This window comes from Pogoniulus pusillus, chromosome 37 (assembly GCF_015220805.1).
Source record: "Pogoniulus pusillus isolate bPogPus1 chromosome 37, bPogPus1.pri, whole genome shotgun sequence".
In the NCBI taxonomy this organism is placed as follows: Eukaryota; Metazoa; Chordata; class Aves; order Piciformes; family Lybiidae; genus Pogoniulus; species Pogoniulus pusillus.
In genome coordinates this window covers 1,354,713-1,421,655 of record NC_087300.1, presented here as the reverse complement: position 1 = coordinate 1,421,655, position 66,943 = coordinate 1,354,713, and the positions used below count along the sequence as shown (strand labels likewise).

The 66,943-nt window shown below is 56.6% G+C and overlaps 2 protein-coding genes and 1 long non-coding RNA gene across 11 annotated transcripts in view; all 3 read left to right on the top strand.

Annotated features, from left to right (window-relative positions):
• The window catches only part of SRRM1 (serine and arginine repetitive matrix 1), a 21,032-nt gene extending 12,241 nt beyond the window's left edge, over positions 1-8,791 (top strand). For 5 of the 7 annotated variants that reach the window (XM_064172851.1, XM_064172850.1, XM_064172849.1 and 2 more), the window contains 7 exons: positions 444-588; positions 866-907; positions 1,875-1,979; positions 2,666-3,124; positions 4,299-4,476; positions 5,410-5,604; positions 6,334-8,791. In XM_064172851.1, coding sequence (XP_064028921.1) covers positions 444-588; positions 866-907; positions 1,875-1,979; positions 2,666-3,124; positions 4,299-4,476; positions 5,410-5,604; positions 6,334-6,438 — 1,229 coding nt within the window. In that variant the 3' untranslated portion in view covers positions 6,439-8,791. The remainder of the gene's footprint in view (positions 1-443; positions 589-865; positions 908-1,874; positions 1,980-2,665; positions 3,125-4,298; positions 4,477-5,409; positions 5,605-6,333) is intronic. The other 2 variants (XM_064172854.1, XM_064172852.1) reach the window with 1 other exon arrangement.
• A 9,476-nt stretch (positions 8,792-18,267) lies between these two features.
• LOC135190794 (uncharacterized) lies at positions 18,268-25,800 on the top strand. 3 transcript variants are annotated; one of them, XR_010308630.1, is made up of 3 exons: positions 18,268-18,399; positions 19,572-19,665; positions 25,338-25,800. It is a non-coding gene; the product is annotated as an uncharacterized LOC135190794 (long non-coding RNA). The 3 variants fall into 3 exon arrangements; XR_010308632.1 differs by lacking the exon at positions 25,338-25,800 and adding an exon at positions 21,750-22,459 and having other exon boundaries at positions 19,572-19,661; XR_010308631.1 differs by lacking the exon at positions 25,338-25,800 and adding an exon at positions 21,750-22,459.
• Positions 25,801-26,089: 289 nt separating this feature from the next.
• CLIC4 (chloride intracellular channel 4) lies at positions 26,090-51,643 on the top strand. Its single transcript, XM_064172570.1, has 6 exons — positions 26,090-26,236; positions 39,800-39,909; positions 44,100-44,225; positions 45,361-45,467; positions 47,591-47,772; positions 49,426-51,643. Exons 1-6 carry the CDS (start codon positions 26,165-26,167, stop codon positions 49,588-49,590), a joined length of 762 nt encoding a protein of 253 aa, XP_064028640.1. The 5' UTR covers positions 26,090-26,164; the 3' UTR covers positions 49,591-51,643.
• Positions 51,644-66,943: the final 15,300 nt, after the last annotated feature.

The following is a 66,943-nucleotide window of genomic DNA, read 5'->3' as shown; positions in this document are numbered from 1 at the left end:
CTTCTTTAGAAGTTGCACTTTTAAGCTGTGCAACACCACGCAGCAGAGTGGTTGCTGTGGCTCAGTTCAGCTCTTGCTGCAGTAGGTTTGTTTCTGAGCATTGCTTGAGATCAGTAAATTCACCTGGGCCTGGCTCAGCTCCTGTGTCCAGTTAGTTTATGGCCATGGAAAGCTTCCATATGTGCCTGCAGCTCACTGTAGAAATAAGCCAAGCTCCAAGTGCACAGCTCAGCTGCTGCAGATGCTCTTCCCCAGCTCTGATGGGTTTATTTATCACCTGACTTCACCCAGCACTTGCAGTTGAGCTGCTCTTGGGTGGAGGCTGCTGCTGTTATGGGAGAGAGGAAGTGAGCAGCTTCAACTGCAGTGTAGCTCTCTTGGTAACTGTGTTGATAGTGTCAGGAGAAATCTCTTTTCAGAGAGTGATTCCTCTTTATTTATAGATTCTGGCTCTTCATCCTCATCTGAAGAGGAAAGGCCTAAAAGGTCCAACGTGAAGAACGGGGAGGTGGGCAGGCGCCGCCGCCACTCCCACTCCCGCAGCCGCTCGCCGTCGCCACGGAAACGACAGAAGGAGGCCTCCCCTCGGTAATTTCTCCCTAAGATGGACATCTCTTACCTCTAATTTCCCCTTAAGCTGAGCATCTCCTCTTACTTCACTTCATGTTTGTCTGCTGTGCAGCTGCCAGCAAATGCAGACCAGAGTTAAGCCATGTCTGGCTTGCCCAATCTCCTTTCAAGCTGCCATTCTTGTTGCGCTCGTTTGGGAAGAGCTGCACTGAACTTTCTGTCTGATGATCAGTTTTGGCTTCAAGCACCTGGCAGATAGATTTGTTTGTTTTTGTTTCTCCTCCACTGCTGTCAGGATGCAGATGGAAAAGAGGTGGCAGTCACCAGTGATGAAAAGGTTGGTTAGAAATTCATCTCTTCAGCAGGATTTCCATCCAGAAAATCATTCAGGCTTTCATTTATTTACTCATCGCTGGGTACTTGCCATGCTTTGTCCTGTGGACTTGCATGCTCAGAGGAGTAGGGAGGGAAATTCAGGCTGATGTGTTCCTTCCTGCGTGGAATCTGGGTCCTGCTCTGCTCCTGTCCTTGCTCGCTCCTTAAGTCAGATAAACCTGTAACAGCTTGGGCATTAATGTTAATTAGCCTCTCCTGATGCCTGAGAACGACCAAATGCTTGCTCTCTTCATCAGATAATTGGTGCTACTGCTAGCAGACAAGTAGTAGACTAGTGATGAGCACTACTCTATTTTCTCTTACGTATTGTTAACACTTTTGCTTGAGAAATTGTTTGCTTTGTCTTCTCACAGTCCAGGAGGGTGCACAGTGCTGGATGGGTTTATTAATCTGCTGTAATGACCCCTCTGAGCAAGCTGTAATTAATACTGAGCTAGCACAGGCTTGCAGTGGCCATCATGATGTGATGAGGAGTGGAACAGGTTGCCCAGGGAGGTCGTGGAAGCCCCCTGCTTGGGGGTGTTCAAGGCTGGCTTGGATGAGACCTTGAGCAGCTAAGTCTAGCTGAGAGGTGTCCCTGCCCACGGTGGGGAGGTTGGAGTAGATGAGCTCTGAGGTCACTTCCAGCCCAAACCTATCAGTCTATGAGCATTCAGAAGGAGGAAAGGGCAGAGTTGGGCTTCCAGCGTCTCCAGTGGAGATGTTGCCAGACAGGTTAAGCAGAAGGTGAGGTGGTCTCGTGGCTGCCCTGTGGGCTCTGACAGTGGCAGTGAGGTAGGGCTTGGCCCATGCTCCTTTCCCATCAGTGCCTCTGAACAAGATGTTTCTGTATGGTGAAAGCAGACCCCCAAAAAAATCCCCTGGTGCCTCAATTGCAGCTCTTCTGAGCCATCTCTTTACTCCTTCAGCCGCAGGAGGAGGAGTCCTTCACCCCCACCAGCCAGGCGCCGCCGCTCCCCCTCACCTGCGCCCCCTCCCCGCCGCCGGAGGTCGCCCTCCTTGCCCCGACGAAGGTGAGTCTGGTCTGGTCTGGCATGGGGTTAGCTGCTTTTGGCTTGTTGGCTTCCAGCTGTGCCATGTCAAAAAGAGGTGCTGTGATAGCAGCTCCTTCATTCCCAGCTTACTGAAGGCATGTGGGAGACTGGGTGGTGAGCATGTGCCTGACTGCTGGAGATGTAGCTGGTGCCAGCTGTGGAGATGGTTCTTAAGAAGTGCTGTTCAGTGGAGCTCTCGAGAATTTGAGGAGGATTTTGTCCTTCTTGGGCCAAACCTCACCCTGGAGATGAGAAGGCTGAGAGGGGGTCTGCTCAATGTTTACAAATGCTTTAAGGATGGGTGTCCAGAAGATAGAGCCAGGCTCTTCACTGGTGCCCAGAGACAGGATGAGGGACAGGGGTTGCAAACTGGAGCCCAGGAAGTTCCACCTCAACGTGAGGAGAAACTTGTTTGGTGTGAGGGTGCTGCAGGCCTGGAGCAGGCTGCTCGGAGAGGCTGTGGAGTCTCCTTCTCTGGAGAGCTCCCAAACCCACCTGGATGTGTTCCTGTGTGACCTGCCATGGGTGCCTCTGCTTTAGCACGGGGGTTGGACTGGATGAGCTCCAGAGGTCTCTTCCATCCTTTGCCCCTGTGGTTCTGTGAACTGCAGGACGCCTGCGCCTGGGGAGGCTGAGTGGTGTCTGACTGTTGGTTGTCTCTGCAGGTCTCCATCCCCACCCCCGCGCAGACGCTCGCCCTCCCCCCGGCGCTACTCTCCGCCCATCCAGAGGCGCTACTCTCCCTCGCCACCGCCCAAGCGCAGAACAGCTTCTCCTCCTCCCCCGCCCAAGCGCAGGGCATCTCCTTCTCCGCAGTCCAAGCGCAGAGTCTCCCACTCCCCCCCGCCCAAGCAGCGGAGCTCGCCCAGCAAGAGGCGCTCCCCTTCCCTGTCTTCCAAGCACAGGAAGGGGTCTCCTCCCAGCAGGTCCAACCGGGAAACGCGTTCTCCGACACAGAACAAAAGGCATTCACCTTCACCACGGCCTAGAGCTTCTCATACCTCTGCAAGCCCACCACCACCACGAAGGGGAGCCTCAGCTTCACCCCAGAGAAGACAGTCTCCATCCCCGAGCACTAGACCCATCCGGAGGGTGTCAAGAACGCCAGAACCTAAGAAGACCAAGTAAAAACTTCCATCTGTGTTGGGGTTTGGGGAGGGCTGGGGACTCACACTGCAGTGGGGACAGGCTGAGAGAGTTGGGAGTCTGGAGAGAAGAAATCTCCAAGGAGACCTCGTTGTGGCCTTCCAGTGACTGAAGGGGGCCTGCAAAAAGCTAGGGAGGGACTTTTCAGAGTGTCAGACAGTGCTAGGACCAGGGGGAAATGGATCCAAGCTAGAGGAGGGGAGATGTAGGTTAGACCTTAGGAAGAAGTTCCTCACCATGAGGGTGGTGAGACACTGGAACAGGTTGCTCAGACAGGCAGTGGAAGCCTCATCCCTGGATGTTTTTAAGGCCAGACTGCATGTGGCTCTGGGCAACCTGATCTGGTGGAAAGTGTCCCTGTGCCCATGGCAGGGGGCTGGAACTGGATGATCCTTGAGGTCCCTTCCAGGCCTGCCCATTCTGTGGTTCTGTGAATGGCTCTCATGTGTTGAGGTTGCTCAAGTGCTGCTGGTGGCTCCATTCAGCTTCCACCATCACAACAGTGATTTGTTTTGGAAGCATCTGTTGAAGTGCAAACATGAGGAGAAGCATTAAAGAGGCTTCATGGAGGCTTTGAAAGGTCTTTTAATAGCGCAGGGAAGCTCGAGAGCAGTTTTGTTGCCAGCTTTATTGAAAGGAAAATGAACTTTGTCTTACTTCAAAGCTAACTGTGGAAGGGAAGCAGCACTTTGCTAGTTGGTGAATCAGTTCATCAGTGGTCACCCAGGATGAACTGCTGAAGTTCTGAAGGTTGGGGATCCTCACCTTTGGGGTGAGGCTTCTCTTGGAGCAGATGGTCCAAAGTGTGGTGCTGGCTTCGTAACGTTTGCAGAGAGAGAATGTAGCTGCCTGCCACTGCCTGCACTGGATGCTGAGGGAGGGCACTGCTGTTCTCCTGGCTTTTGATGTGGTTATGAATCAGCCCTCACAAAAGGAGCACTCACTCCTCAGCTGGCATCGCTTACCAGGCTGTCACCTCGCAGTGTCCCCACAGAGGGGCTGGGTGGTTGTGCCTGCAGTGTGGCTGATCACTCTTGAGGTGGCAGCTGAAGCAGCAGGTGCTCAGCTGTGGCTCTCTTGTTACATTTTGCTGTCTTGTTTTGTCTCTCAGCTCTCACGGTAGAGTCTAAACCTTGCTCTTGTGGTTTTCAGGGCTTCCACCCCCAGCCCGCGGCGAGTGTCCTCCTCGCGCTCTGCGTCAGCATCGCCGGAGCCGGCACCAAAAAAGCATCCAGGACCTCCATCTCCTGCTCGCTCTGGGTCCCCTTCTGCAAACTGGTCACCTGCCAAAAAGGCTAAGAGCCCAACTCAGAGCCCATCACCTGCAAGGGTATTTGTTTGACTTACGAAAGCTACGCTGGTTTGGGTTAGATGGCACAAATCCAGGCTGGGTGCACAGTGGGTTGTGATTCAGCTCTGAAGAAGGAGACTTGGGGTGGCTGAGAAGCAACCCAGGAGCCAGCAGTGCCCTCATGCAGCCCAGCAGGCAGCTGTGTGCTGGGCTGCAGCCAGAGGAGTGTGGGCAGCAGAGCAGGAGAAGGGATTCTGCCCCTTGATTCTGCTCTGCTGAGACCTCACCTCCAATCCTGCCTCCAGCTCTGCTATCCCCAGCATGAAAAGGACACAGAGCTGCTGGAGTGAGGCCTGAGGAGGCCACAAAGATGAGCCAAGGGCTGGAGCACCTCATAAGGACAGGCTGAGGGAGCTGGAAGTGTTCAGCCTGGAGAGGAGAAGGCACCTGATGGGAAGAGAGTAGTTCCATTTGTTATCCTGATCTGCTCTCCCACAGAGTTTCCTAAGGACACTTCCCTTCTTTGCCAGAGGGAGTTAAGAGTCCATCTGGCAGTCTGAGTGGTGGTGAAGAGCTCTGCCTGGTGCTGCTGTGACCAGCACATGGAGCTTGCATGTTCTGTTTGAGCAGGCCCAGCACAGCCATGCTTTAGGGTATCTCTGCTGGGATTGCTTCTGGATCCTTCCAGCAGGATTTCTTCTGGGTTAGCCACTCTGTGCTTCTGGCAGTTGGTTGGGAATGTGACTTCCCCCTGGCTCTGAAGATAGTATTGACTTGATGGAGTTTCAGAGTTCTTGGTCCACCCAAATTGCCCAGCATGGTCGTGGCCTACTTTTCACAACATTTTGAAACTCTTAGGCATGAGTTAGGTTGGAAGAGACCTTAAAGATCATCTAGCTCCAACCCCCTGCCACGGGCAGGGACACTTCCCACTGAGCCTCACCCAATCTCCGTTGAATTGTTCTGTTACAGAATTCAGATCAAGAAGGGGGAGGAAAGAAGAAGAAGAAAAAGAAGGATAAGAAGCATAAAAAGGATAAAAAGCACAAGAAGCACAAAAAACACAAGAAGGAGAAGGCTGCAGCAGCTGCAGCAGCTGCTGTTGTGGCTGCACCAGACACCACCTCGGCGCAGGAGGATCAGGAGGCAGAGACAGAACCCAAAAAGGTAGGAACTGGGTAGCTGTGCTAGGGTCTGGTGTGAGCAGGTAGCTGGAGGTGAGTGTGCCCTGTGCTCTGCATATCTGAGCTGCACTTTGCCGCAGTGCAGCTCAGTGTCCTGCCAGGCTCTCTTGGGTGCTGCCCAGTGACAGGGCAAGGAGCAGTGGACCCAAGCTGGAACCCAGGAGGTTCCGCCTCAACATGAGGAGAAATTTCTTTGGTGTGAGGGTGCTGGAGCCCCTGGAGCAGGCTGCACAGAGAGGCTGTGGAGTCTCCTCTGCAGGCTTTCTTTGGCCTAACTTCAGCCTGGAGCTGAGAAGGCCAAGAGGGCATCTGCTCAATGTTTACAAGTGGCTGTCAGGAGACAGGGCCAGGCTCTCGCTGGTGCCCAGTGGGGGATGAGAGGCAGTGGATGCCAACTGCAGCCCAGGAACTTTCACCTCAGCACGAGGAGAAACTTGTTTGATGTGAGAGTGCTGCAGCCCTGCAGCAGGCTGCCCTGAGAAGTTGTGGAGTATCTTCTGCAGACTTCCCAACCCCACCTGGATGTGTTCCTGTGTGCCCTGCCCTGGGCGATCCTGCTTTGGCCAAGGTGGGGAGGTTGGACTGGATCTGCAGAGGTCTCTTCCATCCCCTCCCACTCTGTGGTGTCACTCGAAGGTTTGCCATGCTGGGAGGGTGCTGCAGACTGGCTCAGCTCTCTGGCACTTAAGAAATGCTCTCTCTTTGTCTGCAGGAGACAGAAAGTGAACCAGAAGACAACCTGGACGACCTAGAAAAACACCTGCGGGAGAAGGCCCTGAGGTCCATGCGGAAGGCTCAAGTGTCCCCCCCCTCCTAGGCAGAGACCCCTTTGATATAATAATGTACATTTTGATTTGGTTTGTACTCAGAATTCAATTTCCAATGGCTAAATGTGTTTGAGCTTTAGAATATAACCTTTGTTGTAACAATAATTGCTAGGTTGAGGTTCAGCCATGTACAAAGGGCATGGATTTACATGACAAAAGGTGTCCACAGTGTGCTAGTGACATTCTTTCATCGCCAGTCAGACGTCATTTCATCTAGAGTGAGACTTTTTTAGCAGCAGTAGGGATTTGTTTTGAAGCTTTTCAACACGACTCTCAATTCCCCAGTCCCTTTGGAAACCCAACAAAAAACCCTTGAAGCATCTTTTGTTGTTTTTTTTTTTTCTTCTGGAGGTGGGTGGGGGAGGGTCTCTTTTGATTCCTTTCTGTACCCACTGCAGGTTATGCTGCTACCCTTTGTGGTTTGTCAGCTTGGCCAGAAGGCAAAACCACTGCAGAATTAGTGAGGAAATTGATCCCTTGGAAGGAAATTTTATCAGTTTGAGAGGGGAATTTATAGATGGGAGAGAAATTTGTCAACTGGAAGGGGATTTATTTGTTCAAAGGAGATTTATCTGCTTGAAGGAAATTTATCAGTCTGAGGGAAATGGATCAATTTGGAGGGAGTTTATCAATCTGGAGGGGAGGAATTAGGATCAGTCTGAAGGGGGGGATTTAGGATCAATTGGAGGGGGGGATTTAGTATCAATCTGAAGGGGAGGATTTAGTATCAATTGGAGGGGGGATTTGGGATCAATCTGAAGGGGAGGATTTAGTATCAATTGGAGGGGGGATTTGGGATCAATCTGAAGGGGAGAATTTAGTATCAATCTGAAGGTAGTTTATCAATCTGAAGGGGGGGATTTATTATCAATTGGAGGGGAAGATTTATCATCAAGTTTGGGGGAGAATTTATCAATTTGAGAGGGAATTTGTTATCAGTTCCTGGGGAAAACATCAAATCTGGGGGGAATTTGTTATCAGTTTGAGGGGAAATTATTACCAGTTTTGGGGAGAAACTGACTATGAATTTGAGGAGGAATTTACCATCAGTTTGGGAGAAATCATCCATTTGAGGGTGAAATTAATCATCAATTTGGGGGGGGAATAGTTTGAGGGTGAGCTAATAACCTGGGGGGGAAGCTATTGCCAGTTCAAGGAGAGGGAGTTCACCATCAGCTTGAGGGGGAGAAATGATCAGCTTGAGGGAGGATTCATCTCTCTGAGTGCTTTCTCCTCTTGCCTGCATAGTTCTCCATTAGAGCAAACCCCAAAAATAGCAATTTTAGAGTGGTAGATAAAAAGACCCCAAGAAATGAAGGGTTGTTGTTTGCCAGGACACTGTGGCTTTCTGTTTGATGTAACCTGATTTGCAAACACTGGAATCTTCAGCTGGGGGGGGGGGGGTTAAATGTTCTTTTAGTTGTTGGGTTGGGTTTTGTTTAAAGGGCAGATTCCATTGATCAGCAATTCCAGAGAGAGGGGAAAAAACAGAAAACAACTGTAAAAAAAAAAGAGAAAAAATAGCCAAGGACAAAACAATAAAAAAGGGCAAAGAGAATAAAAAAGGCAAATGGAAAAAATGAAATAAAAGAAAGCAAAAAAAGCAAATGGAAGGAAGGAAAAAAACAAAAGGAAGCAAAAATCAAATATAAAGAAGAAAAGGAAATGAAAGGAAACAACAAAGAAGGCAGAAAAGGAAATAAAAGAAAACAACAAAGAAGGCAGAAATGGAAATAAAAGAAAACAAATCAAAGAAGGCAGAAAAGGAATGAAAGGAAACAACAAATTAAAGAAGGCAGAAAAGGAAACAAATTAAAGAAGGCAGAAAAGGAAACAAATTAAAGTAGGCAGAAAAGGAAACAAGAGGAAACAGCAAATAAAAGGAAGAAGAAATCAAATAGAAGGAAACAAAAAGCGAATGGAAGGAAACTAAAAGGAAGCAAAAAGCAAATAGAAAACAAAAGGCAAATAAAAACAAATGATAAAACAACAACAAAAAAAGGATAATAAAAGCAAAACAAACAAAAAAAAGAGCAAATAACATAAAAAAAACACCCAACAAAAAAACCTCCTTCAGTTCCCTCCAGTTCTGTGTTTGAGATGTCTTTGCCCCCCCCCACCTTGTTCATAACTCTTTGTCTCTCGACGGTTCTCCTGAGTGGCTCTGAGCCACTTTCCAGAGCTGTGGTCTTGGGAAAGGTCCTCGAGGAGCCCCCAAATCTCTTTGGATATTGTCAAGTTTTCACTGTTTTGGTTTCTGTTGTTGTTCTTTTGGGTTTTTTGTTTTTTTAACTAAAGCTATATAAAGCTTGTGGATGAGACAAATAAATTTCTAAATTTAAAGAGATGTTGCCTATTTTTCTATGGACTTTGCCATTCCTTAATCAGCTTCTCCTTTTCTACAGGGGTAAAGGATAGGAGAACAAAATCTCAGCTCTGGGCACTTTGGTTTTTTCCCCTCTGCTGGGTTGGGGACAGCAGGAGCGGCTCCTTGGCACTTGCCTCTTGTGTCTGGATGGATGTTCTTGCAGAGCAAGAGTGAGAAACAGGCAACCTGCTCAGCAGTCTGCTGGGCAGGGCTTCAAACCAAGCATTTTGTTGCTCGACAGCAAGGAGAAATGTTTGAAGTGCAGCTGAGAGCCCTTCCTGGCCAGGCTTGCATCCACTCGGCTGTGAGCGCTGGTTTGAAGGCTCCTGCGAGGGAGCCTGGGGGCTTGCTGCCTTGGCTCACGTTTGGAAGTTGCTGCACTGCTGCTGTCCAGTTTGGTGTTTGTTCTTCTAACCTTCCAAACTCTTACTGCTGGAAAACAACTGGAATGCTGGAGCCTGAGCTCCCTCTGGGTGGGCTCTGCTGCTCCAATGCCTCCTGCCCTGCGTCAGCAGTAGATGTGCACAGTGCAGTGTGGAGGTCTCCATCCTGCTCTCTTGGCTTGAGCTCCTTGCAGGGTTTGAAGCTGCAGCAGGTGGTGTGGAGATGCTGGATGGAAGGGGATAGCTTTGGAGTGGCCTTCTGCACTTCTGACCCTTTCGTTCCTTAGCAGGTTTGTTGTGTGCTAAAGTGCTTTGTACACTTAGCTCAACACCTGAATGCTGAGTTCTTAAATTGTCTTTAAATTGTTAAATGTCTGTAATAAATGCCAAGAACTTTCTGGACAAACCCACCTGAAAAAGTCCATCTGAGTGAATTTGGTTCTTGTGGAGGTGCAGAACCCATCTGGCTGTGCTCAGCTCTGTCATTCTTGGGTGGTTGGGCTTTTTTTGCCTTTCCCTCTGGGATGTTCCTTGGTAGCACAAATGCTGCTGGAATTCAGTCTTGGGGGTGCTGCCTTCTGCAGGAGGTAGCAACTTCAGAGATCCATGGAATAGTTTGGGTTGGAAGGAACCTCAAAGCTCATTCCAGTCCCAACTCCCAGCCATGGGCAGGGACATCTCCCCCAGCCCAGGTTGCTCAAGGTCTCATCCATCCTGCCCTGGAACACCCTCCAGGCAGGGGATGTCCACAGCCTCCCTGGGCAGCCTGTGCCAGTGTCTGCCCACCCTCACTGGAAAGAATTTCGTCCTAATCTCCACTCTCAGTCTTCAATCCCTTCCCTCTCATCCCTCCCAGCCCTTGTGAAAACTCCCTCCCCAGCTCTCCTCTAGCCCCTCCAGGTACCAGAAGGCTGCTCTAAGGTCTCCCTGGAGCCTTCTCCAGGCTGATCAGCCCAAACTCTCCCAGCCTGTCACCAGAGGGGAGGTTCTGCAGCCCTCTGATCATTGTGGCCTCCTCTGGATGCTCTCCTGCAGTTCCATGTCCCTCTTAGGCCAGGGGCACCAGAGCTGGAGGCAGTGCTGCAGGTGGGGTCTCTGCAGAGCAGAGGGGCAGAATCCCCTCCCTGTGCTGCTGCTCTCCCTGCTTTTGACACAGCCCAGGACATGGTTGGCCTTGGCCTTTACAGGCTGAATCTTGCTCTCCCCTGGGTTTGGTGGCCTCTGGGGGACTTTTAGTCCCAAGAGAAGCTCTTTAACTACATCCAGTACCTGAGCCACCAACTGCTCATCTCCCCTCCTACCTATTTTTCATCTCCTGCCTGCAGGATTTGAGGAGGCTCTGAGCACCCTGCTCTAGGGGAGGTTGTCCCTGCAGGGGGCTGCACTGGATCACCTTTGGAGGTCCCTTCCAGCCCAAACCATTCTGCGATTCCATGGCCTGGAGCTGTCCTGGATGGCCTCAGCTGTTGCCTGGTGACCTGTGCCGTGGTACAGGCTGTGCTCAGCAGATGCTCATCAAACTTTGCCCCATCTGTTTGGATTCCAGGTAAGTGTCCAGCTGGGCTGGCACAACTCTGCCAGCACTCAGCTTGCCCTCAGCTGCAACCAAAGCTGCAGCAGAGGCTGTGGCAGGTGAGGGGGAGCTGCTGTGACCTTCCCAGTTTCCTCGGCAGCAGCTTGCTTGGCTTCCCTCTCACCCAAGCCATTGTGTTGCTCCTCTGTCCCACTGACAGAACTCGCTCAGGTCTCACTCACTGTCATAAAGAGCTGTGATACCTCCTGAGGGGTGAAAGAGAGGTGCTCAAAGCTGAGAGCAGTGCTGCAGGCAGTTGTGTGCTTCCAGACTTGAACCAGCAGTTTGACTTCTGAACTTCAGCTCTGCCAGAGAGATGTTGGAACCTCCCCGTGTCCATTCAGCCCAGGAGGACAGAGCTCGTTCCCCACGCCCTGGCTGCAGGTAGGTGTCAGACTCTTATCTGAGCTCCTCCTGTCACAGAAAGCAGCTCCCCATCAGCTGCTGCGAGCACAGCATGAACCTTGCCTCTCGCCTGCTCTGCTGCCCTCTGCAGCGCAGCGCCCACAGACTGCTCCCCTTGCAGCCTCAGCTCTGTGTCGGGCAGCAGCTTGGGTTGTGCTTTGCATCGCTCGGGTTTAGCTCTGGCTTGGCTCTGCAGCGTGGGTACAGTCTGGAAGCCAGGAGGCTCCACCTCAACGGGAGGAGAAAGTTCCTCGCCCCGGAGCAGGCTGCCCGGAGAGGCTGCGGAGTCTCCTCCTGCGCAGAAGTGCCAGGGGGAAGGAGATTTTTGTTGCTTTGGGTCGGATTATTCCCCCCCCCCCCGCCTCCAAGTCTTTCATTTCAAACCAGGAGCTGTGAGCTGCTTTCTGTGGGCTCCGCGAGGGGTCCGTGCCCGAGCGACTGCCACAGAGCCACCCCCAGCGTCCCAGGCAGGGGACAGGCTGCCCAAAGGCTTCCTCGGCTGGGAGTGCCCAGGTTTACAATGGGAGGTGGCTGGCACCCAGGGCAGGGGAGGCAGCATCTGACGCCCTAATCTAGCTGGGTGAAACTGGGATTAGAGGGCAGAGTGACTCAGGGTGACAGCAGCCACCTTGTGCCACAGGTGCCCTTTCGTCCAGCAAGGTTTTGCTTTGGTTTTCTGCTTGGGGCTGTTGTGGACCTCTCACCCCTGGAGGTGCTCAAGGCCAGGCTGGATGAGAGCTTGAGCAAGCTGCTGTGGTGGGAGGTGTCCCTGCCCATGGCAGGGGGATTGGACCTGGCTGAGCTTTGAGGTCCCTTCCAACCCATCCCATGGATCTCTGAGTTCCTCACTCAGCTGACAGCAGTGAGCTGCGTGCCTGGAGTGCAGCTGAGTCCAGTGGAGCAGCTGGGGAAGGCTTTGATCCCTTTTCTGGATAACCAAACCCCCCCAGACCCTTCCCCACTGCAGGAGCAGGGAAGCTCCCATTAAAAACTGATCCTGGGCTTTAATTCAGCCACTGGGGGCTGGACGGCCCAGGTGAAAGGAGGAGCGGGGGGCAGGGGGGAGTTGCCTTTGTCGCTGCAGTGATCAGTTTTTAACGAGGCAGAAAGGCTCTGGCACCTTTCCAGCTTGTTAAAGCCTTTGTCAGTCCCACAGGCAGCAGGACACGGGGACGAGGAGGGAAAATTACATCAAGTGCATGACTGGCAGAGCAAAATCGAGCCCTTGATGGCTCGTTCGGGGCTCAATCTCCTGCAAGGCTGCGAATGAAGCCTTCCATTATTGATGCGGCAGGACAAAGGGAGCTGCTCTCAGCTTCAGCTCTTCTTTCCAGACTGGGAAAGTGGACACCTGGCTGGTAGCCAGGCCAGAGAGGAGCGAAAGGAGCTGGGTGAAAGGGGGGGAGCTGGGGTGGTGGTTGTGGGAGCGCAGAGCAGCCCCCAGGAGCAGCCCCCAGGAGCCAGCCCAGCTCTGCGGCTGCAGGGCTGCTGCCAGGGAGCTGCGGGGTCCTGGGGCTGCTGCTGGCAAAAAGCTTCTCCCCCTGCCGGGCCGGGCAGGCTCGCAGCTGGAGCTTCCCTCGGCTGAGCCGCTCCAGCCGTTCCTGGCAGCCCTGGCGTGGCTGATGGAGAAGGCTCCAGCTGCAGCTGCTGCTGCCCAGCTCCAAGGCTCGCACAGAGCCAGGAAGGTTGGGGAAGACTTTTAAGGTCGAGTCCAACATCAGCCCAGCACCACCACGGCCACCGAGCCCCGTCCCCAAGTGCCATGGCCACAGAGTCTCCTGCACAGCTGCAGGGGTGGGCACAGACCCCCTGCCCGGGCAGCCTGTGCCAATCCCTCACCGCTCCGGCAGCGAAGAAGTTTTTTCCACCTCTCCAACCTAACCCTCCCCTGGGTGCAGCCTGAGGCCATTTCCTCTCATCCTCCATCCCTCACCCAAACTGCTGCCTGCACAGAGCACCTTGGCTCCAGCTCGGCCACGTTGCCAGCAGGGGCTTGGCCCTTCTCCAGGTGCTGCTTCCTTCCTCCCAGCCCTCAGCACAGCCCTTTGCTGCCTTCCGCCGCCTGTGTGGCAGCCTGGAGAGGCTGCAGCAAAGGTTGATCTAATTTACTGCTCCGTGGCCTCTTCTGGGTGGGTGTTTGTTGTTGTTGGGGGGGGAGGAGGAGGAGGAGGGAGCTGAGGCTGTGCTGAGCTGGGGCTGCTGACTCACTGTGGAAAGGGCAGGGACTGGGATCCCTCCCTCCTGGGATCCCTCCCTGCTGCCTCAGTTTTCCAGCAGTGGGTTTAGCCCTGCCTGGGGGTGCAGGGAAGGTTCCCACTGAGCCAGGCTCGTGTAGTGAACAGCAGCTTCTGGCGCCTGAGCCTCTTTTGGCAGGTGAAGAGGTGACTGTGCTGAGCTGAGGCTAAAGAGCAGGACCCATAAATAGCACAGCAGCAACAGCTCAAGGCTTTGGGATGCTCTCGCAGCATCCCAGCATGGGGAGGGTTGGAAGGAACCTCTGGAGATCAGAGTCCACCCCCCCCTGCCAGCCCAGGGTCACCCAGGACAGGCTGCACAGGAACACATCCAGGTGGGGCTGGAATCTCTCCAGAGGAGGAGACTCTGCAGCCTCCAGGCCTCCAGCACCCTCACACCGAAGAAGTTTCTCCTCTTGTTGAGGCAGAACTTCCTGGGTTCCAGTTTGTGTCCTCTGCCCCTTGTCCTGTCCCTGGGCACCACCCAAAAGAGCCCAGCCCCAGCCTCTTGCCCCCAGCCTCTTGCCCCCCAGCCTTTAGCTCTTGCTGAGCACTGAGCAGATCCCCTCTGGGGCTGCTCTTCTGCAGGCTCTCAGCCCCAGGGCTCTCAGCCTTTGCTCCTCACTGGGATGTTCTATTCCCTTCATCTTCCTCATGGCCTCCCCCTGGACTCTCTCCAGCAGTTTCTTGTCCCTCTGGACCTGGGGGAGCCCAGAGCTGGACATAGTTCTGCAGCTGAGGCCTCAGCAGGGCAGAGCAGAGTGACAACTGCCTTCCTGCCACCCTTCTGCTGAGGCACCTGGTGCCAGACCCCCCATGGGCAGATCCCAAACCTGGATGAAGTTCAGACTTGGAGGGAGAACAGAGGAGGGAGGAAGCTTTAGAACTGCAGGGCTGAGAGCAAGCAGCAAGCAAAGAAGCCTCCTGGGTGTGCCAGCCCAGGGCAGCAGGGTGGGACAGGCTGGGGCTGGCTGAGAGCTGCAGCTCCCTGTGCCCAGCTGGGCCTTGCTTTGGCACCAGCACTGTGCTGGCTCCACCGGGACCTCCCCGGGGCGGCTGCGGCTCTGAAAGCTTCCATTGTGAGGGGCAGGGGCCCAGGTCCCAGCCTCCCGGGGCAGCTGGAGCCTGCTGAGAGCTGGAATGCCTGGGATGAGTCCCTGCAGCCCCTCAGCCCTGCCACACTGCTCAGCAGCTGTGGATCAGCAGACCTGCAGTGAGCCCTGCACGATGCCAAGGCAGAGAGTGTGGCACTGGGTGGATGCAGAGGGCCCCCCCCTGCAGCACAGAGGAGCTGCCAAGATGCTCAGGGAGCCCTAAATGAGGGGTGAGCGCCCTGCTGAGGCTGGCTGTGTGACCCCCTCCTCCTGGAGAGAGGATGTGAGCAGGAGGGGCCCTCTGCCTCCTGCCAGGGAGGGTTTGGGTTTATTGTCTCAGCCTGCACACCCCTGCTGCTCAGGAGCAGCCAAGCTGCCAGCCCAAGCTCAGTAGCATCACAGCTGCAGCTCTGCTAATTGCTCATTTGCCTACCCAGAGCTAAGTGGTGGAGCAGTAAAAGAAGCCTCAGCCACAGGAACCTCTCCTGCACCTCCTTAGGGTGGCTGTGGAAAAGCAGCCCCCGGTGGAACCACCTTGCCTGCTGCCAGGCTCTGCTCAGCCTTGGTCCCATTGCTCTCCTCACTGCCATCAGCAGCCAGGGAAGCGATGGAGACCACCCAGGAACTGAGGGCTGGGAGGGATGCAGAGGACTTGGAAGGGGCAGACCTCAGCAACGTCTTGGTGCTCAGAGGAGAGGCTGTGGCTGCTCCCTCCCTGGAGGGGTTCAAGGCCAGGCTGGAGGAAGCCTTGAGCAACCTGTTCTAGTGGGAGGTGTCTCTGCCCGGGGCAGGGGCTTGGCACTGGATGAGCTTTAAGGTCCCTTCCAACCCACTCTATGAATCCATGCCCTGGGGAGCCTGGGTGGGCTTGGGCAGCTCCTGGGCTGTGGGGCAGAGGAATGGCTCCAGCCCTAAGCACTTGCCTCAGCTTTGTGCTTCAGCTTCTGGCTCTCCATGTGACTTAGCAGGAGGCTGAAGAGTCTCCTCCAGCAATGGTGACACAAACCCCAGTGGGCTGAAGGGGTGAGGAGCAAGGTTGCAGAATCAGCCAGGCAGGGCTCAGCAGTTCCAGACTTCCAGCCCAGGCAGAGGAGGCTCAAGCTGCAGGCAGCCAGGTTCTGCTGGTGGCAGGGTGTGGGAGACCTGTGCCCTGCTTCTGCCCCACAGGATTGTTGCTCTCCCTGTCTGCAGGGCAGAAGTGGCTTTGGCAAGGACCTCAGCTGCTTCTGCAGGCTTCTAAGCTGTGACTCAGGTTTACCTCCAGAGCTCAGCTCCCTGACAGCAGGCTGCAGGGAGGGTGGGGGTTGGCTTCCACTCCCAGGTAATAGGAGGAGAGGAAATAGCCTCAAGGGGCAGCAGGGGAGGCTTAGATTGGAATTAGGAAAAAAATGTTCCCCGGAAAAGGTCCCCAGGCCCTGGCACAGGCTGCCCAGGGAGGTGGTGGAGTGCCCAGGCCGTGTGGGTGAGGAGCTGAGGGACAAGGTCTGAGAGCTGTGCCCAGGGAGATGTCAGCTTCTGGCTGGAGCTGAAGGCCTTTCCCAAGCAGGTGATTTTGGGTCTCCATCCTGCCCCGGGTGTCTCTGGGCTCTGGGCTGGGTTTCCCTCAGCCCCACTGTGCTGCCTGGGCTGAGAGCAGGTGCAGGAGCTCCTGAGAGCTGCCTGAGCTCCTGAGAGCTGCCTGAGCTCCTGAGAGCTGCCTGAGCTCCTGAGAGCTGCCTGAGCTCCAGCTGCTGCTGCAGCACTGCGAGTCCTGCTCAGGGCTGCAGGGTCTTGGCTCCTCACCCAGACCATGGCTCCTGCTCCTTCTCAAGCCCTTCGGGAGGGAAAAAAACAACCAACCAACAAGCAACCAACCCAACCTGGCTCCTTCCAGCATGACTCAGGCAGGAGGGAACCAGAGCCACCTCCGTCACCTCCCTGCTTGAGTCAGAGCAGCCTTTACGCCGCGGTCCGGGGCAGGTCGGCTCTGGGCTGGCTGTTTGCTTTGCTCCTTGGTAATCAATCTTGGACGTGGACTTTGCCCAGAGAGCCTCCTGGGAAGCTGAAGGGAATTGGGAGCCTCCTGCGTGGCGCTGCTCGGCGGCAGGAGGTCCCCGGCTGGGGCTGAGCAGGGAGAGCAGCCACCTGCAGGGTATTGCACCTCAGCGCTGGGGGTGAGGGTCGCTGCTCCTCCTGAGGCTCATGCCACGCTGGCCCCACGGCCGTGGGCTTTGCCTGGGTGGGTTGCCCTGGGGCAGCCCTTTCCAGCAGTCCCAGCAGCCTCACCTGAGAAGGAGAGCATTAAAAGGGCAGCTCAGCATTTTGCTGCCTGCCAGGCCCCCAGGAGCAGCTGCACCCGGGGAGATAATTTGGGTCCCTCTCAGCTTCTGAGAGCTGCTGAGGGACTGAGATGCGGCTGAGGAAAGGCTCAGCTCTGTGGCAGCAGCCAGAGCTCGGTGCCTGGGGAGACTGCTGGGGAGAGGCAGCTGCTGAAAGGGCATCGCAGCGCCAGGGCTGCTGTGCCTGCGGCATGAGGGTGTTTACCCTGGCGCCACCCTCGGTTCTCAGCCTCAAAGCGGGGGCAAGAGGAGGGCACTGATGTTTTCCTTCCCCGAGGCAAGACACGAGTGACAGGGGCACATCTCCACCCGGGCTGGAGCAGGAACCTGCCTCCCCCCTGGGCACGGTGGCACTGGGGAAGGGCTGAGTGCTCAGGGCAGGAGGGGGAGGTGGAAAATCCTCCCTCCTGCATGAGGGGCTGGCACTGATCCTAGCTGCCATACCTTGCCACAGGACCACAGAAGCATCCAGGCTGGCACAGCCCCTCGGGAGCACCAAGGCCAACCCAGAACTCTACAGGACTCACCTTAAACCACATCCCCAAGCACCACATCCAAACCACCCTTGCACACACCCAGGGTGGGGGACTCCAGCACCTTCCTGGGCAGCTCCTTCCAGCCCCTGACCACTCTCTCCATGACGAACTTCTTCCTAACGTCCAATCCAAACCTCCCCAGCCTCAGCTTGAGGCCATTCCCCCTTGCCCTGTCTCCAGCTCTCTGTGAGCAGAGCCCAGCAGCAGCCTCTCCACAATGTCCCCTCAGGTAGCTGTAGCCACCCACCCCAGGGCTATGCCAAACCCAGCTCCTTGGTGTGGCTCCATGTGGACCATCCCAGACTCCAGCAGAGCAGAGGCAGTGCTGAGGGCAGCAGGGCTGTGCTGAGGCTGGGCTCGGGTTGGTGCCTGGGGGGAGCACACCAGGGCTGCAGCCTGTGGAGCAAGGAGGCAACGCTGCAGACCGTGGGCAGGAGTGGGCAGGGCCCTGGAAGCTGGCAGGGAGGTAAAACTGGAGATGCTGCCTGGTGGATTCCTGCACCGCTGAATGAGCTGCTGCCCTGCAGGGGACCCTGGGGCAGATCACTTAACCTCCTCGGGCTGTTCCTCCCCCTAGGAGAAGGAATGCGTGGAATGATTTCGTGTCGGTGGCCCCCCTGGAGCAAGCTGTGACTGCTGTTGACACACCAGCGACTGCCAGGGCAGGAGAAGCCTCTGGCCGGCTGAGGCAGGGTCCTGCTCCCATCCCACGCGTGCAGAGATGGAGGTAAAGAGATTCCAGACCCTGGGTGCAAGCTGAGCCCCAGCATCACAGAGCGAGAAGCTGTTGGCTCTGCCCTCCCTCTCCCTGCTGGCTCCAAGCCCTGGTGTGGAGCAGCACCACACACCTGGGTGTGATTGGCAGAAGGCAGCCCTCAGCCCTCCCCCCTCCTTCGGGGACTTCTCCCCCAGCTGAGGCTCTGCTGTGGAGCACAGAACTCGAGCAGCAGCTTCCCTGCAAAGAAGACTCCTCCTGGGGGCTGTTTTCAGAGGCCACAGCCTTGCTGCAAACTGGGCTGGATCAGCAGGAGCCCAGGCTGGTAAGCAGGGGTTTGGATCAAGCAAGTCTGGGGGTAAAGAGGGTTTGGTGCTGGATTTGTTCTCTCTGGTGTCAGGGAGAAGATGCCACTGGCTTGGGGTCATTACTTTAATTGGGCTGATCCTCTGCAGATGTCATTAGCAGGCTGCTGAAGGAGCTGCTGCTCCCCCTCTCTGCTCACAGACCACGGAGCAGGCAGGCTGCAGGCTGCTGGCTGCTGTCCCACACCACCTCTCCCCCCCCGGGGGCTTGTACAGAACCTGCAGACCATTAAAAGAAAAGTCACATCAAAGAGCACTTCCTCCACTGGAGCTTCGGGGCAGAAGCCAATCCGTGGTGGTGGAAGCCTGCTGGGAGCTGCTGGGATATGATGGGAAGGGTTCATGAGGGGAGTCCTCAGCTGGCAGCAACTTAGAACGGCAGAATCAGTCAGGGCTGGAAGGGACCACAAGGACCATCCAGCCCCAACCCCTTGCCATGCCCAGGGACACCTCACACTAGAGCAGGCTGCACACAGCCTCAGCCAGCCTGGCCTGGAACACCTCAGGGATGAGGCTTCCACCACCTCCCTGGGCAACCCCTGCCAGGCTCTCAGCACTCCCATGCTGAAGAACTTCTTCCTGACATCCAGTCAGACTCTCCCCATTTCCAGCTTTGTTCCATTCCCCCCAGTCCTGTCACTCCCTGGCAGGCTAAGAAGTCCCTTCCCAGCTTTCTTGTAGCCCACTTCAGACACTGGAAGGCCACAAGAAGGTCACCTTGGAGCCTTCTCCTCTCCAGACTGCACAGCCTCAACTGCCTCAGCCTCTCCTCACAGCAGAGCAGCTCCAGCCCTCTGCTCATCCTCGTGGCCCTGCTCTGGACCCCTTCCAGCACCTCCACATCCCTCTTGTCCCAGGGGCTCCAGAACTGGGTGCAGTACTTCCAGGCTTCTCAGCTGCTGGGGGTGCAGGAGGAAGCCCAGGTGGTGGCAGCTGATGGCTGTGCCTGGGGGCTGAGCTGAAAGCTCCCTCAGGCCAAGCCAATTTGGGTCTTTTGGTTTGGAGAGGAGCAGGCTGCAGGGGGGGGGTTGTTGCTCCACCTCACCAGTCCAGCTCTCAGTAGCTCCCAGGCTAACCTTAACCTTGAAGCAAAACAGGCAAAGACCTCAATGTATTGATATGTTTTTTCCAGGCCACTTATCACCAAATCAGAGTCACAGAGCTGCAGAATCAGAATGATTTCAGTTGGAAAAGGCCTCTGAGGTCATCAAATGCAACTGCTGTAGGTAAGGGTGGGGAAGGGCAGACCTCCCCGAGGCAGGCAGAGAAGACAGGGTCCCATTCCACCCCAAATGGCTTTCCCACCCAGAACTGCAACAGGCTTCCCTTGAAGGGCCTCCAGGTGCTTGCTGCAGCTGTGCCTGGGCAGTGCTGCTGCAGGGATGTGTCCCGCAGCCTTCCCACAGCCCAAAGGCAGCTCTCAGCTCCCCTCACGCTGAGCTGAGGTCCGGACTCTGCCTCCTGGACCTTTCCAGGTTCCCTCCTCCAAAAGGCTGAAGCTGGAAGCTTTGTTTCCCAGCGCTGACCGTAGAGAAAAGGCAAATGCCTGAGCGCTGAAAGTAGGGCAGGGAGGAAGGCAGGGAGAGGAGAGCAGAGGCATGGCAACAGCCTCCCGCTGAAAGGGGAGAGCAGGCATTCAGTTACTCCTCTTGTCTGCTGCTCCCCAGAGCCAGCTTTCCCCTTCTCCTCCTTGGGTATCACCTCCAAGGTGGGGAGGCACCAAGCAGTTTGCCTTTGCCAGGGTCTCAGCCCCACTAAGGGAAGGGAGGTGAAGCTCTCTGCCCGGAGCAGCGCTCCTGCCAACCTGGCCCCGGGCTGCCTCGGGCAGGGGCACCTCGAGTAGCCCAGAGAAACCTGCAGACAATGCCTGCTTTGTCCACTCCCTTCTCCTCCGGCGCTGCGAGATGCTGAGTCCAAACATTTAACCACAGAAGGCATTAATTACTGCCCAGCTCCCCGCGGGAAGGACCAGATGCCAGGGAGCAAGGGGAAAGAAGAGGCCAGCGTGGAAAGCACATCGACTGCTGAAGCACCTCGGGCTGCGCTGCTGCCGCCCAGAGCTGCTGCCTGCCCGCGCCCGGGAGCCTGCGGTCCTGCAGCCTCAGGGCTTGCAGTGCTGCGGGCTCGGAGCCTGCAGAAAAGACCCAGAAATGGGGGGGGGGGAGGCAGACTCCTACACCCTGACCTGGGATGTGCCCTCTGCTCTCCTGACTCGGAGCTGAACCCCACGGCAGAGCCCCAGCAGGGCCAGTGGTACCCTGGGCTGCATCAGGAAGTGTCTCCAGCAGCTCCAGGGAGGTTCTCCTCCCTCTTTGCTCTGCTCTGGTGAGACCACACCTGGAATTCTCTGTCCAGTTTGGGGCTCCCCAGCGCAAGAGGGACAGGGATTTGCTGGAGAGAATCCAATGGAGGCTGTGAGGATGAGGAAGGGACTGGTACTGGTACAGCTCTGCTGTGAAGATAGACTGAGAGCTGTGGGGCTGCTTAGTCTGGAGAAGAGGAGGCTGAGAGGGGATCTGATCAGTGCCTGTCAATATCTGAGGGGTGGGGTCAGGATGAAGGTTCCAGGCTCATTTTGGTGGTGCCCAGTGGCAGGGCAAGGAGCAGCAGCTACAAGCTGGAAGCCAGCAAGTTCCACCTGGACATGAGGAGAAACTTCTTTGCAGTGAGGGTGCTGGAGGCCTGGAGCAGGCTGTCCAGAGAGGTTGTGAAGTCTCCTCTGGAGGCTTTCCAGACCCACCTGGATGTGTTCTTGTGTGACCTGCCCTGGGTGACCCTGCTGTAGCAGGGGGCTTAAGCTGGATGATCTCTGGACGTCCCTTCCCACCCCTATCATGCCATGATTCTGGTCTGGTTCCATGCAGTGCTGCACGTCCTCAGCTGCTCACTTCAGCATCCTCTGGGACCAGCTTCGGGAGCCTGCAGTTAATGCTCCAATTTGGCACCCGCCCTGGATGAAAATGAGCTGTCTAGGGACAGCTGGTTGGGAGCTGCAGCAAGCTGCAAACAGTCTGACACCAGCAGAAGTCTGAGCTCCCCCACACTGCCTGGCAGTCTGGCAGGCTAGCAGCTCCCAGCAGCTCCCAGCCCAAACGCTCCTCAGCACAGGAGAAAACACCAGCAAGGGACAACAGAACAGCCCCTCCGAGGTGGCAGGAGATGGATGGAGCCCAAAATCTTGCTGGGTGTCTGGGTGGGGGGTAGAGGATGCTGGAGCTGAGGAGGTTACTCTGCTAAAGGGAGATCATTGGAACAGAGCATCTGGGACACATCAGCCCTGAGCCTGTGGTCGCTGTGCTTCCGCTTCCAGGTCTCCAGGGAGGGACTCTGCAGCATCCCAGCCCTCAGACAAGCCCAGGAAGCTGGAGCAGCACTGGAATGGGAAGCTTGGAGTTTTACAGCAGGGCGTGGGCAGTTTCTGCCTTGCCTTTAATAGGTGTCCGTGGGCAGGTTCCTCTTGCAGCTTCGCCCTCCTGCTTTAAAGAGCCATAATGAACCTGACCGTCAGGAGAGGCTCCTGCTCCCAGCTGCAGCTGGCACAGGATGGTCCAGCGAGCTGCCCTGATGCCTTCTGCCTCTCAGCCCTCCCTCGGGACCTCTTCTCCTCACAGCAATTTCATTATGCTTAAAAGCTGCAATGTTCCTGCAGCCCTGCTGAGCTGCAACATGAGCTGCCTGCTGAGCTCCTCCTGTGCCTGCCTAGGAGCCAAAGCTGAGCTCCTCCAGTGCCTGCCTAGGAGCCAAAGCTGAGCTCCTCCAGTGCCTGCCTAGGAGCCAAAGCTGAGCTCCTCCAGTGCCTGCCTAGGAGCCAAAGCTGAGCTCCTCCAGTGCCTGCCTAGGAGCCAAAGCTGAGCTCCTCCTGTGCCTGCCTAGGAGCCAAAGCTGAGCTCCTCCAGTCCCTAAAGGACCCCCTTAGAAATAAAGCTGAGCTCCTCCAATGCCTGCTTTAGAACTAAAGCTGAGCTCCTCCAGTGCCTAAAGGACCCCCTTAGAACTAAAGCTGAGCTCCTCCAGTGCCTAAAGGACCCCCTTAGAACTAAAGCTGAGCTCCTCCAGTGCCTAAAGGACCCCCTTAGAACTAAAGCTGAGCTCCTCCAGTCCCTAAAGGACCACCTTAGAAATAAAGTGCTATTGTGGACCCCTGAGGCCAATGCAGCAGCGAATTCCACTAGCTGAAGGTGCACAGTGAGGGCCAGGCCAGGAGTCCACTTGCCTCGAGATCTTTTACCATCTGATGCCTTCATTTTCTCAAGCCCATGGAAAGTCTGAGCTGGAAAATTGCTGCCTAAAGGCCACAAGTGTTAGAGAAGTGAAACAATAACGTGCTGGTGTGCTGCTGTGCCAGATGGAAACCAACCTCCTCAAGACAGCATAAAATAATATAGAGGGAGTGCCCTCCTGATCCAAGCACAGGTGGGGGCCAGGGCTGCTTTGTTCTGCCTCCCTGACTCGGTGCAGATTTAGTTTTGAGTAAGCCACTTAACTTTTCCTGACTCATTCCTCACAGCTGTAACAAGTGGGCAATGCTCACTGCCCTGTGGGTCACTGGGAGCAGTTGCTCATTTGTTTCATAAAGCTTGGATAAAGTAATTCTAAGTATTAGAGAGGGGGGGGAACACAAAAAAATCTGCTGGATTATCCTAAGTAGCAATTAGAGAAGGAGGAGAGAACCAAGAGCTTTGAGAAGTGTTCTGAGCATGGGCAGAGACAGAGGTTTCGTTTGAGAGGGGAGGGTGAGGGTTGGTGGGTGGCAGCTGGAGAGCAGGAAAATGTCATCTGAAGGGAACATGACTGAGAAGATATTAAAGCAGCAGGCAAGGCTGGCACAGCTGGAGAGAAATGCAATAAGCTGCTCTGTGAGGGAACAGCAGGTGAGCCCTTCTGCTAGAGGAGACATTCAGGGGTAGAGAGGGGGGGGGAAGGGCCCTGGAAGGGCCTGTGTGGGGCTGGTAAGGTGAAAAAGCACTGAGTGCCTCCCTGACCCCAGAGCTGGTGCCCTCCACTCACCTTCAGCAGGACCACAGGGGAGCTAATTGTACTGAACCTGCTGCCCTGTTTTGCTGCTGTGCTTGGGGAGGCTCAGGAAGTTTTGAGTTTCACAGAATCCTGACTCAGAGTGGAAGGGACCTCAGAGCTGCTCTGCTCTGACCTCCCCACCGTGCCCAGGGACAGCTCTCAACCAGACTCAGCTGCTCAAGGCCTCATCCAGCCTGGCCTCGAACAGCCCCAGGGAGGAGGCAGCCACAACCTCCCTGGGCAGCCTGTGCCGGAGTCTCAGCATCCTGTGAGGAGGATGGTGAGGCACAGAGAGGAAGGCCTTGGTGCTCAGCTGAAAGGGAAGCACCTGGCTCTGCAGTCCTTAGCCCAGACCCAGTTCAGAGGACTCAGCTCCTGCCTGTCCCAGTGGACAGCAAACAAGCAGCAGAGGACAACTGTCCCCTGCCAGGATGCTGCAGTGGCCTTGCCATAAAAGCCTCTTATTGCCAGACCCTGCCTGTGCTGAGGGCATTTGGCCCAACTGGTGCAAGTTTCTGACCCTGCTTGTGTTGAAAGTTGAATCCAGGCAGGCTGGGGAGGGGCTTGCAGGAACAGGACAAGGGGCAATGGTTTGAAGTGGAGCAGGGCAGAGTTAGGCTGGACAGCAGCAGGAAGTTGTGCACAAAGAGGGTGGTGAGACACTGGAACAGGCTGTCCAGGGACAGCCTCATCCCTGGGGACATTCAAGACCAGACTTGCTCTCGGTCCCAGGCCAGCCTGCTCTAGATGGAGATGTGCCTGCTGAGTGCAGGGGTGGGGGTTGGCCAGGATGACCTTTGGAGGTCCCTTCCAACCCAGAGCAATCTGTGAGCCTGTAAAACTGTTGCTCGTGGAAGGTTTCAGTGACAATCCCATTTAAGGGCATGTTTCATTCCCTCCCCTCCATGCCACCCACGTCCCAGTGACGGTGTCCTTTGTGGCACAGGCTGCAATTAATGTAAGGGCAATCACCCAGAGAGGTTTCTGGACAGGGCTGGACTGCTCGGTCCCGGATTGGTCTGGGTGCCAGTGACACACCAGCTCCCAATTTAGCCTGTCCCACCCCGTGAATCAGCGAAGGCTCCTTGGACTCCGTGAAACAAACAGAAGCGAAGCCTCCACCGGCTGCCAGGGAGGTTGCCCAGCGGAGGAGAGCCGGAGGAATGGGAATCGCTTTTGTCACCACATCACTTGCCCAGCCCCACCAGCAGCGGGGCTGGGACCGGCAGCAGTTTTTCCTGCTCTGGATGAACAATTCCAGGGCATTCAAAGATGCTATTTGCTTAAAGATATCCGGTTGTGCCGAGCCGAGGGTGAGGCAGCGCCTGGAGAGATGCGGAGGTTTTGTGATGAGCAGCGAGGGCTCTGCTGGTAACCACTTCGGCCCCAGCCACTGCTGGCTGCAGGGGAGGCATTTGGGTACAAATGACAGGGCGCTGGGCTCCAGCGCCGGTCACAGACGGCATGAAAGCGGCACCCAGCCGGGGAGCTGCGTCTGCAGCGATCGGTGCCCCCCCAGGCTATCCCACAGCCCCGGCACATCCTGCCCTGGGAAAAGGCTCTGCCCAGACGTCTGCTCAGGTGCAGCTGAACTCAGACTTATTAAAAATAGAGTCTGAGCTGCTGACGAAAAGGGAGAAAAAAAAAACCCAACAAACCAAAAAGGAAGGGCTGGGAGCGAGGGCAGGAGCTGCCGGGGAATAAAAGCTGCTCTGTTCGCAGCGGCTTGGACTCGGCAGGCGTGGAGCTGCCTGGGGAAAATGTGATCCCAGGCTGTGTGCTGCCTTGTGCTATTTTGGGGGAAAGCCTGGAAAAAAAGGGCAAACGGCTTCATTTCATTCCGATGTTTCACTCGGTTCTCCTCTGTGCTTTTTCTGTCCAGCTCCTCAATCCCTGACCTTAATGGAGGGGGAGAAACTTGAGGCTGGAACTGCTCCTGCCTGCTTCTCCAAGTAAGACTTTTATGGAGCCCACCCGCAGGCAGGAAAGAAGCCGTTCCCGCTGCTCTGTGCCGCGGGGAGCCCTGCAGCCTCTGAGGGGGAAGGTTTCGGGTTCTGAAGCTTGCCCCCAGCGCCAAGATGCTGGCGAGGCAGGCACAGGGCACGGCCGCCCGAGGTGGAGAGACCTCTTCGGCTCATCGAGCCCCCATGCTCCATCTCCACCGAGCCCAGTGCTGAACCACTTCTAAACCCCTCCACAAACGGACAGGGGCACAGGCACAGACCTACAGACACGAGAGCCCCTCCCAGGCCCTTTCGGGGCCCGCGGGGCTGAGGCCTCCACCAGTGCCAGGCCCATGCAGAGCCGCTCCCAGACGTTAGGTCATCGGGCACCGCACCAACCCCCCCCGGGCAGCGCCCTCCGGGGGAGGCGGGGAGGGAGGTCCCCCGTGTCACTGGGGTGCAATCCGCTGCCCGAGAGGGTGCTCTTCGGTCCTCCCGGGGTCATCGCCGGTACCCCCGGTGCGAGGGAGGGCCCAGGCCCGGGGCACGCCATAGCGGCCGCTGCCCCCTGCAGCGCTGGCCACGCCCTCTCCGGCACGGCCCCGCCCCCTGTGGCGGCGGCCCCGCCCCCTCGGCGGCCCCGCGGGCTCTTGAGCGGGCGGGGCGGGGCGCGCGGCAGTCGCGCTCGGGCGGGGAGCGGCGAAGGGAGCGGAGCGGCGGCGCCGTCCCGGCTGCAGCGGCGGCAGAGGCGAGCGGGGGCTGAAGCATGGCGCTGTCCGTGCCGGTTAACGGGCTGAAGGAGGGCGACAAGGAGCCCGTCATTGAGCTTTTCGTTAAGGTAAGGCGCTCTTGGGGCAGGCGTTCCCGTCCCGTTCGGTCCCGTCTCGGCGCCGAGCGCGCCGCGCCCCGACCGTTGGTCGCCCCCTCCCCCAACCCCCGTTTTCCCGCCCGCTCCCTCCCGGGGGGCCTTCCAAGTTTCCCTTAGCGGCTCGCTTCGGGCCGTGGGGCGGTGCCGGAGGAAGGAGGGAGGGAGGTAGGGGGCACGGCCGCTTCCAGCACCCCCCTGCGCCCCTTACCGCCGTGGCCCAGCACTGTGGGAGAAGACCCTTCCAGGCTTCCCCCGCCCAGACTCCCGCCGCACCGGGGAGCGCGGGGCTGGCTCTCCTCAGGGCGGCTCCGGGCCCGGCTGTCGGCGACGCCCTGCCGCTCGGTGCGGGGCGGCCGAACACAAAAGGGCTTTTCGGCGGGGGAGAGGAGGGGAGGGCGGCCCGGAGAGGAGGGGACGGAAGGCGTGCGGGGGGCCGCGGCTGAGCCGAGCTGCGCCGGCGGAGGCAGGGGCAGTGCGAGCCGCGAATAAGTCACTTCAGAAGAAGTCTGCCCTGCCCCTGCCTTTGCTGGAAGATTCTTTCCCGAGAGCGAAGGCTGCAGCTGGTGCGCGGCAGGACCGTGGGCATCAGAGGCAGGGAGGAGAAACTTGCTCCGAGCACCACAATGCGCTCCCCCATCGCGGCTCGGCTCTGCCTTGCGCGCACAGGACGGGAGTGGCCAGCACCGAGTTAGTTGTCACTCGCTTCAGCCTTCTTTTGTGTCTGAACCCAAGGACCTAACCCTATCACTGCTTTTTATTCCGACCTGGCAGATGGAGCGTGTGCTGTGCCGCCCTTATCTGGCACAGATGCCCCATGGTATCGCCACATGTTTTGCATTTGTATGATGCAATATTGTGCATCCTGCGGGGCTCTGGTGATGCAGCATCTTGCTTTTATCCTTCCTCCCCCACTGGCGTTCGTCTTTTATTTTCTCGGGCTTAAAACTTCGACAGAAACCTGCGTGTGAAGTGCTTGCGTTCTCCCTGCGTTTAGCTGATTTCGTTCTTCAGCGTTGAAGGCTGGAAAAGACCTCCAAGATCAGATGAAGTGGAAAAAATAGAGTGGAATGTCCTCATCTGAAGGCCTTTCTTAGGGTAAAAGGCACAGACGTGAACGTTTCCACCAGGCTTGGCAGAGCTTCTGGGGAGGGGGAACAAAGAAGTTACTAAGTAGAGATTTTGTCTCTTAAGTGACACTCCGAAGATGTTGATTTCCTTTTCTTCACCCAGTTTCAAGCTTTAGTCGCTTTGAGAGGCGATAGAGAGACTCGGAAAGCTTTGCAGGGCAGGATTCCAAACTCGATTTTGCTCGGAATATTTAGCTTCTGAGTGCAGGGGTTAGAATTTATTAGCCCAGCAATGAAGTTCTGAGATTGCTCTGAATTATTTACGGCAGTGCTTCTGCGACATAACATCCCAGCTTTTGTCTTCATCTGCCCTAAAGTTCATTGGCCAATTTGCCTTCTTTTTTAACTCTTTAAACAAATCAGAGGCAGGGGCTGGTGGCAGAAGGATGGAAGGGCAGGGGGAATAAGCTTTAAAGGTACTTCATGCAGGAGGGAGAAGGTGAATGATGATCTAGGAGAAAGGTTGATTCTGGTCAAGTCAGTACTGGGACCACTTAAAAATAGGAGACTGAAAGCAGGGAATGAGGGGACAAGGGGACATGAGGAGGAAGTTGTTGAGCATGAGAGTGGTGAGAGCCTGGAAGGGGTTGCCCAGGGAGGTGGTTGAGGTCCCATCCTTGGAGGGGTTTAAGGCCAGGCTGGCTGAGGCTGTGGGCAGCCTGTTCTAGGGTAGGCTGTCCCTGAGGGGGTGGAACTGGGCTGATCCTTGTGGTCCCTTCCAATCCTGACTGATTCTATGAATATTTTAGTCCCTCTCCACTAAAACTCCTTTATTGGCCTGGATTTCAGCAGGGATAATCAGTGTCTCCCACAAGGAAGCTTTTTTTTTTTTCTCCCAGGGTTGTGAATCACTGCTGCAAGCCTTGGGGACAGAGTTCAGGTTTGCTGCCTGCCTTCATGATCTCCAGGCACAGGGCTTATTTCCCTGCGAAATCCACACACACATCCCCAGCAGGCAGCCCCAAAATCGTTGTTTGCTCTGGGTGTTGCCTCCTGGCCCTCACTTTTTATTGAGGTCGTTCGGTGTTATCAGTGGATTTCTCCAAAGCTGATAGCCCTCCCCTTTGCTGCCTGCCTCGTTGGAGTTAGCTCTTAGTGCAAAAGCAAGCAGGGGCTCTGTGGTTATGGAATAACCCCCCCCAAGATAGCTGTCCAGGGGAGCAGTAGATGTTGATCTTAGTCCTTTTTTTACCTCCTCCTTCTATAAATGGGGAGAAGAGAGGAAAGCAAAAGCAGAGGCTGGCTGTGGGTGCAGTCTGGAGAGCCTCACCTTGCTGAATGGATAGAATCAGCCAGGTTGGAAGAGACCTCCAAGCTCATCCAGCCCAACCTAGCACCCAGCCCTGGCCAATCATAGGATCAGGCAGAATTGCAAGCATGCAGCTGAAGGGTGTTTTGGGGGGGGGAGAGTGGATGACCTGTGCGTTGTTGGGCAGCCAGACTCTCCAGGCAGACTTCTTGACCAAGAAGACCTCTGGCAGGCACCTGGGGCTGAAGGGTGGTGACTGTGACCTGTGTACAAAGGATTGCAGCAGCCAGACCCAGATGAAACGCAGCTGGGAAGCAGGAGAAACTCTTTGGCTTTCTGCTCAGCTCCCCCCCCAAAAAAAAACAACCCAAAACCCACCCCCAGACTGGGTTTGAATCTTATGAAGTTGTGATCAGTAGCAGAATAAGATGAGCACAGCCCTGGGAGGAGCTCACACGTGGAGAGCCTTCAGGTGTGGACAGGTATTTAGGGCTGTTGGTCGGCAGCAAATTGCTGTGATGTAGCCGAGGGGGACTCCATCAGCCTGCTGCAGCCTGGGCGTGCAGAGCTCTGTGCTCAGCCACGGGCAGGGCTGGGATGCTCGGGTGAGGAAATGTGTTCAGAGTGCTGGAGCTGAGGTGAATAATTTGGGTTTTGGTCTCGTATAATGAGTGGCTTCAGCAGGCTCTTTGTGGAAGTGCTGAGCTGCCTGCGGCCACTCTTAAACCCAGTGTAAATATTTACCAGGTCTTTCCTCTGAGAGCTGATTAGGAGAAAGCAGTGGAGCTGATTAGGAGAAATTAGTGACGTCTCTGGGCTTTTTTGTTTGCTTTGCCCATGGTTTATTAAGGGGGCAGGCCCACTTCCATTGTCGAGCAGGACTGGTTTTGTGCCCTGGTGGCGTTTCAGAGCAGGGAAGCCTCTGTTGTGCTGAAGGTGCACACAGGAGCTCCTGTGGGGCACTGGTAACAGCTGCCGTTTACTTTGGAATGGATTGGAAGAGATCTTCAAAGCTCATCCAGTGCCAACCCCCTGCCGTGGGCAGGGACACCTCCACCAGCACAGGTTGCTCAAGGTCTCATCCAGCCTGCCCTGGAACACCTCCTGGGAGGGCACATCCACAGCCTCCCTGGGCAACCTGTGCCAGTCTCTCCTCCCCCTCACTGTAAAGGATTTCTTCCTGATCTCCAGTCTGAGTCTTCCCTCTTCCATCCATTCTCTCTCATCCTATCACTCCAGACCCTTGTCAGAAGCCCCTCCCTGGCTTTCTTCTGTTGCCCCTTTGAGGTGCTGCCCCAAGTCACTGCTGTGTGGATTTTTGTTGTCAGTAGAACCTGCTGGGTTGAGCTGGTCCAAAAGAACCACTCCTCTGTGGGAACTACAGGGCACAGCTGGCAAAAAGGCTGCACAAAGGAGATGGGAGCTGCTCAGAGCTCACCCTTTGGTGTTGCAGAGGGCAGCTGGTTCCAGCATCCCTGTAATAGCAAGGTGAAGACAGAGCCATCAACAAGTTCCTTGCTGGGGAGGAGGAGAAGAAAACCCAACCGACTCCACAAGCAAGAAATTCAGCCTTTAGTCTGCTGTCAGGAGAGAGGGGTTGCAGGGTGTAGGTAGCCATGAAGGGAGCTGCTCTCAGCTGTGGAGCTTCTGAATCCCTGCCAATTCCTTAGCCCTTGGAGTGCTGGCAGCTTTCAGGTGGCATCGTGGAAGTGGGCACCTGTTGGCAACATCAGGTGGGGGTTTGCTGTCTGTTCACCTGTAGAAAAAGGGGGCCTGTGGTGTCAGCTTTCCTACTTGCCCCACTGGGAAGTGCTCCTCCCCAGAGCTTGCAGCAGGAGCTGTGTCTGCTCTGCTTGCCTGTAGATGTGCAGCAGCAGAGCTCTGGCAGCTGAGCTGTTTGCCTCCCGGGAGCCAGGTCCGCTCTGCCCAGCGAGGTGTTGGAGCCTGCAGCAGGAAGGGGATGTGTGGAGGGATCTCCATCTGCAGCAGCAGCCTTGGGCCTTGCTCAGGGCTGGCTGACTGCAGTGGGGTTTGGCTTCAGCTCTGCTTTTCTCTAGGCACCCTGGTGGAAAAGTTCCTCTGCAGCCTTCCTGCAGGATCCCTTCTTCAGCTGTCGTTAGGCAGCTCCGAGGTCACCCTGGAGCCTTCTGCAGGCTGCATCCCCCAGCTCCCTCAGCCTGTGCTCACGGCAGAGCTGCTGCAGCCCCTGGCTCATCTTTGTGGCCTCCTCTGGCCTCACTCCAGCAGCTCTGTGTCCTCTTTATGCTGGGGACAGCAGAGCTGGAGGCAGAACTGAAGGTGAGGTCTGAGCAGAGCCAAGGGGCAGAGTCCCTTCTCCTGCCCTGCTGCCCACACTCTTCATAGCAGCCCTTGAATCTTCATGGACTCCTCTGCATAGTTTCCAGGCCCTAAAGTTGCTCCACAATCCCTGCTCTGATACAGAAGCTTCTCTTTCCCCTTCAAGCCTTCAGTGCACAGCCTGAGACGTGGGAGAGCAGAGGGCAGGTTTGGTTTCATGGTGCCCTGTGCCCACGGAGTGCTGCTGTGGCACTCAGCACTGGTGTGCAGCATGCAGCAGATGCCCCCCAGCAGCCCTGCAGGTGCCTGCCTGCTCCCAGGCAGCAGCTTCCCAGGCTGTGGGGGGAATCCAGGAGCTCTGCCAGTTCTCAGAGCATTCTGTGGGGGTAGGAGGCAGAAAGCACACAAGTGTCAGGCGTTTGCAGCTGCAGACCCAAGTCCTCTTGGCAGCCTAACTGTGCTCCCTAGGTGTTAGCCAGTGGGGAGGGGAAGGATGGTACTGTGATGGCAGGGATTAAACCCATGACTGCTGAAGTGTAGTCAGAAACAATTTCTGACTGAAGAAAAGTTAACTCATCTGTGTAATCCCCTGGAAAATGATTGCCAGCAGTGCTGAAGCTCAGCTCCCAGTGCTCTGCAAGGAGGAGAAGTGAACTTTTACCTGTGAGGTCATTTTTAAACAGCAGTGTCCCAGGTGCACTGCTTCTGCCTCAGCAATCCAGTGCACGTCCAAGGGGCCAGAAGCTGTCCAGCCAGGAGGCAAGGAGCTTGCTGCTGCTTCAGATGTGCATCTCTGCCATGCAGAATGTGAAGGAACAGAGTTTGCTGAGCAAAGAAAAGGTTCTGGAGCCTGTCAGCTAAGCACAGGGTATTCCAAAATGCTTACACCTCAGTCCTGAAGCTCTGAAGAGGGAGACTTGGAGGGTGCTGGTGGCTGAGCAGCTCCCCAGCAGGCAGCTGTGTGCTGGGCTGCAGCCAGAGGAGTGTGGGCAGCAGGGCAGGAGAGGGGATTCTGCCCTTTGGCTCTGCTCAGAGCTCACCTCCAGCGCTGCCTCCAGCTCTGGTCTAGCTGAGAGGTGTCCCTGGCTGAGGTGGGGAGCTTGGAGCAGATCTCTGGGGTCCCTTCCAACCTGAGCAGTCAGGGGAAATGCACATCAAAGGTCTGAGGGGTCCCAGCCTGGCTCCTGCTGCTTTGCTGTGTGCCCCTGCAGAGAGGAGCTCCCTGCGGCAGGGAGCAGGGCAGCAGAGTCCTGGCGCTGGAAATACTTGAAGAGAAGGAGAGTCCTCTTGAAGTGAGCTCTCTCTTGCCTGTGCACCAAGGTGCTTGCTGGAGGAGAAACAAGATGTAGGCAGGGGCAGCAGTTGTGTAAAGGCAGTTTCAGTGTGAGGGAGTGGGTGGGAGGGGCTGCTAATCCCCGAGTGGGCAGCACTGTGCCACTATTAGCATCCTAAGAAGTCAGTAATCGTTACCCTGGCAGCCTGCAGTGACTCAGTGGCACTGTCTGGGCTCTGCCTGGTGATCATGACCTAATCTTGTGGAAGGAAACAGTGAGGGAAGAGAGTTCTGTGTGTGAGGAGTGTCCCTGTCTGCCTGCCCATCTGAGCTGGCTGAGCCCAGGAGCAGTTGGCTCCGGAGCTGAACTTGTGGACTTTCAGAGGCTGCTGTTGCCTCCAACACAAATCTGCAGTTGAAAGGATTTGGTTGGGGAAATTGATGGAACTTGTAGCTAAAGAGTAATCTGTGTGCTTTAGAAAGAGGACTTTTGGCCCCTGAGGTTGCAAGTTTGAGTTCTAAAAGTGTACTTTGGTTTAAAAAGGAGAGGGAAGAACTCAGGGCTGTTGTTGTTTGCTCACCAGTGTGAATTGACTCACTTGGAGTAGTGAGTCCTGGGTGCAGCTCTGCAGCCCCCAGCCCAAACAGGACATGGAAGTGTTGGAGCCAGTCCAGAGGAGGCCACCAAGATGCTGAGAGGGCTGCAGCAGCTCTGCTCTGAGCACAGGCTGAGTTGGGGCTGTGCAGCCTGGAGAAGGCTTGGAGGAGACCTTAGAGTGGCCTTCCAGGATCTGAAGGCTGGGGAGGGACTATTGACAAGGTCTGGTGATGAGAGGAGGAGGAGGAATGGGTTTGAAGTGGCAGAGGAGAGACTGAAACTGGATGTTAGGAAGAAGTGAGGGTGGTGAGAGACTGGCACAGGTTGAGGGTGGTGAGACCCTGGCACAGGTTTCCCAGGGAGGTTGTGGAGCACAGAAGCACCCAATGTGATCTTTGATCACATTGGGTGCTTCTGTGCTCCACAACCTCCCTGGAGGTGTTCAGGACCAGGCTGGATGAGACCTTGAGCAACCTGTTCTAGTGGGAGCTGTCCCTGCCTATGGCACAGGGCTGGAACTGGCTGAGGTTTGAGCTCCCTTCCAACCTAAACCACTCTATGAATGTTTTGAGACTCCCTTTTCAGTGAGACCTTCCAGCACCAGTGCTTGCCTCATTCCAAGCTCTGGCTGAGCTGGGCCAGGCCACTTAAGAATCCACAAGAACTACAGTGGATAACTACACTCTTTTTGCTGGCATCTTCTTCATAGCAGAGTGATAAGGTTCAGAGAGTCATAGGATGGGTTGGAAGGGACTTTAAAGCTCATCCAGTGCCAATCTGCTGCCATGGGCAGGGACACCTCCACCAGCACAGGTTGCTCAAAGCCTCATCCAGCCTGGTCCTGAGCACCTCCAGGGAGGTTGTGGAGCACAGAAGCACCCAGATCACATTGGGTGCTTCTGTGCTCCACAACCTCCCTGGGCAACCTGTGCCAGGGTCTCACCACCCTCAGCCTGTGCCCAGGGTCTTGCCACCCTCACCCTCCTCTTCAGTTTCAATCTTCTCACCCCTTCCAGTTTCAATCCATTCCCTTTCATCCTGTCACTCCCAACCTTTGTCCAAAGTCCCTTTCCAGCACTCCTGGAGCCTCTTCAGGCATTGGAAGACTTCTCTAAGGCCTCCTTGGAGCCTTCTCTTCACCAGTTTGAACACCCCCAACTCTCTCAGCCTCCCTCAGGGTAAGTTCTGCAGCCTTCTGCTTACCTTTGTAGCCTGCTCTGGACCTGCTCCAGCAGTTGCAATGTCTCTCTTACTGCTCTGGGCACACCAGGACTGGATGCAGTGCTCCAGTTCTTGATGGAGTCAGGAGTTTAAGTCAAGCTTTACACTTCAGGAGCTTTAAAGCTTTTATTTAGAATGCTGTGGGTTGGTTTTTTTCCCCCTTAACAAGAGGTAGCTCTTTAAGAGCTGTTTTAACTTTGTCAGGTTTCTAAATCCAGCTCAGAGATTCACTTATGGCCTAACCTGAGTGGGTTGGGTTTTTTTTTAAGGCTCTGGACACTCTGTTTTGTTTATGCTGCTGTGCAAAGCAGGAGCTGAAGCTCCTCTTGGTTCTCAATGCCTTTGTGTGTGAGTTCTCTGAGGGTTCAGACTCGTTCCTTGTATTGTTGGCCAGACAAAGGGCAAGGAACTTTGCAGGAGGAAAGGAAATGACTTGGTTCTGTCCACTGGGATGGCCATATTAGGTATAAACTAAATATAGGCCTGTAATCCAGGAGTGAAGTCATGGCTGGGTGTGCTCAGAGCTAATGAGATCACTCAGAGCTACTGGAGCAGCTTCAGAGGGGGTTTGGCTCTCTTGTGGCTGGAGTGTGATGAGCTGATCTTTGGAGAGCTGCTTGGCTGGACCAAAGAAAATAGGTTGGGGTTGTTTTTTTTTTTTGGGGGGGGGGGGGGATATTTTATTTATTTTTAGCTGGTTTTGTCCAAAACCAAACTCCAAGCCAGTGGAAGGAAGTTTGTGTTGCCTTCTCAAGTGATGTCTGAGCTGCCCTAGTGAGATTGCCTTATCTCCTGAGGCTCCAGCACAGCCCAAGTCATGTCCCTGAGGAGGAAGTTCCATCTGCAGCTGGAGAGCCTGGATACCATCTCCCAAGGGGTGTGGAGTGCAGCTGGGGAAGTGCTGCTGAAGAGTGGAGCTGCTGTGCTAAGTGGTGCTGCTGATGTGCTGGAGGGATGGGATCACATCCAGAAGGACCTGGGCAAGCTGGGGAAGGTCTCATCCAACCTGGCCTTGAGCACCCCCAGGCAGGAGGCAGCCACAGCTTCCCTGGGCTGCCTGTGCCAGACTCTTCACCACCTTCCTGCTGCAGAACTTCTCCCTCAGCTCCAGCCCTGCTCTGCCTCAGCTCCAAACCATTCCCCTTGTCCTGTCTCAGACACCCTCAGGACAAGTCTCTGTGCAGCCTTCCTGCAGGAAGGAGAAGCTTGCAGAGCAGGGTTATAGGTTGGACTTGGTGATCCTGAGGGTCTTCCAGTCTGGATGCTTCTGTGACTCTGTAATCCCTTCAGGCACTGGCAGCAGCTCTGAGGTCCCCCTGGAGCCTTCTGCAGGCTGCACCCCCCAGTTCCCTCAGCCTGTGCTCACAGCAGAGCTGCTCCAGCCCTTGGCTCATCTTTGTGGCACACTCTGGCCTCACTCCAGCAGCTCTGGGTCCTCTTTATGCTGGGGACAGCAGAGCTGGAGGCAGGACTGGAGGTGAGGTCTGAGCAGAGCCAAGGGGCAGAGTCCCCTCTCCTGCTGCCCACACTGCTCTGGCTCTAGCCCAGGTTCCCCTTTTCTGCAGGAACATGGCCAGGATGTGCCCAGCTGTTCCCCAGCAGAGTTTGTCCCTCTTTGCTTCCCAGGGTTTGCTACAAGGGAGTCACTTTGTTAAAGGTTCTGCTGCCAGAGTCGTGTGGCTGCCACGGGGTGAGGGAGTTTGGGAGCAAAGGAGCCTGAGGCTGCCCTCGGTGCTGTGCTGAAGATGTGCAGGGAGGAGCCAGGCTCTGCTCAGGGGTGTCCATGGACTGCACAAGGGGCACTGGGGGCAAGCTGGAGCAGAGGAGGTGCCATGGGAGCAGCAGGGAAAAAACTGTCCCTGTGAGGGTGCAGAGCCCTGGAGCAGGCTGCACAGAGAGGCTGTGGAGTCTCCTCCTCTGCAGACTTTCCAACCCCTCCTGGGTCCCTGCCCTGGCAGGGAGGTGATCTTTTGAGATCCCTCCTGACACTGTGGCTCTGTGCAGTGCACAGGGCTGCTGCTTAGTGAGTTAGGGAGAGCACCAGAGTCCAAAACAGCATCACCCCAGGACAGTCAGTGGCTGCCACAGTCATGTGGCTGCCATGGGGGGAGCTTATCAGCAAGAGAAGGGCTGAAGAGGCTGCTTGAAGGAGCTGGCAAACATTCCTGTCCCTGCTGGGACAGCCACATCCCCGGGCAGTGCCTCTTGTGAAAGGCTTTGGGGGTTTGCAGGAGCTTGGACAAGAGATTCATCCCGAGCCAGCACTGCCCTGCTGGGGCCAGAGGGCTCCTGGGCTCTGCTGAGAGTGTGGCCAGCAGGGTGAGGGAGGTTCTCCTCCCCCTCTAGCCTGCCCTGGAGTGTGGCCTGCTCTGGGCTCCTCAGTTCAAGACATGCAAAGAGTCCAGCTGAGGGGCAGAGTGGTGGAGTGGCTGTGGCTGGAGGTGTTGCAGCCAAGCCTGGCTGGGGCACTTAGTGCCATGGGCTGGTTGCTTGGCCAGGGCTGGGTGCTAGGTTGGGCTGGAGGAGCTTGGAGCTCTCTTCCAGCCTGCTTGGTTCTGTGGTTCTAAGCTGCCCAATGTGCTTTGAAACTTCTCCTGCTGACTTACTGCTGACCTCAGGCAAAAAGTCCCCAGAGCTGCAGGCTGAGAGCCAGGCAAAGCCACTAAGAAGATTCCTGCACACCACTGAACCTCTGTGCCAAGCAAGCCAGCTCCTGCCATTCTTCCCAACCTTCACAAGGCTCTGAACACAACATCCAGCATCCTTCTCAGCACCTCCAAGGTCAGCACCTCTGCCCTGCTGTGACTTCAGCCTCCCCTTTGGGCCTCCTGTTGTGTGCTGCCAGCATCGGCCCAGGCGCTGCTAGGAAGCCTCCACCACCCCAGCCTGCTTTTGCTGTGGAGCTTTGCCCTCCACCCTCATCACCCACAGAGCTTCCCCAGAGCCTCCCCAGCACTTTTGGGCTCAGGGTGACTGTTGTCAGGGAGGTGACAGGAGCAGCAGAGCCACAGCAGCTCCCAGTGCTCTGCCATCTCTGCACCACCTGTAACTGGTGCAGCCTCCACATCTGCTGAATCCCAGAGGGGGGAGGGAGGCTTGGAAGGGACCTCTGGAGGTCATCCAGTCCAACCCCCCTGCTCAAGCAGCCCTGTTGGCTATGAGGCTCAAAAGCCTGAAGTTCTCTTCAGACTCACCTGGGCTCCTGCCCCTCTCTGCGAGAGGCTGACCTGAAGTGAGCAAAAGTTTCTCCTCTGCCAAGGAAACCTTTCAGAGAAGCCAGACTTGGTCCATGCATGTGGCAGCTGTGAGGAGCACTCAGACCCCAGCTTGAGGAGTATGTTGGATGTTGAAGAGCTTCACCAGCCTGTGGGTTGTGACATGAAGATGAGGTCAGCACAAATGCCTGCTCTGAGCCTGGCAGTGCCACCCTGGGGCAAGATTTAAAACCTTTCATCCTCTTTGTCTGTGGATTTTTCTTTCTTCTGAGGAGGTGCTCCAGGCTCTTCAGCTGGGGCCATGGGGGACACCTCAGCCTGGCTGTGGCTGTCTGCTCCTGGGGTGCTGTGTAGCAGGTGGTTTCCAGGCCTCTCTTGGTGCCCCTTTCACCTGGCTGTGCTGAGAGCAGCTCTCCCTGGCTAATGATTAAAGCCAGCAGATGCTGCTGCAGTGCTTCTCAGGCATCCAGAGCTTGAGCAGCCTCCTTGGTGGCTCTGGGGGGAGGAAGGAGCAGACCTGCTGGGCTGTGCTGGACCAGGGTTGGTGCTGGCTTAGCTGGTTTGTGGCCAGTGCCATCCTGGCTGCAGCAGAAGTAATGTGGGCAGCAGATGGAGAGAGTGGTTCTGCCCCTCTGCTCTGCTGGCACCAGGGTGAAATTGCTTCCCACTGTCAAGGGGGTTTGGTGGTTGGTTTGTTCCTCCTGATTCTGAGCAGGGTGGGGAGACTCTGGCCCAGGCTGCCCAGGGAGGCTGTGGCTGCTTCCCCCCGGGCCAGGCTGGATGAGCCTAGCCAAGAGGTGCCCCTGCCCACGCTGGGGAGCTTGGAGCAGAGGAGCTCTGAGCCGTTCTGGGAGGGCAGCAAAAGGGCCTCTTGGGCAAGCAGTTGCATAGCAGAATTCCTTTGGCTCCAGAGCACTGAAGCCAGAAGTTTCTTGGCATTCTGAGTGCATTCCTCCCCCAGTGTGTGCTCGGAATAAGCAGAGGCTTTCTGGAGCAGGAGTGGGACAAATGCTTGAATGTAGACACAAAGTTCAGCTGCAGCTTCTGAAGTGCTTCAGGTTCTGCTGGAGGCACTGGGGGTGAGTGAGCTTTAACCCTTCCAGGTGCTGCAGGCACCCTCCTGCCTGCCTTCAACACAAGCAGCTGCTGCTGGGTGTTTGCTCAGCTGGAAGGTGGCACTTGTGCTGGGGGAGAAGGTTGGGTACAAGTTGGCATTGAAGCTGGAATGCATTTGAGCTTTTTGTGCTGCTCAGGAGGGTTGGATTGGGATGATTTCCAGCCCCCACCCTGCTGGGATTCTGGGATCTTCCAGTCCACTGCTGCAGTGCTCCAGCAAGCCAGCTGCAAGCAAGGATTAGGACTCTTCATTGCCTTGCAGGTGTTGTGAGGCAAGACATAGCTGTGAGTGCATCCAGGCTTCACTGCACTAAAGTCACATCCCAAAGGCACTTCTCCATAGGCAACTTATCAATAAGTCTTTGTCCTACCACAACAAAGCTCAATACAGAGTGAGAGTAAGGCAGCCCAGGCCCCCAGTGATGGCATCCATCTCATGATTGCCCTGGCAGTGACGTGTGGCTGAGCTGCAGGAGCTGAGCCTTTACTGGGCTGCAGCTGGAGACAGGAAACCTTGGATCTTGTGACCAGATCCAGTCCTCTGAGAAGTGCTCCAGAGCTGGCAGACTGTCTTGGCACAGAGCATGGAGTGGTTTAGGCTGGGAGGATTGTCCCTTGGGTTGGGGCAGCCCTAAATGCCAGCCCAGGCTGGGGGATGAGGAGGTTGAGAACAGCCCTGCAGGATGTTGGGGTGCTGGTGGGGGAGAAGCTGGATGGGAGCCAGTGATGGGCACTTGTAGCTCAGAAGGTCAGTGCCAGCCTGGGCTGCATCCAAAGCAGTATTGCCAGAGATAGAGAGAGGGGATCCTGCCTCTTCCTCCTCAGCTCCAGCCCTGCTCTGCCTCAGCTCCAAACCATTCCCCCTTGGCCTGCCTCAGACACCCTCAGCAGAAGTCCCTCTGCAGCCTTCCTGCAGGATCCCTTCAGGCACTGGCAGCAGCTCTGAGGTCTCCTGGAGCCTTCTCCTCTGCAGGCTGCACCCCTCCAGTTCCCTCAGCCTGTGCTCACAGCAGAGCTGCTGCAGCCCTTGGCTCATCTTTGTGGCCTCCTCTGGGCTCACTCCAGCAGCTCTGAGCCCTCTTTGTGCTGGGGACAGCAGAGCTGGGGGCAGTGTCAGTGATGTGAGGGCTGCACAGGCAGTAACTTCTGTGACTTGATCCTGAGCCTCTCTTCATTTGAAGCTCTTGCAGTGCCTGTGGCTGGCCCAGCACTACCTCCTGATGCCAGGAAGAAGTTCTTCACCATCAGGGTGGTGAGACACTGGCACAGGTTGCCCAGGGAGGTGGTGGAAGCCTCAGGCATGGAAGTCTTTAAGGCCAGGCTGGATGTGGCTCTGAGCAGCCTGATCTAGCACAAGGTGTCCCTGCCCGTGGCTGATCCCTGAGGTCCCTTCCAGCCCTGCCAGATGTGTGACTCTGCTCTGCTCTCTCCTGCAGGCTGGCAGCGATGGGGAGAGCATAGGGAACTGTCCCTTCTCACAGAGGCTCTTCATGATCCTGTGGCTGAAGGGAGTCGTGTTCAGTGTCACAACAGTGGACCTGAAGAGGTAAGAAATGCCTTGGGGTGTGCCAAGCCAGGAGCACTGCACTGAGACCTTCCTCTGGGCTTCCCAAATGTCACCTCCTGAGCTGGCAGAGAGAATCTGTCCTCAGAAGCACCCAAGAGAGAGCTCAGGGCCAGCAGAGCAGCCAGGGGGGATTGCTTCTGAGTCTCTCTGGTCCCAGGGGCTGGGAGAGGCTCTGGAGGCTCAGCGATGCCTTCTGGGTGGCCTTGGAACCTCCTGAGTGCTGAACCTGCTCCAGGCCTGGGCTTTGGGCAGCTCTGGGACACTTCTGCTGCTGGGTTCAGGCTTTTGGGGTGCTTTATGCTTGGATTTCTGGGGCTCTTTTTGGGCTTGGAGCTTTTTGGAGCTTGTTTTTGGCTTGGAGCTTTTTGGGGCTCTTTTGGGCTTAGATCTTTTGGGGGCTTGGAGCTTTTTGGGGCTGTTTTTGGGCTTGGAGCTTTTTTGGGCTTCTTTTTGGGGCTGTTTTTGGGCTTGGAGCTTTTTGGGGCTCTTTTGGGCTTAGATCTTTTGGGGGCTTGGGTCTTTTTGGGGCTGTTTTTGGGCTTGGGTCTTTTTGGGGCTGTTTTTGGGCTTGGAGCTTTTTGGGGCTTCTTTTTGGGGCTCTTTTGGGCCTGTTTTTTCATTTGTTTCTTGGTGGTGGTTTTTATTTCCTTGTTTTCTGGTGGTGGTTTTTATTTCCTTGTTTCTTGGGGGGATTGTTTTTTGCTTGAGTTTTGGGGGGGTTGATTTTTTTGCCCCCCTATTTTTTTGTGGGTTTCTTCCCCCCCCCCCCCCCCTTGTCTTCTGCTGTGTTTTTGTCTTGGGTTTTGGTGTTGGTTTCTTTTCCCCTGCTTTGTTTTTTGGTGGTTTGGGGTTTTTATTTGGCTTTTTTGTGTTGTTCCCCTTGGGTTTTGTTGTGTTGGTTTTGGGGGAGGTTTTGCTTTCCCTCCTGCCATTTTTTGCTGTCAGTTCTCTCTCTCTCTCTGAAGTCTACTTTTACTCTAACACTTTTAATTGCCTCCTCCCTTGGCTCTCAGGGGCAGTTGTGCTCTTCAGCCTTTTAAGGCTTATTCCTGTGTGCTCCAGCTCCAAAGGCTGTGGTTTGGCTGTGGTTGAACCAGGATTTGTTGCCAGGAGCAGCAAACTGGAAGTCAAACCCTGCCTCCTGTTTGGGCTTTTGGCTGTGGGGTTTGAGTCTCTGCTTGGCTTTTTGGGTGAAAGACCCAAGTGGGTCTGAGTTGGGATGGCCAAAAGGGGTTAAGAAAGTGCTCTTGGGGTCCTTGGCATGGCCAAAAGAGGTTAAGAAAATGCTCTTGGGGTCCTTGGCTTGGCCAAAAGAGGTTAAGAAAGTGCTCTTGGGGTCCTTGGCACAGCCAAAAGGGGTTAAGAAAGTGCTCTTGGGGTCCTTGGCATAGCCAAAAGGGGTTAAGAAAATGCTCTTGGGGTCCTTGGCATGGCCAGAAGAGGTTAAGAAAATGCTCTTGGGGTCCTTGGGATGCACTCAGCTGCTTCTGCAGGCTGCTTTTGGGTCAGTTCCTCAGCCTGGGCTGTTTGTGCAGCCCAATCCTCTCCCCTTTGCTGGTGTTGCTGCAGCTCTGGTGGGTCTTGGCCTGTGTTTGTTTTTAGAAGAACATTCCTCTGGAGGAATTTTATCTCAGCCAACAGGCAAAACTGGAAGGGAGCCACCAGGACTTCCTGCAATTGTAGTGAGGTTCCAAAGCTGTATTTGAATGAAGTGTTAAAGCTACTTAAAGCACAGCCCAGGGCAGGCTTGAAACCCTCAAAGTCAGAGGGTGGTGGCAAGTGGGAGGGAGAAGCTGCTGGAAAATCTGGGCCTGAGAAGGGTTAAATTCTTGTCTTAAGAAGACTTTTCTCACCTGGCTGAAAGCAGGAGGGGTTCAGAGTGGTTGAGTCACCACCTCTGCATGTCTAGAAAAGCTCTGCAGATGTGGGGCTTGGGAGGTTCTCCTCCCACTCTGCTCTGCCCTGCTGAGACCACACCTGGAATTCTCTGCCCAATTTGGGGCTCTCCAGTGCCAGAGAGGCAGGAATCTGCTGGAGAGAGTCCAAAGGAGGCTGAGAGGATGAGGAAGGGACTGGCACAGCTCTGCTGTGAAGATAGGCTGAGAGCCCTGGGGCTGCTTAGTCTGGAGAAGAGGAGGCTGAGAGGGGATCTGATCAGTGCCTGTTGGTATCTGAGGGTGGGGGTCAGGGGGAAGGTGCCAGGCTCAGTTTGGTGGTGCCCAGTGGCAGGACAAGGAACAGCAGCTGCAAGCTGGAGCCCAGAAGGTTCCACCTCGACAGGAGGAGAAGCTTCTTTGGTGTGAGGGTGCAGAGCCCTGGAGCAGGCTGCCCAGAGAGGCTGTGGAGCCTCCTCTGGAGGCTTTCCAACCCCATCTGGATGTGTTCCTGTGTGCCCTGCCCTGGGCACTCTGCTCTGGCAGGGGGATTGGAATGGATGAGCTCTAGAGGTCCCTTCCCAACTCCTACATGGCCTGGTGGGGTTAATGATCCTGAAGACCTGTTCCAACCTGAATGATTCTGGGATATTTTCAGGCATGGGATTCAGTTTTCTCCACCTGTCTTGCATAAATGGCCCTGAGCACACTTAGTCCTCCAGGCTGTTGCTGTTTGTCCTGCTTAAAAGGTTCAGCAGGAGCTGGAATTCTGGCAGAGGTTCTTCATTCTGCATGGGAGGCTTCTCCAGGAGCAACTTGAGAGCTCTGCTTAGGTACCAGAGCCTCAGTGTTCTCCCTGCAAGCATCCTGGGTGTTTGTTCCTGAGCTGGACTCCTCCTCCCACACACTCAGGAGGCTTTCCTGAGCTGTGGATCCAGTTGCTGGATGCCTGAAGCTGGCTCAGAGAGGTCAGGCTGTGTAAAGCCCAAACCCAGTCCAAGGGTCACAGCCCAGCCTGGCTTTGTTCAAACAGCAAGGAAGGGGCAGCTTTGTCTTGGCAGCCTCTCTGCTGGCTCAGGTGGTGTTTGTTGTTCCTCACCCTGCCCAAGGCTAGCAAGAGCTGGGGGACATCCTGCAGCCTGTGCTCTGGGCAGCTTGGCAGCAGTGGCACTGCACAGTCCTGCCTCAGGGTCCCAGCATGGGGCAGTTGGACCTCTGGGGATCATCCAGTCCGAGCCCTCAAAGATCACATTGGGTGCTTCTGTGCTCCACAACCTCCCTGGGCAGCCTGTGCCCAGGGTCTCACTGTCCCCAGCCTGTGCCCAGGTTTTCAGAGGTGATGCTTAGATCTCTGTCAGTCTGTCTGGCAGCAGTTTGTGTCTGCACATAAACTCAGCCTGCCCTGGCTCAGGGTTGCTGCTTCTCAGCAGAGTGGTGGGGGGGGGCAGGATTAGAGTGATCACAGCTTAGGCTATATATAAACTGCAGCAGGTCCTGGAAGGAGAGGCAGTGGTGCTGTGGTGCCTGCAGGCAGAGCCCCCTGGGCTAGGAGGAGGAAGCAGCAGGGTGAAGGAGTTGGAAGGGATGGTTGGGAGGTTTGTCAAAAGGGCATGGGAGGAAGCCTGGGGAGCAGGGCAAGGGAGGGGTCTCTGCCCTCTGCTCTGCTGGAGCCAGCTCTGGAGCCCCCAGTACCAGGATGTGGGTCTAGAGGAGGCCACAGCAATGATGGGGAAGGCTGAAAGACCTCTGCTGTGGGGCCAGGCTGGAAGAGTTGGGGTGGTTCAGTCTGGAGAAGGCTCCAGGGAGACCTTAGGGCAGCTTCCAGGATTTGAAGTGGGTTCAGGAGAGCTGGAAAAGGACTTCTGACAAAGGCATGGAGTGAGAGGATGAGAGGTGATGGTTTCAGAGTGGAAGAAGCTGGACTGAGGTGAGACATTAGGAGAAGTTCTTCCCTGTGAGAGTGGTGAAATTCTGGGGCAGGCTGCCCAGAGGAGCTGTGGAGGCTGCAAGCCTGGAGCTGACCAAAGCAAGGTTGGATGAGGCCTCGAGCAGCCTGGACTGGTGTAAGGTGTCCCTGCCCATGGCAGGGGGCTGGAACTGGATGGTCTTTCAGGTCTCTTCCAACCCAGAGCACTGCATGATTCTGGGCTGACACAAAGGTCAGTCCCAAGTGTGACCTCTCTGGAAGGAGGAACAAGAAACACCTGAGAGCTTCCTAGAGCTGCAAGGCTGTGAACCCCTCAGGCAGTGCTTGTGGCTGTCCCATGCTGACTTTTGGGTCGTGTCTCACCCTAGGAAACCAGCAGACCTCCAGAACCTGGCTCCAGGCACTCACCCACCCTTCATCACCTACAACGGGGAGGTGAGGACAGACGTGAACAAGATTGAAGAGTTCCTGGAGGATGTTTTGGCTCCACCCAAGTAAGTGTCCAAAGGAGCTTTTGTCACCTTGGGTTGTTCTCACAGGGGGAGTTCTCCACCAGTTAAGACTCTCACCCTGAGTGAGACACTGCAGACAGCTTGCAGCTGTTGCCCTTTGCACCTCTCCTCACCCAGAGCTTGAGACTGTTTTTTCTGTTGGGGCTTATTTTTGTCCTCTGATCCTTCCTGCTCTTCTCCAACTCAGTGGCTGCCTGGTGCCAGGGGAAGGCCACTCTGCTGTGTCCAGGGGCATGCAGCTCAGAGGGGCTGCTTGGGCAGCATCAGAGTTTGGAAGAGATGTCCAAGATCATCTCAGCCCAGCACTGCAGGGTCACCACTGAGCCATGTCCCTGAGCACCACAGGAACACCTCCAGGGAGGGTGACTCCAGCACTGCCCTGGGCAGACCATTCCCATGTTGGAGAACCCTTTCCTAATCCCCAGCCTAAGCTTCAAACCATTCCCCTGTGGCCTGGCTCTAGACACCCTCCTGCAGGGTCCCTTCAGGCAGCTCTAAGGTCCCCCTGGAGTCTTCTCCAGGCTGCACACCCCCAGCCTGTCCTCACAGCAGAGCTGCTGCAGCCCTTGGGTCCTCTTTGTGGCCTCCTCTGGACTCACTCCAGCAGTTCTGTGTCCTCCTCTTGGTAACAGCTTTGGAGTCCACGATGGTTTGGAGGTGCTGATGCTGATTGGAATGGAAACAAAGCTGCAGTGAGCAGAGGTTAGGTCAGTGACCAGACTCTAGGATCTTGGAGGTCTCTGCCAGCCTCAGTGGTTCCATGAATGCACTCAGCAGTTACTCAGTTTGTTACCTGGTTGGGCCCTAAGGATGTTGTTGTCTGCAGAGCTCTGGTCTGCTCCTTGGCTGCTGTGCTGGAGTCAGGCAGCCTGCTCCTGTGCCCCTGAGCCAGATTGAGCAAACAACAAAGAGTGCTTTGCTGTTCCTCTGGAAGGGCTTTGGTCTGGGAACTTGGGTTGAAGTGGGAGTGTGACACTAGACCCAAGCAGCAAATCCTCCACGTCCCACCTGAGAGTGCAGGAACTGGTCAAGGTTCAGGTTTGTGCTAGGCAAAGGCTGCTGAGCCTCTCCCTGCTCAGCCTGCTCCAGGGCTGCTCCTTTCTGCTTCTGCCTGCAGGTACCTGAAGCTCTCACCAAAGCACCCCGAGTCCAACACTGCTGGCATGGACATCTTCGCCAAGTTCTCTGCTTTCATCAAGAACTCTCGGCCAGAAGCTAATGAAGGTAGGGGGCCTGGGGGCTCTGCCTGGGCTCCTGCAGGGCAGCTTCCCCTCTCTCTGCTGCTGAGCACCTGAGGGAGTCTCCTTTGTTAAAGTCGTGGCTTAAAGTCTGTGGTCGAAGGCTCCAATGCTCCAAAGAGGACTTCAGTTCTCATTGGATGCTTGGGTTGGAAGGGACCCCCCAAAGCTCTCCCAGTCCAAGCCTCTGCACTCAGCAGGGACATCCTCACCAGAGCAGGTTGCTCAGAGCCTTGTTCAGCCTCATCTTGAATATCTCCAGGGATTAGGCCACAGCTACCTCCCAGGGCAACCTGCTGCAGTGTTCCAGCAGCCTCCTGCTGCAGAACTTGTTCCTAACAGCCAATCTCATTCTGCTCTGCTCCCATTTCAAACCATTGCCCTCCTCCTGTCCCTGCAGGCCTCTGGGAGCAGTCCCTCTGCAGCCTGCTTGGAGCCCCTTCAGCTACTGCCAGGCTGCTCTGAGGTCTCCTTGGAGCCTTCTCCTCTCCAGGCTGCACACCCCCAGCTCCTTCAGCCTGCCCTCATAGCAGAGCTTCTGCAGCCCCTGACCATCTTTGGACCTGCTCTAAGAGTTCCATGTCCCTCCTGTGCTGAGGACTCCAGAGCTGCCCCCAGCACTGCAGTGTGGGCTCAGCAGAGGGGCAGGAGCTGCTGGGGCTCAGCCCTGGCTGGGGCAGGCTGTGGGCTGCAGGTGCAGGTTTCTGGCTCGGGCTGAGCTGCTGCTCGGGCAGCTCCTGCGCTGCACTGCACAGTGTTTGCAAGCGTTAGTAAGGGCTGAGCAGCAGGCACAGCATCTGCTGGGGTGTGCTGCCCTCTGCTGCTGTTCTCCACAGGCCTGCTCCGGGGCTGGCAGCTGAGCATGTGGCAGCGAAGCAGCTGCCAGCTCAGCCTGCAGGAGCCACAGCACAGCTTCACTCGGCTTAGTTGAAGCCAGTTCAGGGCTACTCTTAGGAAACAGCCATAAGCCACTGACCCCCAGATAAACCCTTGTGGCCAGTCTCAAAGGAGTGTGGGCTCAGGTATCCAGCAGCTGGGAGGTAGCCTGCATCTGAGTGCTACCTAGAAGGGCTTTTAGTCCCAGTTTCAGGCTTGTTTGGGACCACAAAGGCAGCTTCAGCTGTGGTGTTGCCAGGGGAAAAAACAACTGCCCAAAGCTTCACAACTCTGCAGGCTTTGGTGTGGTGTGGGGGTGCAGTGGGGTGGGTTTGAGTGCTGCTTTGCTTTGCAGTCCATAGAATCCCCCAGGGCTGGAAGGGACCACAAGGAGCAGCCAGTTCCAACCCCCCTGCCATGGCCAGGGACACCCTACCCTAGAGCAGGCTGCCCACAGCCTCAGCCAGCCTGGCCCCAAACACCTCCAGCCATGGGGCCTCAACCACCTCCCTGGGCAACCCATTCCAGCCTCTCACCACTCTCCTGCTCAACAACTTCCTCCTCACCCCCAGGCTGACTCTCCCCACCTCCACCTTTGCTCCATTCCCCCCAGTCCTATCACTCCCTGACAGCCTGAAAAGTCCCTCCCCAGCTTTTTTGTAGCCCCCTTCAGATCCTGGAAGGCCACAAGAAGGTCCCCTGGGAGCCTCCTCTGCTCCAGCCTGCACAGCCCCAACTCTTTCAGTCTGTGCTCACAGCAGAGCTGCTGCAGCCCCTGAGCATCCTCCTGACCCTGCTCTGGATGCACTCCAGCAGAGTGGAGCAGAGGAGAAGAAACCTCCCTGGCCCTGCTGGCCACACTTCTGCTGCAGCCCAGGCTCTGCTTGGCCCTCCAGGCTGCAAGTGCACACTGCTGGCTGCTGCTGAGCTTCTGCTCCAGCAGCACCCCCAAGTCCTCTCCTCGGGGCTGCTCTCCAGCCACTCACTGCCCAGCCTGGATTGGTGCTTGGCATTGCCTCGACCCAGCTGCAGGACACTGCACTTGGTCTTGTTGAACCTCCTGAGGTTGGCCTGTGCCCACCTCTGCAGCCTGCCCAGGTGCCTCTGGCTGGATCCCTGCCCTCCAGCCTGGCTGCTGCACCACACAGCTTGGTGTGCACAGCAGACTGCTGAGGCTGCACTTTGCCTTTCTGTGTCCCCTGTATTGCTCTTAAAACTGCTCCTCTGCTGCAGCCTTGGAGCGTGGCCTCCTGAAGACCCTGCAGAAGCTGGACGAGTACCTGGACTGCCCCCTGCCGGACGAGATCGACGAGAACAGCCTGGAGGACATCCCAGTCTCCACACGCAAGTTCCTGGACGGCAACGAGATGACATTAGCGGACTGCAACCTGCTGCCCAAGCTGCACATTGTCAAGGTAGGCACCTGCAGGCCTGGGGGGATGGAGGGCAAAAGGGACTGCCCAGGGAGGTGCTGAAGCCAAGCCTGGCTGGGGCACTTAGTGCCATGGGCTGGTTGGTTGGGCAGGGCTGGGTGCTAGGTTGGGCTGGAGGAGCTTGGAGCTCTCTTCCAACCTGATTCAGTGATCTGTGCTGCTCTGGAGTCCCAGTGAGTGAGTCACAGGATCACAGAAACATCCAGGCAGGAACAGCCCCTCAGGATGGCCAAGTCCATCCTGTAACCCTGCTATGGTTTGGCTTGGAAGGGATCTCCAAAGGGCATCCAGTCTGAGCCCTGCACTCAGCAGGGACATCCTCACTAGAGCAGGTTGCCCACAGCCCTGTCCAGATTCACCTTGAGCATCTCCAGGCATAGGATCTCAGCTACCTCCCAGGGCAACCTGCTGCAGTGTTCCAGCAGCCTCCTGCTGCAGGACTTGTTCCTCACAGCCAATCTCCATCTGCTCTGCTCTCATTTCAAGCCATTGTCCCTGCTGCTGTCCCTCTGCAGCCTGCTTGGAGCCCCTTCAGATACTAGCAGGCAGTTCTGAGGTCTCCCTGGAGCCTTCTCCAGGCTGCACACCCCCAGCTCCCCAGCCCCCTTCTCCAGACCCTTTCCCAGCTGTGTTGTGCCCAGAGTGAGTGGCACAGAGCTGCCCCAGCAGTGCAGGTGTGGGCTGCCTGGTGCTGAGCAGGGCACAGCTGTGCCTCTGTGGCCCCAGTGAGCTGTGCCAGTTTGTACTGCAGATGGAGCCACAGGCTTAGTTTCTGCCTGGGTGCAGCAGCAGTTACTGTGGTGAGGAGAGCAGCAGAAAGGTGAGCAGCCTGCTGCTGCAGCCCTCTCAGCATCTTGGTGGCCTCCTCTGCACTGCCTCCAACACTTCCATGTCCTGCTTGTGCTGGGGGCTCCAGAACTGCCCCCAGGACTGCAGGTGGGGTCTGAGGAGAGCAGAGCCAAGGGGCAGAATCCCCTCCCTTGCCCTGTGCCCACACTGCTCTTGCTGCAGCCCAGCACAGGGTTGTGTCTGGGCTGCACTCACCCTGCAGGCTCCTGTGGAGCTTTGTGGAGCTTTGCATCAGCCCAGACCCCCAGGGCCTGTTCCTCAGGGCTGCTCTCAGCCATTCTCCACCCAGCCTGGAGCTGTGCTTGGGATTGCACCCACCCAGGTGCAGGACCTTCCACTTGGCCTTGTTGAATGCCATGAGGTTGGCCTGGGCACACCTCTGCAGCCTGTCCAGGACCCTCTGGATGGATCCCTGCCCTCTACAAGTCGACTGTGCCACACAGCCTGGTGCCATCTGCAAACCATGGCAGTGGGGTTGGGAACTGACTGCTCACAGATGTCAGGGGTTGGAAGAGACCCAAAATGCTCATTGAGTCCAACCCCCCTGCCAGGGCAGGACCATCCAGTCTAGCTCAGGTCACAAAAGAACACATCCAGACAGGCTTTGAAAGCCTCCAGAGGAGGAAATCTTCAAGATCCCTTCCAAACTAAGGGAAGATTCATTCCATGAATCTGTGACAGGGAGATGCAAAATGGAAAACCCCAAAACCCCAAAGAGCTGAAGCTGAAGGTTTGGAACATCCTCATCTGCTCTTTTAATTCGTAGCTTTGTTCATTTTCTCCCAGGTGGTGGCCAAAAAATATCGCAACTTCGAGATCCCCAAGGAGATGAAAGGCATCTGGAGATACCTGACCAATGCTTACAGCAGGGATGAGTTCACCAACACCTGTCCTGGAGACAAAGAGATTGAAATAGCTTACAGTGATGTAGCCAAGAGACTCACCAAGTAGAGCAGCCCTGGCAGGAGGGAGCTGACTTCTCGCCCTGTCCCCTAACGCCGCTTCTAACAGACTGCTCCCTGCTGTGGCTCTGGGTTTCATCTAAAAGTAGCAGGTTTGGGTTGGGGTTTTTGTTTTTGTCTTTCTTGCATGAAGTTGCAGTTATTCACAGCACTGGTGGACAGACCAGGTACAGTCATCACCTAAGGTTTGCAAGTGACAGCCCCTGGGGGTTTGGGTCCTGGCTGGGGCTGGGGGGGGAGTTTGCTTTGTGGTGGTTTTTGTCCTTGTCTCCTTTCAGAGGGAGTTCTGAGCTGTGCAGTTAGCTTCATACTGCCCTGGGGCTGACTCTGGATTCTTCACCTGGCAAAGGTTTGGGCTCTGAGTGGGGTTGAGGACATTGTCTTGCTCTATGGTACAAGGAATATTTATGTATTTTGGAGTTTATTGCTTTTTCCACCACCTCCCCCCCAGCCCCCTCCAGATGTATCCCCAGTTGTCATCCCCCTCTGCCACAGCTGGACTGTACCTGCTCATCTGTCCTGGTGACTTAGAAAAGGGAACTTAGCATCCAAAAGAGCCATTTGCAAAAGCTGTGGCAGGGCTCTGGAAGCAAATTCCTCTGGGGCTTGGAACAGCAGCAAGGGCTGAGAATGACCTCAGGTGTGAAAGTTGGAGCTGAGTGAGCTCAGACAGCAGAGGAGCTGGAGAGCCCTAGCAGGGAGCTGACAGCTCAGAGCTGGTCTGTAGTTGGGAATGACCTCCAACAGCAGGAATGGCCTCAAAGAGCAGGGAAGTCTGACTCCAGGCTTGAAGTCTGAGAGCTCTAGCAGGGAGCTGACAGTTCAGAGTTGGACTTCAGTTGGGAATGATCTCAGACAGGGAAGTTTGAGCACTCTAGCAGGAAGCTGACAGCCCAGAGGTAGCCTTCAGTTGGTAGTGGCTCAAACACCAGGGCAGTTTGACTCTAGAGCTTGAAGTTTGAGCACTCTAGCAGGGAGCTGACAGCTCAGAGCAGTCTTCAGTTAGGAATGGCCTCAGACAGCAGGGGAGTTTGGCTCCAGGCTGGAGCACTCTAGCAGGAAGCTGACAGCCCAGAGGTAGCCTTCAGTTGTGTCTTGAAGAGCTGGGTGAGGTGAAACCTCCACTGCCAAGGAAATGGGCAGCCTGCCTCTGCCCTGAGGTCAGGCTTGCTGTCAGGATGCCCCCTGCCATCACCAGCAGAGTTGCTGTGGTGGCCTTGCAAGTGGCTTTCTTTTGGGTAGCTTTTGTGTAGCCTTTGCTTTGTGTAGGTCTGGTGATCCTTACTGACACAAAGAAGAACCCCAACCCTCTGTGCTGGCCTGAGCAAAGTGCACACCAGCAGGAGTGCCCTAGCTGGGGGCCAGCTGCTGGAGGCTGAGGAGCAGCAGTGCAGTGATTGCAGTGGTGCAGGACTCCACACTCAGAGCCTTGCTGGGAACGAGTTGGAAGTGAAGGAAGCTCAAGTGGCCTTTTCAAAGACAACATTTGCCTTAAATCCCAGTATGCAGTGACTGTGTAGAGGGATTTTATCCTCTGGGGGTGGGGGGGTTGTTTCCCTGAAAAGTAAAACCTCTCTTCATGACTCTTGGTCAAGAAAAGCTGTGTGGAAACCCAACCCTTTGCTGCTGGATTGAACCCTCCAGCTGCTTGTCTGTGCAACCTGCACCTCCAGAACCATTGCACTGCTCTCCCAGACCCTCTCTGGGGTGGGGGTGGTTTGGGTCTCCTTTTTAACAGCAACACTGAGGGAATAGCACTGCTTTTATTTTTAAAAGGAAGAGGAAAAAGATAAGAGGGGGGAAAAAAAAAGTCAATTTTCAACTCTTTCTAAACCAGGGAATAGGAAATTTTTTGGGGGTGGGGGTGTGGGGAGGGAGCTTTTGTGGTTTTTTTCCCCTTGTTTCAGATTACTGCATGAAAGAAACCCTTAGGTGATTGTTTTTTTACAAGACCATCATAAACCAACTCCAAAGAATGCTTCTCTCTATGCCTGTTATTATTATTTTGTTGTTTGTAAAGATACTTTTATATATTTAACTGATTTTTTTTGTGTGTTGTGTCTTTTTAGCAGCTGGAAAGTGCTGATCCTTGCTCTCTAAGCTGTTCTTTTGGGGGGGGGACACACACACATTTAACATCCTTTGCAATAACAGCAACAAAATGGTCACATAAACACTTTTATACACTAATAGATTATATATTTTGTCTTCTGGGGTGTGTGTGGGGAGGGTTAAAACCAAACAACAAAACCTCAACCTTGACTTTTTCTAAGCATCCTGCTTTTTGGGGTTAGTTTTTGAGGGGGGGGGGGGGAGGGGGTTGGGGTTTTTTGCTACTTTATATAGCCAGGAAATGTTTAGTTTGGTGTAGAAAAAGTAGGATACACACAAAGTAGTCCCTGTGGCTTTGTGGTGCCTTGGCTTTGCCTTGCTAGAGCTGGGATCCCAACCTGAAGGCAGTTAGCAACCCTCTGAGGTGTCTTAAGGTAACCATAGGTGCATTTAGACCTTGCACTTAGAATCCCAATCTGAAGGCAGTTAGCAACCTTCTCCTCTTAGGTGTCTTAAGGTAACCATAGGTGCACTTAGAATCCCAATCTGAAGGCAGTTAGCAAACCTGTTAGGTGTCTGAAGGCAACCATAGGTGCACTTGGACTTGGCACTTAGAGGTGCACTTAGAATCCCAATCTGAAGGCAGTTGGCAACCCTCTCAGGTGTCTGAAGGCAACCATAGGTGTGCTTAGACCTTGCACTTAGAGGTGCACTTAGGACTTGCAGTGTGTTCAGGGCTGTTGAGGCACAGAAAGGCAATTCCTGCTAGGGAAGACCTTGACCTGTGGGCTTTCCCTGTGCCTGTGTTCTGGTGGCATTTAGCCTGAACAGGGCTGTGGAGGTGCTTACCAGCTGGCAGCTCTCCTGTGCCACAGGAGCTGGGGGCTGCCAGGCTTGCTCTGGCACACTTTGGGTGGGTTCTGGCACAAGCCTCTTGGTGGCTTCAGCCGGGGCCGTGGAGGGTGAGGAGCTTCAGCCGGGGCCGTGGAGGGTGAGGAGCTTCAGCCGGGGCCGTGGAGGGTGAGGAGCTTCAGCCGGGACCATGGAGGGTGAGGAGCTTCAGCCGAGGCCATGGAGGGTGAGGAGCTTCAGCCGGGGCCCAAGGCAGTCTGAGTTCCATCGAGCAGCAATTACTCTGCCCTCGATGGAATCTGAGTGCTGCTGCCAGCCCCTGCTGCTGCTCCAGGGCAGCTCTGCCCTCCCAAGCAGGTATTCCACCTGGCTGCCTGCCTCAGCAGCCCACGGAGGGACCTGGCATGGCTCAGAGCTCCCCCCAGAGCACAGGTGACTGCCAGAGCTCCTGCACGGGAAGGGAAGCCCCAGCCCCAGCGCCCTGCTTTGTGTGGAGGACAGCACAGCCCAGATGCAGGAGCTCAGGTTTTGCTCCTCATTTGATTTCTTTTTCTCCTCACTTAGGTTTTCTTCCTCCCTTTTTTCTTTTTTCCTTCCCCACTTTCCCCCCTTCCCCTTTGAGTTGGGAGCCTCTTTTTCCCCTTCCCTCTTAAGATGATTTTCTTCTCCCTGTTTTGTTCCCCCCATTTGTGTTATTTTTTTCCTCTCCTGACTTAGGGATTTTTTTTCTCCCTCCTGATTTAGCTTTTCCTCCTCCTGATTTTATTTCTCCTCACTTCACTTCCCCCCATAGCTTTTCCCTGAACCAGGCTTTCCCCCTGGCAGAGCTCCCTCCTGTGCCCGAGCTGCCTGCTGAAGGAGAGCCCTGTGAGTTGCCAGCCAGGCCCACGCACTCCGGAGCTTCCCTGCTGGCTGTCCCCACGCAGGCCAGTCCCAGGCACACAGCTTTGCCGTTTGCATGTTCCCAGCAAATTGATGTTTGGGGATTTCAGTTTGTTGGTTGTTTTTCCCCCTTCCAGTGGGCAGGTTGCAACTGCTGGAGAGCTGCGTGCAGCTCCAGGAGGAGAAGAGAGATGCAATCAGGGGTAGGGTTTTTTTGTGCTAAAGGAGCAAATTAGCATTTCATAGCAAAGCAGCACAGGCAGCAGTGAGTGGCAGATGCTGGAGCCAAACCCAGCTGATGCCTATCTCAGTGCAGAACAAAAAGTGGCTCAAGTGCAGTCAACTTCCCCCCCCCCCCCTGCTCTTTGCCACTCAGGGCACCCACCTGGGCACATCCAGTTCATAGTTTCAGCAGAAGGCTTCCTCCCAGGTCAAAGCTCTTTGAGCTGTGCCACCAACTTGTTAGTTCTAGGGGAGGGCTGGAGGAGCAGAAGAGGCTCCCAGGGCAGGACATGAAGTCATTGGAGCACTGTTTGCAGCAATACTTGAAGAGTTGATTCCAGTTTGCTGTAGTTTTGCTTTCTGTCTTTCTCTGGAACGTTTTGCAGCTCTCCCAGGCTACTGCTGGCAGCTATGGTTTCAAAATAAAGTTCTATTTTCACTACCAAGCAGAGCTTTTCCTTCTTTCTGGAGACTCCAGGCCTCCAGTTTGGGACCTGGAGGTGGAGTGCTACAGAGCAAAACCTTCTTAGTGGTTTTTACAAGGGCTTGTAGAGGCAGAGCAGAGGGAAAATGGAGCTTGGGGGTCTCAGCAGGCTTGAGAAGTGGCCAGTGCCAACTGCATGAGGTTAAACAAGGCAAAGGGCAAGGTCAGGCACAGATCCAGGCTGGGTACAGAGTGGGTTTCTGCTCTGCAGAAAGAGACTTGAGGGTGTTGGTGGCTGAGAAGCTCTCTGGGGGCCAGCAGTGCCCTCCTGCAGCCAGGGGGTGTTGGTGGCTGAGCAGCTCCCCGGGGGCCAGCAGTGCCCTCCTGCAGCCCAGCAGGCAGCTGTGGGCAGCAGGGCAGGAGGGAGGATTCTGCCCTGTGGCTCAGCTCTGAAAGGCAAAGACCCCTGGCACAGGTGGAAGGTCTCTCCCAGACTATTCTCTCAGTCTCTTGTTTCTCTGAGGCTTTGGGGTGTAGCTGGACTCTGGCTTTTTGCTTTTGAAAGGAGCCCTGTGGAATCCAGAAGACATTCCTGGAGCCTGGAATATGGGATGGAGCACTGTAAGGAAGGTAACAGTGCTGGTGGCAGTAGCAGCTCCAGCAATTAACCCCCTGGTGGCATTAAATCCCTGTGACACTGCAGTGTGGCAGAGGATCCTGGAGTGGCTCAGGTTGGAAGGGACCTCAGAGGTCATCTGCTTTGCATGAGGGTGTCTGAGACAGGCCAAGGGGCAGTGGTTTGGAGCTGAGGCAGAGCAGGGCTGGACTGGAGCTGAGGAAGAAGCTCTTCAGTACCAGGATGGTGAGACTGGCACAGGCTGCCCAGGGACACTGTGGCTGCCTCCTGCCTAGGGCTGCTCAGGGCCAGGCTGGATGAGGTCTTGAGCAGCTGAGCCTGGTGGAGAGGTGTCCCTGGGCACGGTGGGGAGGTTGGAGCAGAGTTTCTCTGAGCTCCCTTCCACCCTGAGCCAGTCTGGGATTCACCTGGAGCTGGTGAATGCTTCGCACCCAAAGGCTCAGGTTTGTGGTAGTCTCCTGGAGGCAGCAGCCAGGAGGAAAGTGCAGCAAGGAAGCAGCTCTTTGGTGTGGCTCAGCCTTTCCCCCAGCTCTGCGGCGGCTGAGGAGCTGGGGCTGCGATGGCAGCCTTCAAAAGGAGCCCGAGAGCTGGGGGAGGTCAATTAGCCAAGTGTCAGGGGCTAATTACTGCGAAGTATTAACTGAAGGCGACTGCAGGAGTCTGCCTTTTGGCTGCCTGTGGGACAGGAGGAGTCTGAGGTAAGCAACTCCTGCAGCTCCTCCTGCACTTGGGCTTGCTTCAGTCGCTGCTGAGCTCTCGGGGCTGCTGCTGGGTGGCTTCCAGAGCGGGGAGCAGGGAACTGGGGAGGCTTTGAGCTGCTCTGTTCTCGCCAGCGGACAGAGATGAGAGGGCTGCTGGCGGGGATCAAAGCGCTCAGCTCGGGAAACAAACAAACAGAGCTGGTGCTGAGGACCTGGCTCCTGCCCGAGGCAAAGGGCTGGGCAGGGCCCGGGAGGATGACTCCGTCGGGCTGCGGAGGGAATTCTTCTTTCAAAGGGGCTGATGGCAGCGATAGGGAGCGGGGAGGCTGCGGCGGCGCTGGGGAGCTGCGCTCTGCGCGCAGCATGAGCCGGAGCGGCCGCGGGGCAGCAGCGGAGCTGAGGCTGCTGCGGCACAGGGGACCCTGGGGACGAGGGCCTGAGCCCGGGGGAGCTGCTGCCAGTGGCTCGGGGCTCGAAAAGCTCTCCCAAGCCCAGCCCCAGCCCCTCTGTGCCCAGTAAACCCTGTCCCCAGTGCCAGCTCTGCACAGCTCTGGAGCACCAAACCCTGTCCCCAGTGCCAGCTCTGCACAGCTCTGGAGCACCAAACCCTGTCCCCAGTGCCAGCTCTGCACAGCTCTGGAACACCAAACCCTGTCCCCAGTGCCAGCTCTGCACAGCTCTGGAACACCAAACCCTGTCCCCAGTGCCAGCTCTGCACAGCTCTGGAACACCAAACCCTGTCCCCAGTGCCAGCTCTGCACGGCTCTGGAACACCAAACCCTGTCCCCAGTGCCAGCTCTGCACGGCTCTGGAGCACCAAACCCTGTCCCCAGTGCCAGCTCTGCACGGCTCTGGAACACCAAACCCTGTCCCCAGTGCCAGCTCTGCCTGGCTCTGGAGCACCAAACCCTGTCCCCAGTGCCAGCTCTGCACGGCTCTGGAACACCAAACCCTGTCCCCAGTGCCAGCTCTGCACAGCTCTGGAGCACCAAACCCTGTCCCCAGTGCCAGCTCTGCCTGGCTCTGGAACACCAAACCCTGTCCCCAGTGCCAGCTCTGCACAGCTCTGGAGCACCAAACCCTGTCCCCAGTGCCAGCTCTGCCTGGCTCTGGAACACCAAACCCTGTCCCCAGTGCCAGCTCTGCACGGCTCTGGAGCACCAAACCCTGTCCCCAGTGCCAGCTCTGCACAGCTCTGGAGCACCAAACCCTGTCCCCAGTGTCACCTCTGCATGGTTTTGAGCACCTCCAGGGCATTCACCACTTCTGCTCCCCTGCTTTGCTGGCTCACAGGGAGTGAAGTCCCCTGGGGGTGATGAAGCTGCCCCTGTGCTGCTTCCTCAGCGTGGGGAGAAGCTGCTTTGCTCTGAGGGTGCTGTGGGGAGCAGGCTGCCCAGAGAGGCTGTGGAGTCTCCTCTGGAGACTTTCAAGGCCCATCTGGGGCACGTTGCTGTGTGGCCTGCCCTGGGTGCTCCTGCTTTGGCCTGACTGAGCTCCAGAGGTCCCTTTCCAGCCCTTAGCATTCTGGGGCTTGTAGCTGGCTTTGCTCTGGAGGGTTGATCTGCAAAGCTGAGTGATGAACCCTGAGCTTTTCTTCTTGTCCCTCAGGCCACTTGGACACCTTAAGCAGCTGCTGGTGGCTTTACCTGTGACAGTCAAGGCCAGGAAGCCAGGACTCAGCATGCCAGGACAGAGGGTAGGAAAGTGCTGAGAGCTTGTCCAGCTCCTGCCTGTGTGGGTTGGAGGTGGAGGCAGGCAGCTGCTGCCTCAGCAGCTGCTTGGTTTTAATTTCCTCAGGGAATATTTCTTCTAGGGCCTGGGAGCTGCTGGAGTCTGTGGCTTCCTTTGAGGCAGTGCTTGGCTCTTCATCTGCCTGCACCCACTCAGCCAGCAGGCAGAGCTGCAGCAGCTCAGGCACTCCTCCTGCAGGCACCCTGCAAGGGGTTCTCTGGCTCTCAGCTCTTCAGGGGCAGATCTCTTCAAGGCTTTAACCATGTCCAGGGCGTTTTGTGCACCCGGAGCCAGAATCAGCTCTGCAGCAGAACTTGGGTGGGATGGGTGCTGGGGCTGCTGAGTTTCCTCTGCTGGATTCCCTGGGGAGAGAAATGTTGCACACTTGCAGGCAGCTCACAGGATGGAGCTGGTCCCTGAGCCCCAGCTGCCTGCCCTCCAGGCACAGCCCAGCTGCTCTGAGAGCCTTTTTACCAGTGGACATGGGCAAAGTTGCCCTCTGTGTGACTAAGCCCACAGGGCAACACAACCCAAGGCCATCAGCCTGCAAAATCCCTTCTCATCTCTCCCTGTCCTTCCCCTCTGGGTGAGATGAGACCTTCCTCGTGTCCAGCTACAGCAGAACTTCCTCAGCTTCCCTGTGGCTGCCCAGAGAGAGGTTGTGGAGTCTCCTTCTCTGGAGACATTCAGGACCCATCTGGATGAGTGAGCTGCTGTAGGTGACCCTGCTCTGGCAGAGGGGGGGTGGGGCTGGATCGTCTCCAGAGTCCCTTCTGACCCCTGCGTTCTGGCACCCTATGAAACTTGCTGCTGCCAGCTGGGTTTGGCAGTGGCTGCTGCACTGCTCTGGCATTTCACAGAGTCTTTGGGAGTGAAGGATTTGGGCAGGCCTGGGGTAAGGTGGAGGGTGCCTGCTGTAGGCAGAGAGGAGCTTGCTGGGAGCAGCTCCTTGGGGGCTCCTCAGGGCAGCATCCTGCCTGCCAGCCTGGGGAGCTGAGGCTCAGGTGCTTGACTGAGGGTCCAAGTGGTTGAGGCTGTGCTTAAGGAGGGAGAGGCTCCTGAAAGCATTGGATGGTTGCAGGATCCTGAGTATCTTAACACGACTCCATGGATTGGAAGCCTTTGAAGTCCTCTCCTGACATCCATCCCCTAGCAGCATCTTTCATCCCTCGCCAGCGCTTCCCCAGCTGAAGCTATTAAAGGGAAACTACAGAAGCCATAAATCCTGCCTGTTAACATCTCCAGTGCCAGGCTTGCACAATGAGCCCAGCCTGCTGCAGGAGATAAGAGCAGCCCTTGAAACCAAGGCAAGTCCAGACTGGTCCCCAGGAATAGCTGAGCTCCACAGCTTCGTTGGGGGTCCTGCCAGGTTACTCGCTGTCGGGCTCAGGAGCTGGCTCTGCTGCTGGCTCCTTGGGTGCCCTCGTGTGAGTCACCACAGCCTGTCTGCATGGGGCAGCACAGGCTGGGGCGGGCACCCCCAGCTCTGCCATGGGGCAGGCACCCCCAGCTCTGGCCCAGGGCAGGCTCCTCCTGCTCTGACCTGGAGCACACCCAAAGAAGGGCAGCAAAGCTGGGGAAGGGTCTTCAGAACAAGAAGCAGCATCTGAGGGACATCTGCTGGTTTAGTCTGGGGAAGAGGAGGCTGGGGAGAGACCTCATTGCTGTCTGCATCTCCCTGGAGGAGGCTGGAGCCAGGTGGGTTTGGTCTCTTCCTAGTATCAGGTGAGAGAATGAGGAGAAATGGCCTCGAGTTGCAGTAGGGGAGGTTTAGGTTGGATAGGACCAATTCCTTAGCTCCAGGAGTGGCCAGGGGTTGGCAGAGGATGCCCAGGGAGGTGGAGCAGTCCTCATGCCTGGAGGCACTCAGGAAACCTGTGGCCATGGCACCTGGGGCCATGGTTTAGTGACCGTGGTGGTGCTGGACTGGATGAACTTAAAAGGTCTTCTCCAGCCAGTGCAATCTGTGACTCCATGACCCGAGCCAGAGGGCTGCAGCTCTCTGGGTGCTGTGTGGAGGCTCAGGAGCTGAGCTGTGCTGCTGTCCTGCTGTGGGCAGGCTGCTGCCAAGTGCTGATGCTATCGGCTGTGGGCAGCACAGCTTCTAAACGCAGCCCTTTGGTGGGGCCTGGGCACATGCCAGGGCCCCCTGTGCCTGCTGACTGTGGAATGCCTCTCCCAAAGGGCCAGGAGGGAATCCAGGAGTCCTGATCCCTCAGGATTGCTGCCTGGGCCGCAGTGTCTGGGTGGAACAGGCAGTGGAAGCTGAGGTCTCTCCGCGTGGAGCTGGCAGCCAGAAGGCTCCCGGCACTGTGGGCAGCGTTGGGGCAACAGAGCAGAAAGAGGCAGCCTGAGAGAGCTGCCAGGCAGCAGAGTCCTGGGAATGCTTCCTGCAGCCGCTGGGAACCTCCTTAGTGGGCAAAGTGGAGGCAGTGTTGGGCTCATCACTTTGTTTACTCCCCTGCTGTGGTCCTGAGCCCTGCCCAGCCTTGGGCGCAGACCTGGGCAGAGCTCTCCTGGCTTGGCTCTGCAGGACGTGAGGCTGCAGCAGGCTGCCTGCCTGCCACCTTCCTCCACCAGCCTCTTCAGGGGAGGCTTTTCCTCTCCTGTCTTCTTCTCAGCACTCTTCCAGCAGCTCTCCTCTTCCTCGCAGCAGGCTGGGAGGAAGCGCCGAGGCCGCGGGGCAGAGCGGTGCCGTTAGCCACATGAGAGGGCTGCCACTGCCGCAGCCTCCATGGCTCCCTCCTGCTGGGGGGAGGGCAGGCAGCAGCAGAGGAGATGCACAGGAAGCAGCCCCAGATGTTATCAGGAGGATGGAGAGGAGAAACAAGCCCGGGAGCATCTCTGTCCTGAGCTGGCAGCTCCTCTCTGGAGCTGTGCCTGCCGAGCGGGGGGGTCCCAGAGCCCACGGGTGCCTGCCGCTCCTGGTGGCACCGACTTGGCTTTGGGGGGGCAGGGTCCTCTTCCCGCTGCCTGGCTCTGGAGAGGCTTTGCCGCTCCCGGGCAGGAGGCTGTTATCATCCCGCTGGCCGGCGGAGGTCAGCCTCTGCCCGGGGATCCTGCAGCGGCTCCCGGGAGCGGCAGAGGTGTGCCAGCTGCTGCCCCTCTGCGCCCTGCCCCAGCTGGGGCCAGCTCCGGGGCAGACTCCTTCTACCCGCCCAGGGGCTGGTGGCTGTCGCTGCCTACCTGCACCCTGCCACTGCTGTCCCGGTGGTCCAGAGGGCACAATGCAGAGACAGTGGAGAACGTCTGGCTCCTGGAGAGCAGGGAAGGAAGGAGGTGGAGCAGTGACCCCAGGCTGAGCACAGCTGGGCTCCATGGTGGCAACCTTTTGTCCCCGTTCTGGAACCTGAGCCACATCTGCACCCTGCTGACCTGTGCCTGGCGCAGCAGAAGTGACCACAGATGGACGCCAGGACTCCTCTTGCTGGTTTCTGTGCTCTGGGGGCTTTCCAGACCCCTCCTCCTCCAGCAGTGAGGAGCACTGGAGGTGTTTGAGTGGCTGCTGCTGTAGGAGCTCTGCTCTCAACATGCCCCAGAGCACAGAGCAGCACAGCCCTGGGTGCAGGATGGGTGCAGGATGGACCCTGCTGGGGAGACTCCACGAGTGAGCTCTGAAGGTTTCGTGTCCTTGCTTCCCTGGCAGTGGATGGGACAGGCACTGAACACAGCTTGCCTGCTGCTGCTCCTCAAGCCCTTGCTGCCTCCTCCACCTGCCAGGGGCCACGTGGGAGCCTCTTCCACGCAGGAGTGCACTTCCCTTACTCATTTTCTGTGTGGAATGAGCTCTGCCTGCACCTGGCATGGTGAGTTTGGAAACACCAAGGGTGAGGAGCCAGGCAAAGCTCCTTTGAATCCGTTCAGCCTGGAGGTCGTTGATGACCTCTTGTGTCATGGAGGATGAGAGCTCAGCTCAGGCCAGTGCTGAAGGTGCTGCCCTGGGCAGCCCACACACCAGTGGCTGCAGCTGGTGCCCTTTGCTCTGGCCCCACTGGTGGTCTGAGACACCAGGTTTTGCCCTTGGGTGTGCAGGAACCTCCTGTGGGGCAGATCCCCTGGCTGTTAGCAGCAAGCATCCTGCCCATTTCCCACCTCATCAAGCAAGAGCTCAAACTCTGTGGGCTCTGCTGGTGAGCACAGCAGCTGCTGGAGGACTCTGCTGCTCTCCACTGGGTCACTGCCCTGCTTCTGTGCTCTCCAGGCTCCATCACAGCCACTCGTGGGTGGAGAAGCTGAATCCACTTTCTGGCCAAGCTCACCTCCTCGGCTGCTGGCAGGTTTCTGTAGGTGCCACAGACAGCAGCTTAGGAAGGGCAGATGAAAGGCCAAGGAAGGAGGCTGCTGTGCTGGTGCATGCCCACGGGGCAGGCTTTCTGCCCCTCCCCGTGTCTTTATTCCATCCTTCCTGCTTCGAAGCTGCTGGGAGAAGCCAGGGAGCTCCCCAGCAGGGTCCTGCCATGCTGTGTGGAGGGGAATGTAGCAAAGCCACAGTGTTTCTCTGCTGCTGCTTGGCTGAGCCAAGCTGAGAGGTTGATCTTCCTGCAGCAGCTGTGGGGGGAGCTGGGGTGCAGGGAAACATGGGGTTCAGGTTGGAGCACAGAATCTCTGAGGTTGGACAAGACCTCTAAGATCATTGAGTCCAACCTTCACCCCAGCCCCACCGTGGCCACTAAACCAGAGCCCCAGGTGCCATGGCCACAGGTTTCCTGAATGCCTCCAGGGATGGGGCCTCCAGCACCCCCCTGGGCAGCCTGTGCCCAGCCCTGACCACTCTTGCAGCAATGAAACTGCTCCTAAGGTCCAACCTCATCCTCCCCTGGTGTAGCTTGAGGCCATTTCCTCTTGTCCCATCACTTGTTCCTTGGGAGAAGAGCCCAAACCCCCACCTGGCTCCAGCCTCCCTTCAGAGAGCTGTGCAGAGCCCAAAGGTCTCCTCTCAGCCTCCTTTGCCCCAGGCTGAGCTCCCTCAGCTGCTGCTCTCTAGCCCCTGCTGGGTTGTCCCGGCGGGCTGGGGAGCCACCAGCGCTGGGGAGCAGGAGGCAGCGAGGCTCTGCAGACAGATGTTTGTCTCTGCGAGCAGCGAGGTGCCCGGGGCAAGGGAACAGGTTCAGCCACTCCCAGGCTCCAGCTTTGTTTCTGCCTGATTTGAACCCGCAGCACCGAGAGCCTTCGCTCCCCTGCCTGCTGCTCCCACCGCGAACGCAGCCCTCGGAGCCGGAGCAGAAGCTCACATCCACGGCTCCTTGGTCAGCTTCTGTCATCTGCTCCTGGCCTCCTCGGGTGCTGCTGGGCAGGAGGAGCACTCCCCAGCTGGAGCTGCCGCAGGGTTGTCCTTTCAGAGAGGTTTTTTTCCTTCCCCCCTTACCATGAGATTTCTTTTACTCCGTTTTGCTTTGCTTTGCTTTCCTTTGGTGCACTTTGGGCCAAGCCTGTCATATTTCTTGGAGTCTCCTGTGACTCCTCCATGCTGCAGACTTTCTGGAGTCCTCCTTGCTAGGCCAGGAGCTGCATGATTCATTGTGTGCAGGAGATTTAATGCTGCACATAAAACACTCCCTGCTCACATTGGTTTTCTTTCTTCCCCCCCTCCCCTCCTTTATTTCATTTTTTCTTTCTTGGCTTCTCACCTACATCCTGCACTTTATTTTATTATTTTTTCCCCTCATGAAGTCCAGAAGAAATCCACTCCCAACTGTGTCCTGTAGGGAATGATCCACTGGGACTGTTTCAGCTGCTGTGCAAACTCAAGTCCCTCCTAGCCATGACCTGAGAGTCGCTGTCTCTGAGGAGCCCGAGGCTGAGTTTCCTGGGGCTTGGTCTTTGCAATGAGCTCTTCCAGCAGCTCCTGGCCCTTGTGCTGCTTTCCAATGGGACCTTCATCATCCTCACTGCCCCAGGATGCCATCCCCAGGGTGCAGTGAGCTCCAAGCAAGGTGCTCCTGCTCCCTGTGCTGCCTGAAGCAGCAGTGATGGATCCACATCACCTGCAGCTAGGGCAGGTGAGCTTGGGTGTAGCAGCACATGAGGCCTCTCTTGACTCCTTGCAGGCCAGCAGCATCTCCTGCTTCTGCACCGTGCCCTGGGGACACTTCAGCCTACTGGTTGCTAACCACCTTCTGCTGCTTACCACCTTCTGCTGCTTGCCTCCATCCTGCCTGCTTCCTGGTGGATGCTGCTTCGCCTCGGGCTGCGGATCCCCTGACTCCCCTGCCTAGCCTGGTGAGTTTGGCCCACAGTGGAGTTGCTCCCTCTGGGCTTCAGCAAGCTTTGAGCAGCTCCTGTGTGCTCAGAGCAGCAACAAACCTGACCCGGGGTGGTTCCAGGCATGGGGCAGCTGCCACCTCTCTGGGCAACCTGGGGCAGGCTCTCACCACCCTCAGTGCAAACATTTCTCCCTTCTCTCCAGTGTGAATCTCCTTTGAGACCAAATCATCATCCTTTGTCCTGTCACAGCAAGCCCTGCTCAAATGCCTGTCCCTGGCTTTCTTATTGTCCCCTTTGAGCACTGAGAGGCTACCAGAAGCTCTCCCTGGAGCCTTCTCCTCTGCAGGCTGAACCACCCCAAGTCTCCCAGCCTGACCTCACAGCAGAGCCCTTCCAGCCCTTGAATACATTTTTGTGGCCTCCTCTGGACCTGCTCCAACAGGTCCCTGTCTCACACTGAAAGCTTTGTGCAGTCTGCCCCCTCCTTGCCCAAAGCCCAAAGCCCTCCCAAGGCTGTGCCCAGCCTTTGCACGGCCAAGAGGGGTCGCTTCCAGCAGCGATTTCGCTGCAGGTGCTTCAGTTTCCCCCCAGCCAGCACCCCCCTGGGGGGTGGGTTTCAAAGCCCAGGGCTGCAATCAGGCAGCCATCAGCCGTGGAGCCTGCGGACCCTGCGGTTCTGGGCTGGCTGGCTGCAGGCTCCCGAGCAAGCTTTCATTCCCCAGCCGTAAACACGGCGGTGTCGGCGTCGCCTCCAGTGCGGCTGAGCCGCGGCCGCCGTGGGGGCTGCAGCTTCCCGGCCCGGGGTGGGGCAGGCAGCTGGGGGCTGTAATTGCCGCAGCCACCCACCTTTAATCCACCTCTCCTCTGAGTCAGTGCCCCCAGGGGCTGCAGGGGAGACCTGGGCTTCAATATATGTAGGTATAGATATGTAGTCGGTAGGGCTGGTGGGAGATAATCCAGGAGCCTGCCCCTCCCCGCTGGCTCCCTGGGTACCAGACAGGGGGAGAGCTGCCCCGAGATGGGGAGTTAAGGCAAAACCTGTTCCACTTGGTGCTGGGCCCAGACAAGGAGCTCAGCTGTGGTCACTTGTTGCAGCTCATCTCTGGCTGAGGCAATTTCTCAAACCACTTGAATGGGCTCCTGAGACAGAGTCTGGTGGTGGTGCACGGCCCCAGGGTGGATCAGCCCCGGGAGCCAAGGGCTGGTTGTGCCCTGGGAGCCTAGAGTGGGTTGTGCCCTGGGAGCCTAGAGTGGGCTGTGCCCTGGGAGCCAAGGGCTGGTTGTGCCCTGGGAGCCAAGGGCTGGTTGTGCCCTGGGAGCCTAGAGTGGGTTGTGCCCTGGGAGCCTAGAGTGGGTTGTGCCCTGGGAGCCTAGAGTGGGCTGTGCCCTGGGAGCCAAGGGTTGGTTGTGCCCTGGGAGCCAAGGGCTGGTTGTGCCCTGGGAGCCAAGGGCTGGTTGTGCCCTGGGAGCCTAGAGTGGGTTGTGCCCTGGGAGCCAAGGGCTGGTTGTGCCCTGGGAGCCAAGGGCTGGTTGTGCCCTGGGAGCCAAGGGTTGGTTGTGCCCTGGGAGCCAAGAGTGGGTTATGCCCTGGGAGCCAAGGGTTGTCCCCTAGCCTTTGAGCTGGGGAGGGCTGCCTCAGCTCCCCTGTGCCTGCCCCTGCCCCACAGCAGGGCTGCTGTTGGGGCTCAAGTGTCATGGAACGATCTGGTTGGAGAAGGCTCTGAGCTCATGGAGCCCAACCAGAGTCTCACATCTCCCTCTGCACAGCTCTGGGATCAGGTCCCTCAGCTCCTCATCCCAATAGCTTTTAACACCTCCAGGGATGGGGGCTCCAGCACCTCTTCCCTGGGCAGCCTGTGCCAGTGCCCAACTTTGCTGTCACCCCACAGCATGTCCCCTGGCATCACAGCTGCTCCTCACTACCTTTTGCTCCCTCTTGCAGAGGACAAACATTGGAGCTCTTCTGGCAGTCTTGTGCCCAGCAGAGCCATGACCACAGCAAGGGCAGCTGCCCTGTAGGGCTGCAGGTCCTGAGCACCAGGAGAGAGGGCCCAGACCTCCACCCCACTGAGGTGATGGAGGGAAAAAATACCTCCACAGAATTGTTTTGGTTGGAAAAGACTTTGAAGGTCATAGAACCATTCAGGTTGGAGAAGGAGGAAGTTGTTGGCAGAGAGTGATTGGCACTGGAATGGGCTGCCCAGGGAGGTGGTGGAGTGGCCGTGGCTGGAGATGTTGAAGCCAAGCCTGGCTGGGGCACTTAGTGCCATGTTGTGGTTGGTTGGATAGGGTTGGGTGCTAGGTTGGGCTGGAGGAGCTTGGAGCTCTCTTCCAACCTCCTTGATTCTATGACCTCTGAGATCATCCAGTCCAACCTTCTGGACCTCTGTGACCAGTAAGTCATGTCCTGGCCACCAAGTGCAGCTGTTAGGACATTGGTGCCACCTTAAGAGGAAGAGAGCCTGAGCTGAAGGTCTGCAATCCTCATCTCTGCTGGATCTGATGGATTTCTCCTGCTGAAACTCAGGATTCCATCACCTCCCAGGCTGAAATTCCAGCACAGAACCTGAGGCTTCCTTTGTGCCCAGCTCTGCCAGGCTGGCTGGCAGCACTTTGGCTGATGGCAGGGATGGAGCAATTCCCCAGCACCACATGCTGGTGGTTTTGAGGGCTGAGTTGGACCTTGGGAATTGGCAGCCTTGGAAAGTCAATAACAACATCTCCTAATGAGTGCAAGCTGTCCCTAGGAGAGGCAGGCTCCTGCCCTGCGCTGGGACCCTGGGGCAGCAGCAGTAAACAAGCAGGAATGCTCCAGCTGGAGATGAGCTGCAGATACAAAGTCCACAGCTCAGTATTCCAAACACACCCCACAGGTGGGTGGTGGTGGAGGGAAGTAGGAGCCACTGGCAGTTGTGAAACGTGGTGGTGCCTGCAGCCTGCCTGTCCCCTCTGCCTTGGACCCCAACCTGTTAAACCCTGCCCCTGGCTGCCAGCACACAGGGTGGGAAGAGTCATAGAACCAGACAGGTTGGCAGAGAGCTCCAAGCTCCTCCAGCCCAACCTAGCACCCAGCCCTGCCCAACCAACCAGACCATGGCACTAAGTGCCCCAGCCAGGCTTGGCTTCAACACCTCCAGCCACAGCCACTCCACCACCTCCCTGGGCAGCCCATTCCAATGCCAATCACTCTCTCTGACAACAACTTCCTCCTAACATCCAGCCTGAACCTGCCCTGGCACAGCTCCAGGCTGTGTCCCCTTCTTCTGTCCCTGGCTGCCTGGCAGCAGAGCCCAACCCCACCTGGCTACAGCCTCCCTGCAGGCAGCTGCAGACAGCAATGAGCTCTGCCCTGAGCCTCCTCTGCTGCAGGCTGCACCCCCCCAGCTCCCTCAGCCTCTCCTCACAGGGCTGTGCTCCAGGCCCCTCCCCAGCCTTGCTGCCCTTCTCCAAACACCTTCCAGCACCTCAGCGTCTCTCTGCAATGGAGGAGCCCAGAGCTGGACACAGCACTGCAGGTGTGGCCTGAGCAGTGCTGAGCACAGGGGCACAAGAACCTCCCTTGTCCTGCTGCCCACACTGCTCCTGAGCCAGCCCAGGATGCCATTGGCTCTGCTGCCCACCTGGGCACTGCTGCCTC

What these genes read in the sequence shown, in the direction of transcription:
- CLIC4 (XM_064172570.1), top strand. Translation starts at nt 26,165, where the DNA reads ATGGCGCTGTCCGTGCCGGTTAACGGGCTGAAGGAGGGCGACAAGGAG. An exon ending in TCGGCCAGAAGCTAATGAAG is followed by an intron (nt 45,468 to 47,590) that starts GTAGGGGGCCTG and finishes CCTCTGCTGCAG; the next exon opens with CCTTGGAGCGTGGCCTCCTG. An exon ending in CCAAGCTGCACATTGTCAAG is followed by an intron (nt 47,773 to 49,425) that starts GTAGGCACCTGC and finishes ATTTTCTCCCAG; the next exon opens with GTGGTGGCCAAAAAATATCG.